At 35.6% G+C, this 72,089-nt stretch overlaps 3 protein-coding genes and 2 pseudogenes across 3 annotated transcripts; 3 read left to right on the forward strand and 2 right to left on the reverse strand.

Annotated features, from left to right (window-relative positions):
- The first annotated feature begins 19,144 nt into the window (after nt 1-19,144).
- LOC106982809 (olfactory receptor 9K2-like) lies at nt 19,145-20,111 on the forward strand. Its single transcript, XM_015080985.3, has one exon. The coding sequence runs from the start codon at nt 19,173-19,175 to the stop codon at nt 20,109-20,111; it is 939 nt and encodes a 312-aa protein (XP_014936471.1). The 5' UTR covers nt 19,145-19,172.
- A 10,406-nt stretch (nt 20,112-30,517) lies between these two features.
- On the reverse strand, nt 30,518-31,531 carry LOC106982797 (olfactory receptor 9K2-like). The gene has a single exon (XM_015080975.3). It carries the CDS (start codon nt 31,478-31,480, stop codon nt 30,518-30,520), a length of 963 nt encoding a protein of 320 aa, XP_014936461.1. The 5' UTR covers nt 31,481-31,531.
- Nucleotides 31,532-40,309: 8,778 nt separating this feature from the next.
- LOC106982806 (glyceraldehyde-3-phosphate dehydrogenase-like) lies at nt 40,310-41,268 on the forward strand (annotated as a pseudogene).
- A 3,303-nt stretch (nt 41,269-44,571) lies between these two features.
- LOC106982807 (olfactory receptor 6C75-like) lies at nt 44,572-45,508 on the reverse strand. Its single transcript, XM_015080982.1, is given in 2 exon segments — nt 44,572-45,103; nt 45,105-45,508. Coding segments are annotated over 2 exon segments (936 nt in total).
- A 25,636-nt stretch (nt 45,509-71,144) lies between these two features.
- On the forward strand, nt 71,145-71,978 carry LOC106982798 (olfactory receptor 9K2-like; annotated as a pseudogene).
- The last annotated feature ends 111 nt before the right edge of the window (nt 71,979-72,089 follow it).

Raw genomic sequence — 72,089 nt, forward strand, 5'->3', positions numbered from 1 at the left:
TTATGTGTATCCTTTGGGAAATTTCTCTGGACTTTATTTTCTTCATTGACAAGGAGAGACGTTCTGGTAATTATCATAGCATAGATATTGGTAAACATAAGGAAACAGATTTAAAGTTTGTGCTATTTAAGTTTAAAACGAATGAATATATTAAATAATCATAAATTACATTTGCTATGCTTTAAAAAAAGATAGAAGTTAACTCCAAATTATGATTTACCTGTTTTTCCTGATGTCGATGTGTTTCATGCCATGACAAATGCCCTCTAAGTCACAAAGTCAGATAATGTTTTGCTAATTCTAAGCTTTCTTATGTGTAAATACTAAATTTTTGTAAAATATAGTGGAAGAAATGATAATTTAAAAAATATTCTAAGAATTCTTAGCATGAAATTGTATAAGAGATCATGATCTGTATTTAAAAATCCTCAATAATTATGTGTGACTAAAAGACTACAGTAAAACCAAAGACATAATACTCTATTTAATGAAACAGCGTATTATAATTATGCAAATGCCATTTTCCCATGAAGATTTCCATAATTTAATTATAATTCCACTTTTAGAAAATCTTTTTTATTTAAAAATTATTTCTAGAATTATCTGGATTTTTTTTAGTGTGTACACAGCAACACATATGGGCCCGGCACGTTCCTTTATTATAATGCAGGATTAGTAAAAGTTTGGTAAGTGTAGGAAGAGTAAATAGTTTAAGTATCTTAAACTGGAAATTATTAATGAAGGTGAATTGAGGCCTGTGAAGTTTGGAAAGGCTGGAGGAATTTCTGGGTGACACTGTAATAATGACCCTTAGAGCAATATAATAAGATTCACAAAGATAGGCTACCATCGGAGATACAATTTAAAAACAGTGAACCTTAACTGTGGTCCAGAGATCAGATACATGGAAAAAAAAGATGTCACTGCTTCCTCATCCATCAAAATAGCTTCTCTAAGGAAGTTGGGGACTCAACAATGCTGCAGAAAATAGCCCATATGTACCCACAACCTTCCTAAGGTGACATTTCCATGGTAGAAAATGTTGAAATTTTCTACCAAATTCTGAGTTTGTGTGGGTCTCATTGGTAGAACAAAATCTGTGCCAGGAACCATAGTATTAGGAGACATTTGAACTTTCCAACACCTCCAAGGGGAAAGCACAGGTGGTAGAGTTTCGCTATCCAATTGATCAAATGTACCAGAATCCAGTTCCTTAAACTGCCCACGAAGGCATTAGTAATGAAAACATGCTAGTGCTCAAAATACATAAGAACACTTACTGTCATTCACTAGTCTGATGGGACATAAAGAAACCCTCCACAGATTCAACGATTGAAATCATTCAATGTGTGTTCTTTGATGATGGTCAGCTTAATATAGAAAACAGTTAACTATTAGATAATTAGTTGAGAAGGGTCTAATGGCATGGACATTAAAGATACTCCCTAAAACTCAATAGATCGAAAAGAACTCAAATTAAATTTTGACTAACTTTGAACTAAATAGTGCACTATGTTATGTCTAAACTTTTGCAATTCAGTGAATGAAGTACTTAGAGGGATATATACAAAGCAATATAGGTAAAGACTATAAACAAGAAAAACAGGAACAACTGGATTAATCTTCTATTTTAATATAGTGAAAGAGAACACAGCAAGTCAAACAAAAAAAATGAGAGTAAATTTTACAGGTGAAAAAAATCATGAAACAGAAAAATATCGATAGTATAGGATATTCACATGGCTTAACATGTTTTTTTCTACTGGCTATTTTAGTATGTCTTATTGAGTTTTTAATTTTAATTCCAGTATAGTTAACATACATGTCATATTAGTCTCAGGAGTACAATATAGTGACTCTTCAATCGTGTACCTTATTCAATGCTTATCATGATAAGTATACTCTCCAATCCCCTTCCTTTATTTCCAGGATCTCTCCAGTCACCTCCCAACCTCCCCTCTGGTAACCATCAGTTTGTTCTCTGTAATTAAGAGTTTGCTTCTTGGTTTCTCTCTCTCTGTGTCTCTCTCCTTTTTCCTTTGCTATTTGTTTTTGTTTCCTTAATTTCACCTTTAAGTGAAATCATATGGTATTTGTCTTTCTCTGAGTCATCTTGCTATCTCCATTATCCTCTCTAGCTCCGTTGATGTTATTGCAAATGGCAAGATCTCATTCTTTTTTATGGCTGCATAATACTCCATTGTATATTTAGACCACATCTTGTTAATCCATTCATCTATCGATGGACACTTGGGCCACTCCATAGTTTGGCTGTTGTAAATAATGCTGCAATATACATAGGGTGTGTGTATCCCTTTGAATTAATGTTTTTGTATTTTTGAGTAAATACCCAGTAGTGTGACTGCCAGATCAGAGTGTAGTTCTATTTTTAACTCTTTGAGGGAACTCCATACTCTTTTCCATAGGGGCCGCACCAGCGTGCGTTCCCACCAGCAGTGCATGAAGTTTCCTTCATGGAGAATTGCATCCTCACCCGCACTTGTTTCTTGTTTTTGATTTTAGCCATTCTGACAGGTGTGAGCTGATCACATGGCTTAACATTGATTCTCAGAAAGACCAGTAAGATGTATAAGACCCTAACCAAGATATCAGTGGAAAAACAGCAACATTAAGTCACAAGTCTCAGGAAAGAAAACGGGATAGCACTACAGACAGATACTCCTGATATTAAAAAATATATACAGTTGGCCCTTGAATAACATGGACTTGAGCTGCATGGGTCCACTTCCATGCACATGTTTTTTTCAACAAATACAGTACAGTGCTGTAGATGTACTGTCCCTTCCTTATGATTTTCTTAATAACATTTTCTTTTCTCTAGCTTACTTAATTGTAAGAAAACAGCATATAATACATATAACACACAAAATGTATGTTAATCAACTGTTTAGGTTATTAGTAAGTCTCTGGTTGTCAGTAAGCTATTAGCAGTTTCATTTTTAGGGAGTCATGAGTTATATGCAGATTTTCGGCTACATAGGAGTTCTATGTTCCCGACTCCTGGTCAAGGGTTCAACTGCATAATAAACAATATTTTTACCAAAAATTAAGGATTTGTTAAAATAAAAAAAATTGAAGAGATCAGGGTGATGTATGAAGGAGAAATATACATTTTAAAATATCTACTAAAACAATTAAATTTTTATTAACAATTTTCCCATGAAAAATGGTTCTCTTGTTATTGGCTTCACTAGTGTTAATACTAAACATTTAAGAAAGAAACAAGACCATTGTTACAAACCCAAGAACGATCATAAAGGCAATATTTCCTAGCTGTATTTATGAGTCTCTCATAGTTACAATTTAGAAATTAAAATACAAATTATAGGTGTGTCTGTCTCATAAATTTCACTCCAAAACCCTTAAACAAAAATAAACAAATAAAATATATCAATATATAAAGAATAGTAAACTCTCACTGCAATGTCTATTGACACTGCAAATATAAATGTCTTTTAGTATTTAAAAAATAACGAATTTAAGGTATTTACACATCTAGTCATTTTTTGTGAATTTTTATACAGTAAAATTATTAAACACCTGTTAGGAACATATTAATTAACTGAATATTGCATTGGTTAAATGAAAAAGAAATATATCAAGGGACAAAATAACCTGTCCAAAAATAAACATATATATTGATATATATGTGTAAATAAGCCTATCTGTCTATCTATGTTCAAATAACTCTTGATTCTTTGTGTTTTACATTTGCTTATTTATTTTGAGAGAGGGAAAGAGAGAATGTCAGCAGAGGAGGAGCAGAGAGAGAGGTAGAGAGAATCCCAAGCAGGCTCTGCGTTATCTGTGCAGAGCCCGATGTGGGGCTCAAACTCACAAATTCATGACCTGAGCCCAGGTCAGGAGTTGGACACTTAAGTGAGTCACCCAGATGCCCCTGTTGAATCCAGTTTTGAAATAGGTGCCAAGGGAATTCAATGAGAACACATTAGTTTTCCCCAGTTGGTGCTAGAAAAATGGGCTTCTCTAAGCAAAAGTCTGAAGCCTACATGTTTCACGAAGTACAAAAGACAACTCAAAACAACTTCTTCCTAAATATGAAACCTGAAGTTTTATAATTTCCATCAACTGGTGAATCTGTGTATCTGTGCAATGACGTACTACTTCAGCAAACAAGGAATAAGCCAATGATATATACGAGTACCTGGATGAATCTTAAAAGTATTATTCAAGGTGAAAAAAGGGACACTGAAAAGCTACCAACTATATGATTCTTGTTTTGTGACAATACAAAATAAACAAAACCATAGGACAATGTGGGTTTTTCAAGGGCTGTGGGTGAGGAGTAGGGATTGACTACAAAAGTACATAAGGAAATGTTTTGGAGTCATGAAGATATTATTTATTTTGACTTGTCAAATTTATAAAAGCATGCAGCTGAAATTTACTGTTTGCAATTTAAAACCCTAAACCTGACCCAAAACCCCCAGGAAACAAAACAAAACCATAGTGTAATTTGGGTGGTGTGAAAAGTCAGTATAGTTGATGTGTCTTTTGAGATCTATATTTTTGGGGACAGAAAAACTGGGAGTTTCTGTTTTAGTCTGGTGTTTGCTGTGTTAGCCTGGGAAGTGTATGGATGTAAACAGTTTTTAGTTATTTTTTTTAATTAATTAATTTATTTTTTAAATTAATTTATTTTTTTAATTTCTATTTTATTTTTTAAAATTTATATCCAAATTAATTAGCATATAGTGCCACAATGATTTCAGGAGTAGATTCCTTAATGCCCCTTGCCCATTTAGCCCATCCCCCCTCCCACAACCCCTCCAGTAACCCTCTGTTGTTCTCCATATTTATGAGTCTTTTCTGTTTTGTCCCCTCCCTGTTTTTATATTATTTTTGTTTCCCTTCCCTTATGTTCATCTGTTTTGTCTCTTTGAGTCCTCATATGAGTGAAGCCAGATGATTTTTGTCTTTCTCCGACTAATTTCACTTAGCATAATACCCTCCAGTTTCATCCATGTAGTTGCAAATGGCAAGATTTCATTCTTTTTGATTGCCAAGTAATACTCCATTGTATATATATACCATATCTTCTTTATCCATTCATCCATCAATGGACATTTGGGCTCTTTCCATACTTTGGCTATTGTTGATAGTGCTACTATAAACATTGGGGTGCATGTGCCCTTTCAAAACAGCATACCTGTATCCCTCGGATAAACACATAGTAGTGCAATTGCTGGGTCATCGGGTAGTTCTATTTTCAATTTTTGAGGAACCTCCATACTGGTTTCCAGATTGGCTGCACCAGTTTTCATTCCCACCAGTAGTGCAAAAGTGTTCTTCTCTGCATTGTTGCCAACATCTGCTGTTGCCTGAGTTGTTCATGTTAGTCATTCAGACAGGTGTGAGGTGGTGTCTCATTGTGGTTTTGATTTGTATTTCCCTGATGATGAGTGATGTTGAACATTTGGAAAAATTATTACAGTGTGAACATTAAATACAGGCATAAATTCTTTTTGAAAGCCTCTAAAAACATGACCACCGACATATATCTGATACATTTCTCACCAAAATTACATCTGCAATGAAAAGTTCATTATTTTATAATACTTCTAAATAATATTTCAATTTAAAGCATTTAATATTTGTTTTGGAAAGATTTATAGGGATTTTATCTTACCGACAATGTGAATGTTAGAATCAACTTCTTTGGAGAGGTTTTTGTCAATAAAGGTTTTATCCTCTTATTTCCCTCCTTCTCTCTGCTGTCTTCCTACTTAGCTTCTATTATACTTACCCCACATATAATATATATTTGTTTAGTTAACATTTGCATGTTGTTTTTCCACATTCCTGTGTTTCACTTTTGCATTTCTGCTAACTTGGTATAGTCTTACAAGGGCAAACTTGTATAGCTTCATTTCTTTACAAATTGATCTAATAAATAATTTGTAATCAAATAAAATCAGTTAATTTTCACTTCATGATAGTATTGTGTTCAGTCTGTTTGAAAAAACAATGTAACTCATTCCATGAAAGTACAGTGGTAAGAAATAGATGACTGCTCACAGAGAGTCTCATCAATGAGCAATCAGGAAGGAAAAGTCTCTACTTAGAGACTTGTATGGTAGAAGTCTTTACATTAACCTATATATCAGACCAAGCCGGAAATCAAGAAACTAAAGTCAAATCCACTTACCCAGTATGTAGTTAGACTCATAACTATTGTTCCAAGACAGACATTCTTGTTAGTGATATATTGGAGCTGAGGAGATCATTGAGTGCAGGAACCAGGCTTGGACACATTTTTTACAGTTACCTGCCAGAGCCTTTTTTTTTTTTTTTTTTGGACATGGATGTGGGAGGGAGAGCCTGCTGTGAAAGAGGCAATGGACAGATAAATATAGTATGTAGATATGCTAATAAAGGAAAGCTAAGGCATAAATGAGTCATATGTCATTGTTTCCAAGACAGTTTCTGAAGTCTACAGCTCACAGTGTTCAAGTTGCTAAGTTTCCTGTTTTCTTCATGTCAGTAGAAAAGACCATTTTTTGTATCAATTGAAAAAATATGATTATAAAAATGAATTTTTAAATTTGCCTTTATAGACCATGGTTTTCGTTTTTAAATATGATTGGAAGAAATAGGGAAAACTTCAGTGAAAGATATTCTTCTCTTGGTGAAAAGAAGAAGAAATTTTTGGGATACTAATTAAGATTCACATTTTTACTTATTTAACATAAAATAAATTCTGTATAAGTATATATATTTCATAAGCTTTCTATTGTATAGCCATTTGCATTTTAGTACATAGTCTTAGTTATTTCTAAAATAACTTAGCACTTCCCTGCACAGATTATTCTTTTCTTGAAGGGTGAGAAAAGGGAATAGTCCAACGTTCAGGCTAAGTTTTGGGAGGCAAAGTTTATTATTAATTTTTCTTTTATTTTTGGTTCTAATACAACTCTGTGTGTTATTCAGGATTTGTTTACTTTTCCTGTTTAAAGTTATTATTTTCCATAAAAGCTTTAGATGTGCTGTCACCTAAGATCATTTTTAAAAAATATTTAACTGTCCAGACAGCCTGTCTATGCCTGTATTGCCTTATTCGTTTTCTATGTTTCAGAGGTTTAAGAGTTTTCAAAAGAAACGATGTTTTCTGAGGGTTTGACAATTAATTTAATATGTTAATGAACTTACTAAAATCTTTTATCTGCATAATTGCTGGGTGGTAATAATTCCTACTTTCCATCATGTGTCCTCTTTGTTGTCATAAGATATGCATTTTTTTTGGCTTCTGCCTTTACTTGACAGATGCTAACTTTTAGTATGTATAAATTCACATTGTGTAAACCTAAAACATAAGGTATATCTGCTCAGTGTTAAGATACATCAATTAAACTGTTTTGAATCTTGCAGAAAAAGAATACATTTTGTGTCCTGAAATTGATTATATTAAAATGATATTTGGGGCATCTGGCTGGTTCAGTCAGTACAGCATGTGACTCTTGATCTTGGGGTTGTCAGTTTGAGCCCCATGTTGGATGTAGAGATTAAAGAATAAAATCTTGAGAAGGGGCAAGATGGTGGAATAGCATCAACACCAAACCATCTTGCACACCTAGAAAACTGATCTGAGGGTTACCTCAACGATCTGCACAACCTGAACCACAGAACTTGCCAGGTATATGGTGGGGAGAGGTGAACTGGGGAAGAGAGAAGCCATGAAGGGTAGGGAGCTGTTTTTGCTTGCAGAGAGAGGATGGAGAGAGAGGGGAGAGTACAGGAAAGGCACTCCCCCTGAAAGCAACTGGAGAAAAAGAGAAAGAGTGGAAAACACATAAAAGAATTAACAAGAAAGAAAGAAAGAAAGGGAAAAGGAGAGGATTTGGATACCATTAAGACTCTTATGAACAGGGGAGCACAGAGTCTGAAACTCTGCAGCTCGATAACCTGGTAGAGCTCTGGTGGGAAAGTGAATCTCCAGGAGCAAACAGTGAGGTCCAAGGGGTCCTTGTGCCACACAGGGAGAAGTGGTTCCCATGATGTGAAAGCATTTGGTAGAGGCTGTGTGGCCTCCCCAAAGGCCAAGGACCCAGCAGACCAAGGATGTTATGAGGTGGTGAAGCCTGGCACCAGATGTTGATGTGATGTACCATAATCCCTGAAATGCTGCTGCTACACAATCCCACAAAGTTTTCTGCGGGGGGGGGGGCTGGCACTGGTCTCAGTCTCTGGGCATCTGCAATGGTGTGGTTCCATGAGCATTCCTGGGGGTGGCCCAGCACTAGTCATTGCTCGGTGAGACCCTCCCCAAGAGGGTCTGAGTGGGTAGAAGATGCAGGGCCCTCAGAAGTGAGGGGTTTGGAAATGCAGCCCCATCTGAGATAAACTTGGGAGGGAGGTGCTGCCTGGAAGGTGATGACTTGGTCCCTGACAGGGTAGAAGCAGAGAGTGGATAGAGGTGGGAGACAAAGGAGGGGTGCTTGATTGCCAGTTGGTGAGAGCACGGAGTTCTGAAACCAGAGACTGGGTAGTTGTATGATGAGATTTTCACCTTTTCTGTGTATGTGCATACACATGTACCAGTGCCACAGTGATCCACCCTAGTGAAGAATGAAGCCGTTACACCAAGCCCCATCCAAGGGTGTAAACAATGCTCTAGAGGAACACCGCAAGTCTCACTGAACGCCTAGTTTATGGATTATAAAGTGCTTCAGAATTTGACTTCTAGGGGGAGTGATGTAATTTCAGTGGTATTCCATTTTGTTTTCTGGTCCATCTATTCAATTTTTTCTTTTTCTTTTCTTTTCTTATTCTTGAATACAGAAAGAGAAAAAAATTCTATTTTCCATTTTTATAAAACATATTTACCTTTAATTTTTCTCCACTCTATTTTTTACTTTTTTTGAAACATTTTTTTCCCTTTCTAAACTACTTTTATTTATTTTTTTTATTTTATATATGAAATTTATTGTCAAATTGGTTTCCTCTGAAACATTTTTCCATTTTATTTGACTTTCATCATTTCATTTTGTCCTATTTTATTATTTATTTAAAGTTTCATCATTTTCATTTTTCCATTTTTTCCCTTTTCCTCTATTCTATCAAGTTTCTTTCAACAACCAGACCAAAAAAACACCTAGTATCTAGCATCCATTATTTATATATTTTTGTGTTGTTTTTTATTTTTATTTTTTATTTTATTAATTCTTTTTCTTCCTCCAAAATGATGGAACAAAGGAAATCACCCAAGAGAAAGGACAGGAAGAAATGACAGCCAGGGACTTGACCAACACAGATACAAGAAGATGCTTGAACCAGAATTTAGAATCACGATAATAAGAATACTAGCTGGGGTTGAAGAAAGCATAGCATCCCTTTCTGTGGAAATAAAAGATGTAGAATCTAGTCAGGACAAAATTAAAAATGTTATACCAGAGATGCAATCTCAAATGGGTGCCAGGGCAGCAAGGATGGATGAAGCAGAGCTGTGAATCAGTGATATAGAGTACAAATTGTGGCGAATACTGAAGCAGAAGAAAATGAAGGAAACTAAGGGAAATGATATAAGAATTAGAGAACTCAGTGACTCATTCAGAAGGAATAACATCTGAATCATAGGGCTCCCAAAAGATGAAGAGAGAGAAAAAGGGGTAGAAGGTTTATTTGAGCAAATCACAGTGGAAAACTTTCTTAACCTGGGTAAAGACACAGACATCAAAATCCAGGAAGCACAGAGAACTCTCATTAGATTCAACAAAAACTGACCATCAATAAGACATCTCATAGTTACATTCACAAAACACACAGACAAGGAAAGAATCATGAAAGCAGCAAGGGGAAAAAAGTCCTTAACCTAAAGAGAAGACAGATCAGGTTCACAGCAGACCTATCCACAGAAACCTGGCTGGCCAGAAAGGAGTGGCAGGATGTATTCAATGTGCTGAATCAGAAAAATATGTAGCCAAAAACTGTTTATCCAGCAAGACTGTCATTCAAAATGGAGATGAAAAGCTTCCCAGACAAATAAAAACGCAAGGAGTTCATGACCACTAAACTAGTCCTGCAAAAAAATTTTAAGGGGATAAAAGATGAAACAAACAAACAAAAAAAGACCGAAAGCAACAAAGACTAGAAAGGACCAGAGAACACCACCAGAAACTCTACAGGCAACACAAGGGCAATAAATTCATACCTTTCAGTACTCACTCTAAATGTCAATGGACTAAACGCTCCAAACAAAAGCTATAGGGAAACAGAACGGATAAGAAAACAAAATCCATTTATATGCTGTTTACAAGAGACGTATTTTAGACCTAAGGACACCTTCAGATTGAAAGTAAGGGGATGGAGAACAATCTATCATGCTAATGGTCAACAAAAGAAAACCAGAGTAGCCATACTTACATCAGACAATCTAGATTTTAAAATAAAGGCTGCAACGAGATGAAGAAGTGCATTATGTCATAATTAAGGAGTCTATCCACCAAGAAGATATAACAGTTTAAACATCTATGCCTCCAACAGCAAAACACCCAAGTATTTAAATCAACTAATCACAAACATACAGAAACTCGTTGATAATCATACCATACAGTAGGGGACTTTAACAGTCCACTTGCAGCAATGGACCCATCATCTAAACAGAAAATCAACAAGGAAACAATGGCTTTGAGGGATACACTAGACAGATGGACTTAACAGATATATTCAGAACATTTCACCCTAAAGCAGCAGAATATACATTCTTCTCTAGTGCACATGGAACATTCTCCAGAATAGATTTTTTTCTGGGACACAAATTAGCCCTCAACAAGTACAAAAAGATTGAAATCATACCAGGCATATTTTCAGACCACAACGCTATGAAACTTGAAGTCAACCACAAGAAAAAATTTAGAAAGACAACAAATACTTGGAGACTAAAGAACATCCTACTAAAAAAATGAATGGGCTAACTAAGAAATTAAAGAGAAAATTAAAAAGTACATGGAAGCCAATTAAAATGATAAAAGCACAGCCTGAACCATCTGGGACTCAGTCATAAGAAGAAAGTATATAGCAATCCAGGCCTTCCTAAAAAAAGAAGAAAGTTCTCAGATACACAACATTACCTTATGCCTTAAAGAGCTGGAGAAAAGAACAGCAAGTAAAAGCCAAAACCAGCAGAAGATGGGAAATAATAAAGCTTAGAATAGAAATCAATGCTATCAAAAAAACCCAAACAAACAGAACAGATCAATGCAATCAGGAGCTGGTTCTTTGAAAGAATTAACAAAATTGATAAGCCCCTAGCCAGCTTGATCAAAAAGAAAAAGGAAAGGACCCAAATAACTAAAATCAAGAATGAAAGGGAGAGATCACAACCAACAAAGCAGAAATAAAAACAATAATAAGATAATATCATGAGCAATTATAGATCAGTAAAGTGGACACTCTGGAAAAAATGGACAAATTCCTAGAAACATATAAACTGCCAAAACTGAAACAGGGAGAAATACAAAATTTGAACAGACCCATAACCAGTAAAGGAATTGAACTAGCAATCAAAAATCTCCCAAAAAACAAGAGTCCAGGGCCAGATGGCTTTCCAGGGGAATTCTACCAAACATTTAAAGTAGAGTTAACACCTATTTTCTTGAAGCTGTTCCAAAAAATAGAAATGGAAGGAAAACTTCCAAACTCTTTCTATGAAGCCAGCATTACCTTGATTCCAAAACCAGACAAAGACCCCACTAAAAAGGAAAACCACAGACCAATATCCCTGATGAACATGGATGCAAAAATCCTCAAAAAGATACTAGCCAACCGGATGCAACAATACCTTAAAAGAATTATTCACTACGACCGAGTGGGATTTATACCTGGGATGCAGGGCTGGTTCAATATCTGCAAAACAATTAACGTGATTCATCACATCAGTAAAAGAAAGGACAAGAACCACATGGTCCTCTCAATAGATGTAGAGAAAGCATTTGAAAAATACGGCATCCTTTCTTGCTAAAAACCCTCAAGAAAGTAGGGTTAGAAGGATTATACCTCAAGATTGTAAAGCCATATAGAAAGACCCATCGCTAATACCCTCCTCAATGGGGAAAAACTGAGAGCTCTCCCCCTAAGGTCAGGAACATGACAGGGATGTCCACTCTTGCCACTGTTATTCAACATAATATTGGAAGTCCTAGCCTCAGCAATGAGACAACACAAAGGAATAAAATGCATCCAAATCAGCTAAGAGGAAGTCAAACTTTCACTCTTCACAGATGACAGTATACTCTATATGGAAAACCCAAAAGATTCCACCAAAGTATTGCAAGAACTGATACAGCAATTCAGCAAGGTTGCAGGATATAAAATCAATGCACAGAAATCCTTCGCATGTCTATATACCTATAATGAAACAACAGAAAGTGAAATCAAAGAATCAATCCCATTTACAATTGCACCAAAACCCATAAAATACCTAGAAATAAATCTAACCAAAGAGGTGCAAAATCTGTACACTGAAAACTATAGAAAGGCATTAAGGAAGACATTTGCTGGGATGAGCACTGGATATTATCCATAGGGGATGAATCACTGAAATCTACCCCTGAAAACATTATTGAGGTATATGCAAACTAACTTGGATGTAAATTAAAAATAAATAAATAAATAAATAAGAAAGAAAGAAAGATTAAGATTGAACAAGTAAAAAAATAGAAAGGTAGAAAGGCTTTCTAGAGGACATAAGTCTAACCTTCGACTTACTGAACAAAATAATTTTGAAAATACCTTTGGATAAGAAGTACTTGATTCTTTTTTTAATATCATAATTTTCATAATTTGCACAGAGGAATATTCACTATTTCTCATTTGAGTATACAGAAAACCTTACTTTTAGAAATTCATTTTCTTATCTCTACTGTTAATACATCATGCTGATATTAGAAGAAAATATTATACAGAGAATAATCTAAACAGTTGAAGCATTGGGGAAAAGGGGGGAATTTTGAAGAAACACAGAGATTGGCAAGAGCAGGCAGTCATACCTCCATCTATGATTTCAAGACAACAGAAGAGGTGGCTTAAAAGATCCCAGAAGCCTGGGAATTGCTTCAAGAGTGAGCACCAGGGTGGGGTGTGCCCAACTGTGCCAGAACCAACAGAGAAAAACCCGAGGAGCACACTGAAAGAGAGAGAAATTTCCCCTCCTCACACATCAGTTCTGCTGTTAGTGTGAAAGCAGCATCTCTAGGATCCTAGAGATCCTTCCCACTTTTTCCTGGTAAGGTTTCCTTTAGTGAGGACACCCTTCTTTGGTATTTCTTATGGTGCAAATTTGGCATGACACATTCTCTTAGTTTTCCTTGTACTTGTGGTTTGGTCTCCCCTCCTCCTAGGTGGCTTTTGTTTTGTTTTGTTTTGTTTTTTTGAAACAGAATTTTTATTTATCTGTAATAAAAATTTTGAAAAGTACTAAAACATCATAGTTGAGGATATTACCTAACCTTGAGTTAAAAAAAAAAAAAGAAACACAAGCAAATAGTTTTAGTGAGGTATAATTTTGCACAATCTAATATCATCCATTCTAAGTGTGTGATAGCATAGTTTTTAGTCAATTTATACTTTTTAAACCAATATTACATTACAATATAATTGTAGAGCAATTTTATTATCCAAATTTTTTAAAATTTACATTTAATCCCTGCTCTCCCCTCCTCCTAGTTTTAAGTGCTTTAAAAACGTTGTTTCATTGTCTCTGGTTTGAATTGTTTCTGATGAAAAGTGTACGCTTTAACTTTTATATGCTTATGTGTGATATGCTTTTATATGCTCTCTTTTCCCCTCTTGCTACTTTACACTGTCTATTTTTCACTCATCTTCGGATTTTTATTCTGATATGCTTTATTTGGTTTTCTCTCTGTTTATCCTGCTTGGGATTTTGCTCATTTTCTTGTATCTGTGTGTTTAAATTTGTCATCAACTTTGAAAAAATTTTTCCTTACCATAGTTTCTGTTATTTCTCTGGCCCCTCTTCTTCTGATTACATGGATATTTTCTTAGTTGTCATTGAGCGTCTGTTCTTTTCTTTTTTCCTTTTTAACTCAATCTTAAGTTTGGTTTGTTTCAATTGTTGTGTATTCAAGTTTAAAATCTTTTCCTTCTGATTGTTTCCTGTTTCTTAGGAATTACAGTCATTCATTGCTTATTGTACAATCTCTGAAAATAGATGAGTCATATGGTTTCTCCAGAAATTAGTTTTTTGTCACAGAAGGCAAACCTTGTATGAGTTGTTCTTTCATGTCTAGAAGTGGAAACGTCTTAAATTCATTATTTTTTAAAAAATTAAATGACATTTCATTTGTAGTGTAAAGACACATTTCAGTGAGAGTTTGACATTCTTTATAAATTGACATATTGTATTTGTTTATATTCTGTTTAAAGCTTTGGAAGTGAAATTTATGAGTCAGACTTACCTATAATTTGTATTTTAGTTTCTAAATGAGACTTAAGACAGACTCATAAATATGGTAGGAAATATTGTCTTTATGATGATTCTTGGTTTTGTAAGAATGGTCTTGTTTCTTTCTTAAATGCTTAGTAGTAACCAGTAGTGGACCCATTTAAAAAAGAATCATTTTTCATGGGAACATTATTAAAGTTTAATTTATTTACTAGATATTGTAAAATTTATATTTCTCTTTTATACATCATCTTGACCTATTTAAAAATTTTTTATTTTAAAAAATCATCAATTTTTGGTAAATGTATTATTTATTATACAGTTGAAACCCTGAGCAGGGGTTGGGAACATAGAACTCCCGTGTAGCCAAAAATCTGCATGTAACTCTTGACTCCCTAAAGTTGAAACTGCTAATATCTTACTAACAACCAGAAGACTTACTGATAACAGAAACAGTTGACTAACATATATTTTGTGTGTTATATGTATTTTATGCTGTTTTCTTACAGTTAAGTAAGCTAGAGAATAGAAAATTATTAAGAAAATCAAAAGGAAGGACAATACATTTGCAGCACTGTACTGTATTTATTGAAAAAAATGTGCATGGAAGTGGACCCATGCAGTTCAAGTCCATGTTGTTCAAGGGTCAACTATATATATATTTTAATATCAGGAGTATCTGTCTGTAGTGCTATCCCATTTTCTTTCCTGATACTTGTGATTTAATGTTGCTGTTTTTCCACTGTTATATTGGTTAGAGTTTTATACATCTTACTAGTCTTTCTGAGAATCAATGTTAAGCCATGTAATCACCTCACACCTGACAGAATGGCTAAAATCAAAAACAAAAACAAAAAACAACCAGTGTGGGTGAGGTTGTAGTTCTCCATGAAAGAACCTTCATGCGCTGTTGATGGGAATGCCAACTGGTGCAGCCACTATGGAAAAGAGTATGGAGTTTCCTCAAAAAGTTAAAAATAGATCTACCCTATGATCTAGCAATTACACCACTGCATATTTTCCCCCAGAAAATACAAAAACACTAATTCAAAGGGATACACACACCCCTATGTCTATTGCAGCATTGTTTACAATAGCTAGATTAAAGAAGTGACCCGTTTCCATTGATAAACGAATGGATAAAGAAGATGTGGTCTACATATACAATGGAATATTATTCAGCCATAAAAAGAGTGAAATCTTGCCATTTGCAATGACATAGATGGAGCTAGAGAGTATAATGCTAAGTGAGATACTCAGTCAGAGGAAGACAAATACCATATGATTTCACATATATGTGGAATTTAAGAAATGAAACTAAGTAGCAAAGAGACAGAAAGAGAGAAACCAAGAAATAAACTCTTAACTGTAGAGAACAAACTGATGGTTACCAGAGGGGAGGTTGGGAGGTGACTGGGGGCATGGGGGAAATGAAGGAAGGGGATCAGAGCAGATACTTATCATGATAAGCATTGAATGAGGTATACAATTGAAGAATGACTATATTGTACACCTGAGACTAATATGACATGTATGTCAACTATACTGGAATTAAAAATAAAAACTTAATAAAAAATACTAAAATGGCCAGTAGAAAAAAAGTGTTAAGCCATGTGAATATCCTATATTCATATTTGTCTATTTCATGAATTTTTATCTGTATTATTTACTTTCATTTTTTTCTGTTTTGACTTGTTTTTTCTTTAACTATATTAAAATAGAAGATTAGTCTAGTTGTTCCTGTTTTTCTTGTTTATAGTATTTACCTATAGTGCTTTGTATATATCCCTCTAAGTACTTCTTCTTCTGTATTGCAGAAGATTAGACATAACAAACTGTACTATTTAGTTCAAAGTTAGCCAAAATTTAATTTGATTTCTGTTTGATCCGTTGAGTTTTAGGAAGTATCTTTAATGTCCATGGCAATAGACTCTTCTTAGCTAATTATCTAATTGGTTATTGACTTCTATATTAAGCTGACCTTCATCAAAAAATACACACTGAATGATTTCAACCGTTGAATCCATGGAGGGTTTCTTTATGCCCAACTATGGCACATTACAGTAAATGTTCTTATGTATTTTGAGCCCTAGCATATTTTTATTGCTAATGCCATTGTGGGCAGTTTAAGGAATTGGATTCTGGTACATTGTAGAGACTGGATAGCCAAGTCCTATTCCATGTGCTTTCTAATTGGAGATGTTGGAAAGTTCAAATGTCTCCTGCTACTACGGTTCTTGGCACAAAATTTCTTCTACCAATGAGATCCCCACAAACTCAGAATTGGAAAGGGCAAAGTGAGCTGGGGATCAACTTCCTGGTCCTTTTGACATTTTCTATCAAGGAAGTGTCACCTTTGGAAGCTTGTGAATACATGTGGGTTATTTTCTGAAGCATTGTTGAGTCCCCAACGTCCTAGAGAAGCTGTTTTGATGGATGAGGAAACAGTGACATCTTTTTGCTTCCATGTATCTGATCCATAGACCACAGTTAAGGTTCTTTATTTTTAAATTGAATCACCAATGGTGGCCTATCTCTGTGAATTTTTCTATATTGCTCTAAGAGTCCTTATAAGAGTGTCACCCAGAAGTTCCTCCAGCCTTTCCAAATTTCACAGGCCTCAATTCACCTTAATTAATCATTTCCTGTTCAAAATACTTAAACTGTTTGCTCTTCTTACACTTACCAAACTTCTACTAATACTGCATTATAATAAGGAAAAGCTCTTGTCCCATATGATTTGCTATCTACACACTAAAAAAAAGTCCAGATAATTCTAGAAATCATTTTTAAATAAAAAAAGATTTTTCTAAAAATAGAACTATAATTAGGTTATGGAAATATTCAGGGGAAAATGGCATTCGTATAATATTAGTTTCATTATATAGAGTATTATGTCTCTGGTTTTACTGTAGTCTTTAGTCACACATAATTATTGAGGATTTTTAAATACAGATCATGATCTTTTATACAATTTCTTATTAAGAATTTCTAAAATATTTTTAAAACTATAATTTCTTCCATTATATTTTCTAACTATTTACTATTTACACATAAGAAAGCTTAGAATTAGTGAAACTTTATCTGGCTTTGTGACAGAGTACATTTGTCATATCATGAAATACATCGACATCAGGAAGTACAGGCAAATCATAATTTGGAGCTAACTTCTATCTTTTTTTAAAGCATGGTAAATGTAATTTATGACAATTTAATATATTCACTCATCTTAAACATATATATATAGCACAAACGTTTAAATCTGTTTCCTTATGCTTACCAATATGTATGCTATGATAATTACCAGAAAGTTTTTCTTATCAACAAAGAAAATAAAATATAGAGAAGTTTCCCAAAGGAAACACACAACCAGAGAAGGACAGCTCCTTATATTTGGACTATTATTAGATAATTTGCTTATGTCTGAGGTTACTGCAGTCCTCATGGACAACAGCCCTTGAGCCTGCACTTCTGTCTCCATAATTGACTTCATGATTGCTCCTCTCCCAATGGAATCCGTCACAGAGGATGAACAAAACCTCAATGTGGAAAACTCCTGCAGATAAGAAGAAAGTAAGTACTGTTGATATTCTACCAAGTGATCATGGACTCTGGAGATCCAAGGTTGCTATGGTCCTCAAATATCCATGGTTATCCTATTATCCTTATATTAAGATATATAAGGCATAATAGAATACAAGAAAGGAACTCTCCTTCCTTAAGGAGATCAGAACAGAAGTCTGTTCTTCTGTTAAGTCTATATTTATGACTTAAGTCTATATTTATATATATATGTCTATATATATGTCTATATTATATATATATATATATATATATATATATATATATATATATATATAAAACTTACGTCTGTTTTCTCTGACTAAAGAGTGAAAGCCTTTGAATTGATGCAGCTTTGATAAAAAGTTATTCATTGTCATGTAAGGACTGGAATGGTTACTAGCTTATTTCTCTGCTTCAAAGAAAATAGTTAAGTTAATATGTAATATATTAAATCACACAACTAGCAAGGGAAAGAAAATATATGTAATGAGGCAATAAAAATGCATTTATTTGGGAGGGATATCCTCGAACTGAAAAAATGAACATAGGTTTGGAAAGAGCTTTAGAAAATGATATCTAGGTTTAGGGATTGTTTTGATGTTATTAATTTTAACATACCAATAACTTATCACTTTTTATTCCATTTTTAGAGATGGCACAGTAATAATGGAAATCAAATAGACGGAGGTAAAAGAAGGTAAAAATATTTCTAATTATATTTGTTACTGTCTTTTAATGATTCAGACACTGACAGGCAAGTGATGGCTATAGCACTATCATACAGATCATATGTATTCCCGGCATTTTAGGTTATATTCTTTAGGTAAAGACAACTATTTAATGATAAATATATTAGGAATAGAAATTCAAAATGTGACTAACATTAGACAATATATTATGTTACTTTCTTGGTGAATGCTCAGCAAAATAGTGATCTAAAATAAAATAACCCCTTAACTTCTCTCACTGCTTAACAGAATAACAGCCTCATGGACCTAGTATTATGTAATTCAAACTCCTAATTCTTCATGACATTCACATGGCTTTGTATGCAATATTTAATTAAGATATAACTAATTTATTTTACACTTAAGAAAGTATTTGTGTCACTAGAAACAAAGCCCAGATTTCATTTATTTTTCCTTGTGCCTCTCAGCAGGTTTCTGCCATGAGTGAAAGGGGAACAGACAATCACTCCGAAGTGACTGACTTCATCCTTTTAGGCTTCAGGGTCCGCTCTGAGCTCCACATTCTCCTCTTCCTGCTCTTTCTGCTTGTGTATGCCATGATCCTTCTGGGTAATGTTGGGATGATGACCATTATTATGACTGATCCCCGGCTGAACACACCCATGTATTTCTTCCTAGGCAACCTGTCCTTCATTGATCTCTTCTATTCGTCTGTTATTGCACCCAAGGCCATGATCAACTTCTGGTCTGAAAGCAAGTCCATCTCCTTTGCAGGCTGTGTGACCCAGCTCTTTCTCTTTGCCCTCTTCATCGTGGCGGAGGCATTTCTCCTGGCAGCCATGGCCTATGACCGCTTCATTGCCATCTGCAACCCACTCCTCTACTCTGTCCAGATGACAGCACGTCTCTGCATGCAATTGGTGGCTGGTTCCTATTTATGTGGCAGCGTTAGCTCAATTCTTTTGACCAGCGTGACATTTACTTTGTCCTTTTGTGCTTCCCGAGCCATCGACCACTTTTACTGCGATTACCGTCCACTTCAAAGGATTTCTTGCTCTGATCTCTACTTTCTTAAGGTCGTTTCTTTTTTCTTATGCAGCATTATTATTTTGCCTACCATAATTGTCATTATTGTGTCCTATATGTATATTGTGTCCACGGTTTTAAAGATAAGATCCACTGAGGGACGTAAGAAAGCTTTTTCCACCTGCAGCTCTCACCTGGGAGTCGTGAGTGTGCTGTATGGTGCTGTGATTTTTATGTATGTCATCCCTGACAGATTTCCTGAGCTGAGTAAAGTGGCCTCGTTATGTTACACCCTAGTCACTCCCATGCTGAATCCTTTGATTTACTCCCTGAGAAACAAAGATGTCAAAGAAGCTCTCAAAAAACTTCTGAAGAAAAATCCTATTCTTTGATTATTATCTCTTTTTCTCCATGGATACATGGATTTTGTATTTCTTTCATACTCCTTTTGACCATTAATAACATTTATTCTATTAAACGTCATAAATATATTAGCAGAACCTTTTCCTGGTGAGGTACCTGGGACATTGTTCATCCTGATATTGGAGATGTCCTGGATATCAGAGAAGCACTTTTCAAGATTTCCCTTACCATTATCTCAAATAACATTCTATTTCACAGTATTGATTTGTATTTACTGAATGGCTTGCTGCTGGGCACGACTTTTATATGTTAATATAGTGTATAAACTGTTTTGTGAGATGTTTGTTTTGGGCTTTCTCCTTGCTTTATAACATAATCTCCAACATTGACAAGAATGTCCAACTTTTTTTTTTTTGAGCAGCAGGTAAAAATTTATTAGACTATAAGATTAGAAAGGTAGAATAGTAAGAAAGCTCTCTTTACGGAGAGGGAACATTCAGAAGTGAATGCCCCTCCAACTTGTTTTTTAAAATATTATGTTTTCTAATTATATAACTACTTTGTTTTAGCATGTTATATAGTTATTGAATTTTCATTTTGAATCAAGTATCTGAAATGTATTATATTAGGAGGAAGTAATAATAATAAAATACATATAATAATAAATAATAATAAATAATCTTAGCTATAAAGATTAATTTGGGAAATTTTATATCAAATTAACAGGCATTGTAGCATGTTCTGAGACATTGCTAGTTGCTAAATCCTAATGTAAGGAACCAAAATGGTAGAGAGAGAACTACAAACATTTTTGAGCAACCAGTGACTCAGTTTGGGTTTTCATACATTGTTTTCCTGGGTTAATTATTGTGAAGAATATTTAATAAAGGTATAGAGCAAGTTAGCCATTAACATTGTGTGTTGTCCAAAATTTACTCATCTATACCTGTGAATATTCACTTATTTGATTAATTTATTGGGTGTGTAATATGTCTTGTGTAGGCTCAGGTATAAATAATCTTATTCTTTAGGGAGCTTATAGTCCAGTGTGAGAATCACATCCTGCATGCAAAACCAATCCAAATCCACAGAATTTTATGCCGAAGATAAACATACAGATTACAAAGTAGGGTGCTTGAGAGGGTGTCCTGACAATTAGGGAAAGTCTTTAGACTGTATTGAAGATCTATTTAAAGGGCTAAGTTTGGAGGCAGTACACTACTATATCAGTTCATGTTATTGATGTGGGCTTGAAGTATACCAATGTAATAGAAAAAAAAAAGTTTATTTGGAAAAAATTGTGGGTTAAGTACACAAAACAAAGTAACTGCTTAGTATGTGAAGAGTACACCAAGGAGGTGTGTTTCATAATTTTTGGTCTTATATGATGTTTCTGGTGATGGTGCCAATGGATAAAAAGTAAAGGAACTCTTAGCAAAGTAAGAATAAGGGAGCATTTCCTTAACTTGAAAAAGAACATCTATAAAAACCATTATATTTAATGGTGATGAAGTAGAAGCTTTCCCACTAACATAGGAATAAGGCAAAGATGTCCCTCCTCACCACATCTTTTCAGCACCCTGTTGGATGTCTTAGGCAACGTAATAGACAAAAAGGACGTAAAAGTATTATGGGCTGAATGATGTCTTCCTAAACTCATATGTTGAAGCCCTAACCTCCAGTACCTTGGTATGTGACTATATTTGGAGATACAGCCTTCAAAGAAGTAATCTAAATAAGGCTGTTACAGCTGGGTACTAATATAGTTTGGCTGGTGTGTTTATAAGAAAATATTAGGACACACAAAGAGACATAGAGGTGCATATGGACTCAGAGATGACCATATGAAGAGGGAACAAGAGGGCAGATGCCTGCAAGTCAAGGACAGGAGCCTTAGAATATTTACTTACGGCACGCTGATTCTGTACTTCCCGTCTTCAAAACTGGGAGAAAAATATTTGGCGGTTGGGGAACCAAGTCTTTGGTAGGTTGTTATGGCAGCCCTAGCAAATTACTATAAAGCATTATACAGAAATGAAGAATACATCAATCTTTGTTCACAGGTGACATTTGTCTATGTAGAAAATTTGAAAGAATTTCCCAAATACCCTCCTAAAACTAGTATGAAATATAGGAGTGTTTCAGGATACATGGTTACTATACAAAAGTTCATTGCTTTCTGTATACTAGCAATGACCAAGTAGAATTTAAAATAAAAAACACAATGCTATTCATATTATCACTTTTGCTAATAAAATACTTAGGTATAAATTTCACAAAATATGTATAAGATCTCTAGGAAGAAAAGTATAAAGTTCTACTGAAGAAATCAAAGAAGACTTATAAAAATGGAGAACCATTGAATGTTCATAGAGAGGAAGGCAATATTGACAAGATGTAATTTCTTCTCAACTTGCTCTACATATTCAATGCAATCCCAATAAAAACTCTAGCAAGTAACTTTTTTGTTATTGACAAACTATATATTTATTTATTTTTATTTTTGTTTTTGTTTTTTTTTTGACAAACTATATATTTAAAATGAAGCTATATGAAAAGGTAACAAGCCAGAATAGCCAACACAATATTGAAGGAGAAGAACAGAATTGGAGGACTGATGATACTGCACAACTTCAATTATACACAACTACACATCTACACTAATCCAGATAGTGTGGTATTGATGAAAGAATAAACAAATAGATAACTGAATAGAACAGAGAAACTAGAAATAAAGCCACATTGATAGACTCAACTGACCTTTGCCAAAGGAGGAAAGCAAAGAGGATACAATGGAGGAAAGACAGGATGTTCAATAAAGAGTACTAGAACACCTGGACAGCCACATGCAAAACTGTGAGCATAAACATAGACTTTACAGCATTCACAAAAATTAACTCAAAGAAGCCATAAATTTAAGTATAAAACACAAAATTACAAAACCCTTAGAAGATAATTGAGGAGAAATCTGGATGACTTTGTGTTTGGTGATGCCTTTTTAGATACAATACCAGGGCATGATCCATGAAAAGCATAACTGATAAATTGAACTTCACTAAAATTATAAAATTATGCTCTGTAAAAGCATTTTTAGCAATTAAAAAGAAAGACATAGTCTCAGGGAAAATATGTAGAAAAGATGTATTTAATAAACGTTATGCAAAAATGCAAGGAGCACTTAATACTCAAGTATAAGAAAACAAACAACCCTATTAAAAACTAGACAATGACCTTAACAGACACCACTCAAGGAAGATATGCAGGTGGCAGATAAACATAGGAAAACGTGTTCCATACCATATACAATGAGGGAATGTCGTGTAAAACAACAATGGGATACCACTATGCACCTATCAGAATAACCAGAGTGCAGAATACTGACAACATCAAATCATTGCATGTGGAGCAACAGGAACTCTTAACCACCACTAGTGGGTAATGCAAAATAGTACAGCCACTTTGGAAGACAGTTTGGCAGTTTCTCACAAAACTAAACACATTCTTACTGATCTATGATCTACCAAGTATGCTGCTTGGTATTTATCCAAAAGAGCTGAAAATGTATGTCCATACCAAAACTAGCACATGGAAATTTACAGCAGCTTTATTTATAATTGCCAAAATTTGGAAACAACCAAGATTTCCTTCAGCAAGTGACTGGATCAATAAACCATGGTATATTCAGGCAATAAAACATTATTTAGTGCAAAAAAAAACCCCACATTGAACTATCAAGCTGTGAAAAGACCAGGAGGAATCTTAAAGACTTACTACTGAGTGAAAGAAGCCACTCTGAAAAGAATACCTATGTATGAGTCCAAATATGGCATTCTGGAAGAGCCAGAACTATAGAGTGAGGAAAAAGATAAGTGGTTGCTAGGGCCGTGGGTGGAGGAAGGGATGAACAGCGGGGTAGAAAAGATTTTTAGGGCAAAAGATTGTATGGCTCCATCATTATGGATACATGTCATTTATATTTGTTCAAACCGATAAAATATATGACACCTAGGGTGAAACCTTAAATAAACTGGATTTTGGATGATGATAGGTGTGACCATAGGTTCATCACATACCAATCTGGTGGGGAATGTTGGCAATGGAGGAAGGTATGCATCTGTGGGGGCAAGGGATATCAGGTAAATGTCTCTGTACCTTAAACTTCTCTAAAATGTAAAGTCTTAAATAAAAAAGAAACAAAAAGAAAGAACAGTATACTACTGCTACTACACCCCTATTAGAATGGCCACAATAGAAACCACAGACTCTACCAAATGCTGGCAAGGATATGGAGGAACAGTAATCCTCAGTCATTGCTATGGTGAATGCAAAATGGTATAGCCACTTTGGAAGACAGTTTTTCGATTTCATGCAAAACTAAAAATCCTCTTACTATACAATCTAGTAGTTGTGCTCCTTGATGTTTACCCAATCAAGTTGAAAACTCTCACGTCCTCACAAGATCCTGCACATGAATGTGTCTAGCAGCTTTATTCATAATTGCAAAAACATGGAAATAACCAAAATATCCTTTGGCAGGTGAATGAGTAATGGACTGTGATGGAATAACATTCAACCCTAAAAAGAAATAAGCTAAGGGGCACCTGGGTGGCTCACTCGGTTAAGCATCAGTCTCTTGATTTCAATTCAGATCATGATCCCAGGGTCCTGGGGGTGAGCCCCATGTCAGGCTCTGTGCAGGGTGGAGAGTCAGCTTAAGATTCTCTTTTTCTCTCTCTCTCTATCTCTCTCCCTCTGCCCCTCCCCCGCTCATTCTCTCTCTCTCTCTCTCTCTCTCTCTCTCTCTCCCTCTCTCTCTCTCTCAAAAGTAAAATAAAGTAAAAAAATAAAAAAATGAGCTAACTCTCAAGTTGTGAAAGGACATGAGGTGGCTGTAAATGCATGTGATTAAGTGAAAGAAGCCAATCTGAAAAGGATACATACTGCATGATTCCCACTATATAACATTTTTCAGTTATTGTACGTTTAAACTCCCGAATATGTGTTTGAAATAACTTTTGTATTTTTTTGTGTTTTGGCTTGTTTAGTTTTTTACCTGTATCATTCAATCTGTTTGCTCTGAGAAATGCTTCGTGTCCCTTTCCAGAGGCACAAGCTTAGGCTTGTGTGTACTCTTGGATGACAGTGGATTTATTGGGTAAGCTTTGGCTGTGTCCTCCCCTGATCATTTTCTTGAGTGATGTGCCACTGTAGGTTTCCCACTGAGCATAGAGACTCCACAAATTTTCTTGTTCTATTGTTTTAAAAAAATTGTGTGACATCTATTTCTCTATTGTCTCATCCAATTGTTTTGGCCCCCTCTGCAAGGATGATCTTTAAGGCCAGTCTTTGAGGTTTGTTCTAATCCCAGAAGGGCCTTCTTAGCTGTCTCCTTACCTGGTTCTCTAGTAAACATCTAGTTGGTCTGCAGTTTGTTTTTTTCTCTCATGAAGCTATCAGCCTCCTCTTAATTTCTTATCACCAAATGTGCATTGTGTTTGAAAGTCACTTATGCTAGAATTTTCCCACACTTTGTTCCAAATAAAGTCAGTTCACCTGAGGAGAGTTTGGAGCCTCTGTTATTATTGCCTACCTTTCATTCCAGGTAAAGCCTGTTCAACTGTTCTCGAACTGGAGAAGAAGCAGTGGCCCATTTCTCTCAGAGACACACCCTGGTTTTATGAGCAGATTTCTGCTGAGGTCAGTAGCCTATGGTCTTCTAAGCTTACCTCTCCTGGCAAAAAACCTCTATCCTTTGAACCAATGCAATTGAAGTTGGAGCCTTATAATTCTTGGCCTATCATGCTTGGGGTAGACCTTCTATAATATGAATGGTTCCTGAGTAGAGGTAGAGATCTCTAGACATTTTAGTTACTCTTGCCTTGAGTAGAGCTTCTGCAGCATGGAGCTGGAGGGGATAAGAAATGTTTTCAGCCTGCCACTCTCAAGGTGATAGGGTAGCCCTTGACTGGGATCTAGGGGAAGAGGAGTCTGCACTTGCCTGTGTGCTTCCTATCATGCTGGACTGGGAGAGGGGAGAGACAGAGTAGCCCTGGTTCAAATACATGTCATGTGAATGTTCATATTGCTGTTATTCACAATATCTAAAAGGTGATAGCACCTCAATTGCCCATCAGTTGTGGGAGGGGAGATGTTCTAAATGGGTAAGGGGCATTAAGGAATCTACTCCTGAAATCATTGTTGCACCATATGCTAGCTAACTTGGATGCAAATTAAACAATAAATAATTTTTTTAAAAAAGCCCATCAATTGAAGAGTGCATAAACAAAATTTGGTGTTTGTGTACAACAGAAAATGGAATGCTACTGAATAATGAAAAGAATGAGTTACTTATACACATGACAAAATGGCTAAATTCAAATTCATTTTACTCAGTTAAAGAAGCCTGCCAGGAGACAGTGCATATCATATGCAGATTAAATAGGTAGATAAATAGATGGATGTGCAAAAAAAAAAAAAAAAACAAAAAAAACAAACAAACAGATCACTGGTTATGTGGGAATGGGATTGGAAGGAGACATGATTTAAATAGGGGCATGATAAATCTTTCTGAGGTGATAGAAAACTTCTGTATCTTGGAGTTCCTGGCTGGTCCAGTAGGAGGAGTAGGCAATTCTTGATCTTAGGGTCATCAGTTCAAACCCCATGTTGACTGTAGAGATTACATAAACAAATTTTTAAAAACTTTAAAATAACAGTCTGGTATCTTGGTCTGGAGAGGGTTTCATGATGTATAAAACTGCCAAAAGTCAGAATTGTATACTCTGAAAGAATACAGTTGATTTCACACCAACTATTTCTCAATAAAGTGATTGAAGAAAGAATTGGGCAGATCTTTTTTAGGTTGAAGGAGTTGCATTTTAGAGCAATGACTCAGAGGTCTCTCTCTCTCTCTCTCTCTTTTGTTTCTGGATTGAAGTTTTAATTTTGGCCTAAAAACAGGAAACTACCGAAGGCATAGAAAATATTTATGATATAAAAAACCTCAATGATTAAGTAGGCACAAACCTTTTACTGTAATTGTTAGCATAGCAGGTGTGGAGTGAGGATTCACTACCATTAACACTATCATTTAAGTTAAGAAAACTTTACTAGTTATTGGCAGTGCAGTCATCTGTAATGATTCTTTAATGGGAAGTCATCAGATGAGTTTGAAGAAGTTCCTTATGTGCATTATGTTTTAGACAAGAGGGTGGGTGAAATAGGTGAAAGGGATTAAGAGTACACTTATTATGATGAGCACTGATAACGATGTATGGAAGTGCTGAATCACTATATTGTACACCTGAAACTAATATAACACTGTATGTTATAAACTCTACTGGAATTAAAATAAAAACTTAATAAAAAATCATATAATCTCAAAATTAAAATATTAGCTATATATTATTAAAATGGTTTTGTATATGACTCAACAAACTACAACACTGATTTGTTTATAAGTGGTCCTATAATGCATATCATATTCAAAGAATTACATATACATATATATTTATGCATTTCTGAATCTATTTTGATTCATTATATTAACATGAGAGCTAATATTGTCATTATTATTCAATATATCCCTCCTTTAAGAATTTACACTGTACAGCACATGTATCCTTCTTGAATCAAAAGTAAAAGGGTAAGAGTAATTTCCTAACAGGAGTGAGAATAGAATATACCTGAATGCAATTCCTATAGCAACACAGAAATTACTTGACGTCAGGAAAAGGGAATAGGTCAGAATTGAAAAATTATTGTGCATATCTTGCCATGGTGAGGTCTGTTAGCTTCTACATCAGCCTGAGGATTCTTTCCTGAGTCAGCTGCATGACATTAGACATATATTGTTATAGGTTCAGTGATACATCCGGTGATCTTTCTGGGTGTTCTGATCAAAGATATCCTGGTATGAGCATGCGTGTGTGTGTGTGTGTGTGTGTGTGTGAGAGAGAGAGAGAGAGAGAGAGAGACAGAGAGAGAGATAGAGATAGAGACACTATGTAAATGTTTGTATATATGTGCATGCGTGTCCGATGGTGGTTGTGGGGTGCAGCACATGGTGAATATAGAGGAACATTGTTCTCCCATGGCAGTCAGCTCTATTGGTAGGGTCTTTTTTTTTTTTCTCAGTTTGATAAAGGATTACTAATATCATTGGATGAAGATTTAAAAAGTTAGGATCCTCTCTCATTTCAGGTTTATTCCAGAGTGTTACTTAAGGGTATCTGCATTTTATTCATAGGGAGGGTTAGTAAACTGTGCCTCTTTCAACCTAAACATGTTTCTGCTTCATCTCAGGAGACACAAGACACAGTGAGTCCTGTATTTTCCCTAGTGATCTGCATTTTTTAAAATGTGGTTGAAGAGATGACATTTGTTAAAATATAAGAGAGGATTCTTAGAGAAAGACACGGGTAGAGAGATGAGTAGATACAGCATTTGATGATTAGATAACTATTTTGCATTTAATTGGGGAATGGGCTAGATGGGTGATGGGTATTAAGGAGGGCACTTGTGATGATCAGTTACTGACTTCTACTCCTGAAACCAATATTACACTGTATGTTGGCTAGTTAAAATGTACATTAAGAAATAGCACTAAATAGAAAAAAAAATAATTGGGGCTTCTGTTGCCTTTTTGATCATTTTACAATTTTTTCCCTTAGTTTTCTGCAGAGAGAAAGGTAAAGACTGAAATAACAAAGTAGTAAGTGTTTCTCAAGCTCTGTCTATGAAAATGAAAACAGATATGCTTGGAGAGCTGGAGACACATCATGGCACAGAGGGAAGACAGAGGGGCAGAGAAAGTTAGTGTCTTCCTGTCTCAGACGTAACATGAATAGTGTTGAGAGCAGGAGGAAAAGACAAATCTGATGTGGGTTTAACAAACATATGAAATTTACATAATTCAATCATTCAAGTGACTCTATGGTGGAGATTCTCTTATACACCCCATTTTTCAGGAGGAAATAACTATGTGGAGATACTATGTAACTTACCCGAAGCTACAGGGGCAAAAACAGAATTTGAAAGCTCTGTCTGACACCTGAGCTTATTTTCTTAACTCTTACCAATGAACTTATCTTACCCTTATATTGCCTTCCTCATTATGAGGTAGCATTTCTCCAGCACAGATGCTCAAACATTAGCATCATTACTCACTTCTAGGTCATTCTCATGTGATCAACCAGCAATCAGTATTCAGCTTACTTTACCTTCAATTCTAAAGGTCATCTCTTTCTTCACTGTCCCTAATAAGACTCCGTCCATTAAAGCCACCATAACCTCTTGGATGACCACACACTTTCTGGGATTACCGTCTTTCTCCCAAAGAGTACTTATCTTCCTCAAAGCTACCAGTATGATTTTCGTATAATGACAATTTGAATACAATACTGTCTTTCTAAAAATTCCCAGTGCTTACCCCCGTCTACAGAATAAAGGTCAGCTTCCTTGGCCTGACATATATGTTAGTAAATCTGTATGATTTCCATGAATTTCCCTTTAAGTCTCATGCTTCACTCTTGTCTTGTGTGTTACAAATCACTTATAAACCACATGAAGTTCACCATCAAGTTATTTTCTCCATGTGCCCAGAAAGCTATTTATTTCATTTGGCTTAATGCTATTTGTTTTAAAATGTGCTTAGGAAGTGTTCTGTGACCATAGAACCACTCACCTTTAGAGACTACACTTTCTTTGTATTTTCCATAAATGTCTTTTTCACTGGACTAATATATGGCAGTTTAGTTCTCTATAGCTATTTCCCCCGGATTTCATGGTGAGCTAGGACTGAAATTATTTATACATAGGGAATTTCATAGGACAAGAAGGCATCAGAATTCAATAATTATCAATGTGATGAATTAACTCTCACTAGCCATATATAACAAAAAATGAATTGTCCTTATTTTTGGTTCAGTTTCATTACAGTTATCTTGTGAAAGGGAGGATTTGCAAGAATAATTGATCTAAGTCAGAGAAACCATTAACTAAGTGTTTCACTCACTCAGTTCTTACACAGTTGAGTGACTCACATGTCACCCTTAGGGTGACCTTATATCATAAGGTTATCTACCAATTATACACATTATATAATTATACACATTATATAATATTTGTTACTGAATCCAGAGGAAAATAAATCCTAACATCATCCTTATAGAGCCAGCAGTAAATTTGGAATATATTTTCCTTAAAATCAAATTACATGGCAATCATTGTCTTTACTCAAATAAAGGTGAAGTATGGAGAAAGCTCTTCCACCCCAAAATCAACAGCTAGGCAAAATATAGACCAAATGTATTCTTCAGCTATAGGTACAAGGGATTCAAATAAATAAACTTTCTAAAATTGAGAATTTCAAAATCATTGGGTGCATTGTTTGCATCGATGCCTCCCAGACTGCCATAATGCCCCTTCCTTTCAGTTATGTCACTGTTAAGATAGAATTAAGTAAAAGTATTTTTTTCCCCAGAATCTTTCTCAGAGCTTCTTTGACATCTTTGTTTCTCAGAGAGTAAATCAAAGGATTCAGCATGGGCGTGACTAGGGTGTAACACAACGAGGCCACTTTACTCAGCTCAGGAAATCTGTCAGGAGTGAGATACATAAAAAACACAGCACCGTACAGCACACTCACGACTCCCAGGTGTGAGCTGCAAGTGGAGAATGCTTTCTTACGTCCCTCAGAGGAGCGTATCTTGAGAACTGTGGACACAATATACAAGTAAGAAATAATAATAACTATGATGGTAGGCAAGATGATGATGCTCGATAAGAAAAAGGAAATCATCCTATAGATGAAGAAGTCAGAACAAGATATCCTCTCAAGTGGGCGAGTGTCACAGTAAAAGTGGTCAATGGACCGAGAGCCACAAAAGGACAGAGTAAATACCATGCTTGTCTGAAGAATCGAGCTAATGCAGCCACAGATATAAGAACCAGCCACCAACTGAATGCAAAGATGTGTTGACATCTGGGAAGAGTAGAGGAGTGGGTTGCAGATGGCAATGAAGCGGTCATAGGCCATAGCTGCCAGGAGAAATCCCTCCGCCACGATGAAGAGGGCAAAGAGAAAGAGCTGGGTCACACAGCCTGCAAAGGAGATGGACTTGCTCTCAGACCAGAAGTTGATCATGGCCTTGGGTGCAATAACAGATGAATAGAAGAGATCAATGAAGGACAGGTTGCCTAGGAAGAAATACATGGGTGTGTTCAGCTGGGGATCAGTCATAATAATGGTCATCATCCCAACATTCCCTAGGAGGATCATGGCATACACAAGCAGAAAGATCAGGAAGAGGAGAATGTGGAGCTCGGAGCTGACCCTGAAGCCTACCAGGATGAAGTCAGTCACTTCCGAGTGATTGTTTGTTCCCCTGTCACCCATGGCAGAAACCTGCTGAAAGGGACAAGGAAAAATGAACAAATGAAACCTGTGCTTTGTTTCTAGTGACACAAATACTTTCTTAAGTGTGGAAAAAATTAGTTATATCTTAATTAAATATTGTATATGAAACCATGTTAATGTCATGAAGAATCAGGAATTTGAATTAGATAATACGAGATCCATGAGACTGTTTTTCTGTTAAGCAGTGAAAGAAGTTAATGGGTTATTGTATTTTAGGTCATAATTTTGCTGAGTATTCACCAAGAAAGTAACATAATATGTGGTCTAAAATTCATCACTTTTTGAATTTCTATTCCTAATATATTCATTGTTAAATAATTAGCTTTACCTAAAGTAAAAATGTAACCTAAAATGCAGGGAATACATATAATCTGTATGATAGTGCTATAGCCATCATGATTCACTGTCCGTGTCTGAATCATTAAAAGACAGTACAAAATATATTTAGAAATATGTTTACCTTCTTTTATGTACAATCTTTGGTTTCCATTATTACTGTGCCATCTCTAAAAATGGAATAAAAATCATAAGTTATTGGTATGTTAAAATTAATAACATCAAAATAATCACTAAACCTAGATATCATTTTCTAATGCTCTTTCCAAATCTATGTTCCTTTTCTCAGGTCAAGGATATTCCTCCCAAATAGATGCATTTTTATTGCCTTGTTATATATATTTTACTTCCATTAGTAGGTGTGTGAATCACACAGATTCACTTAGCCATTTTCTTTAGAGCAGAGAAGAAGCTGATAAACATTCTAATGCTCACATGACAGTGAATAACTTCTATCAAAGCTGTGTCAATTCAAGGGCTGTCACTCTTTAGTCAGGGCAAGCCAATTAAGGAATATATATTAAAGGAGAGTTCCTTTCTTATATTCTATTATGCCTTATATATCTTAAAATGAGGACAATGGGATGACCATGGATATTTGAGGACCATAACAACCTTCGGTCTCCAGAGTCCATGATCACTTGGTAGAATATCAACAGTACTTACTTTACTTCTGATACCTTTCTGCAGGAGTTTTCCACATTGAGGTTTTGTTCATCCTCTGTGATGGATTCCATTGGGAGAGGAGCAATCATAAAGTCAATTATGGAGACAGAAGTACAGGCTCAAGGGCTGTTGTCCATGAGGACTGCAGTAACCTCAGACATAAGCAATTAATCTAATAATAGTCCATATATGAGGAGCTTTTCTTCTCTGGTTATGTGTATCCTTTGGGAAATTTCTCTGGACTTTATTTTCTTCATTGACAAGGAAAGACATTCTGGTAATTACCATAGCATAGATATTGGTAAGCATAAGGAAACAGATTTAAATGTTTGTGATATATAAGTTTAAAAAGAATGAATATATTAAATCATCATAAATTACATTTGCTATGCTTTAAAAAAAGATAGAAGTTAACTCCAAATTATGATTTACCTGTATTTCCTGATGTCGATGTGTTTCATGCCATGACAAATGCCCTCTAAGTCACAAATTCAGATAATGTTTTGCTAATTCTAAGCTTTCTTATGTGTAAATACTAAATTTTTGTAAAATATAGTGGAAGAAATGATAATTTAAAAAATATTCTAAGAATTCTTAGCATGAAATTGTATAAGAGATCATGATCTGTATTTAAAAATCCTCAATAATTATGTGTGACTAAAAGACTACAGTAAAACCAAAGACATAATACTCTATTTAATGAAACAGTGTATTATAATTATGCAAATGCCATTTTCCCCTGAAGATTTCCATAATTTAATTATAATTCTACTTTTAGAAAATCTTTTTTATTTAAAAATTATTTCTAGAATTATCTGGATTTTTTTTAGTGTGTACACAGCAACACATATGGGCCCGGCACGTTCCTTTATTATAATGCAGGATTAGTAAAAGTTTGGTAAGTGTAGGAAGAGTAAATAGTTTAAGTATCTTAAACTGGAAATTATTAATGAAGGTGAATTGAGGCCTGTGAAGTTTGGAAAGGCTGGAGGAATTTCTGGGTGACACTGTAATAATGACCCTTAGAGCAATATAATAAGATTCACAAAGATAGGCTACCATCGGAGATACAATTTAAAAACAGTGAACCTTAACTGTGGTCCAGAGATCAGATACATGGAAAAAAAAGATGTCACTGCTTCCTCATCCATCAAAATAGCTTCTCTAAGGAAGTTGGGGACTCAACAATGCTGCAGAAAATAGCCCATATGTACCCACAACCTTCCTAAGGTGACACTTCCATAGTAGAAAATGTTGAAATTTTCTACCAAATTCTGAGTTTGTGTGGGTCTCATTGGTAGAACAAAATCTGTGCCAGGAACCATAGTATTAGGAGACATTTGAACTTTCCAACATCTCCAAGGGGAAAGCACAGGTGGTAGAGTTTCGCTATCCAATTGATCAAATGTACCAGAATCCAGTTCCTTAAACTGCCCACGATGGCATTAGCAATAAAAACATGCTAGTGCTCAAAATACATAAGAACACTACCTGCCATTCACTAGTCTGATGGGACATAAAGAAACCCTCCACAGATTCAACGATTGAAATCATTCAATGTGTGTTCTTTGATGATGGTCAGCTTAATATAGAAATCAGTTAACTATTAGATAATTAGTTGAGAAGGGTCTAATGGCATGGACATTAAAGATACTCCCTAAAACTCAATAGATTGAAAAGCACTCAAATTAAATTTTGACTAACTTTGAACTAAATAGTGCACTATGTTATGTCTAAACTTTTGCAATTCAGTGAATGAAGTACTTAGAGGGATATATACAAAGCAATATAGGTAAAGACTATAAACAAGAAAAACAGGAACAACTGGATTAATCTTCTATTTTAATATAGTGAAAGAGAGCATAGCAAGTCAAAAAAATGAGAGTAAATTTTACAGGTGAAAAAAATCATGAAACAGAAAAATATCGATAGTATAGGATATTCACATGGCTTAACATGTTTTTTTCTACTGGCTATTTTAGTATGTCTTATTGAGTTTTTAATTTTAATTCCAGTATAGTTAACATACATGTCATATTAGTCTCAGGAGTACAATATAGTGACTCTTCAATCGTGTACCTTATTCAATGCTTATCATGATAAGTATACTCTCCAATCCCCTTCCTTTATTTCCAGGATCTCTCCAGTCACCTCCCAACCTCCCCTCTGGTAACCATCAGTTTGTTCTCTGTAATTAAGAGTTTGCTTCTTGGTTTCTCTCTCTCTGTGTCTCTCTCCTTTTTCCTTTGCTATTTATTTTTGTTTCCTTAATTTCACCTTTAAGTGAAATCATATGGTATTTGTCTTTTTCTGAGTCATCTTGCTATCTCCATTATCCTCTCTAGCTCCGTTGATGTCATTGCAAGTGGCAAGATCTCATTCTTTTTTATGGCTGCATAATACTCCATTGTATATTTAGACCACATCTTGTTAATCCATTCATCTATCGATGGACACTTGGGCCACTCCATAGTTTGGCTGTTGTAAATAATGCTGCAATATACATAGGGTGTGTGTATCCCTTTGAATTAATGTTTTTGTATTTTTGAGTAAATACCCAGTAGTGTGACTGCCAGATCAGAGTGTAGTTCTATTTTTAACTCTTTGAGGGAACTCCATACTCTTTTCCATAGGGGCCGCACCAGCGTGCGTTCCCACCAGCAGTGCATGAAGTTTCCTTCATGGAGAATTGCATCCTCACCCGCACTTGTTTCTTGTTTTTGATTTTAGCCATTCTGACAGGTGTGAGCTGATCACATGGCTTAACATTGATTCTCAGAAAGACCAGTAAGATGTATAAGACCCTAACCAAGATATCAGTGGAAAAACAGCAACATTAAGTCACAAGTCTCAGGAAAGAAAACGGGATAGCACTACAGACAGATACTCCTGATATTAAAAAATATATACAGTTGGCCCTTGAATAACATGGACTTGAGCTGCATGGGTCCACTTCCATGCACATGTTTTTTTCAACAAATACAGTACAGTGCTGTAGATGTACTGTCCCTTCCTTATGATTTTCTTAATAACATTTTCTTTTCTCTAGCTTACTTAATTGTAAGAAAACAGCATATAATACATATAACACACAAAATGTATGTTAATCAACTGTTTAGGTTATTAGTAAGTCTCTGGTTGTCAGTAAGCTATTAGCAGTTTCATTTTTAGGGAGTCATGAGTTATATGCAGATTTTCGGCTACATAGGAGTTCTATGTTCCTGACTCCTGGTCAAGGGTTCAACTGCATAATAAACAATATTTTCATCAAAAATTAAAGATTTGTTAAAATAAAAAAATTGAAGAGATCAGGGTGATGTATGAAGGAGAAATATACATTTTTAAATGTCTACTAAAACAATTAAATTTTTATTAACAATTTTCCCATGAACAATGATTCTCTTGTAATTGGCTCCACTAGTGTTTACTACTAAACATTTAAGAAAGAAACAAGACCATTGTTACAAACCCAAGAATGATCATAAAGGCAATATTTCCTAGCTGTATTTATGAGTCTCTCATAGTTACAATTTAGAAATTAAAATACAAATTAGAGGTGTGTCTATCTCATAAATTTCACTCCAAAACCCTTAAACAAAAATAAACAAATAAAATATATCAATATATAAAGAATAGTAAACTCTCACTGCAATGTCTATTGACACTGCAAATATAAATGTCTTTTAGTATTTAAAAAATAATGAATTTAAGGTATTTACACATCTAGTCATTTTTTGTGAATTTTTATACAGTAAAATTATTAACCTGTTAGGAACATATTAATTAACTGAATATTGCATTGGTTAAATGAAAAAGAAATATATCAAGGGACAAAATAACCTGTCCAAAAATAAACATATATATTGATATATATGTGTAAATAAGCCTATCTGTCTATCTATGTTCAAATAACTCTTGATTCTGTGTTTTTTACATTTGCTTATTTATTTTGAGAGAGGGAAAGAGAGAATGTCAGCAGAGGAGGAGTGGAGAGAGATGTAGAGAGAATCCCAGGCAGGCTCTGCGTTAATCTTGCAGAGCCCGATGTGGGGCTCAAACTCACAAACTCATGACCTGAGCCCAGGTCAGGAGTTGGACACTTAAGTGAGTCACCTAGATGCCCCTATTCAATAAACTTTTGAAGTAGGTGCCAAGGGAATTCAATGACAACACATTATTTTTCTACAATTGGTCCTAGAAAAATGGGCTTCTCTAAGCAAAAGTCTGAAGCCTACATGTTTCACGAAGTACAAAAGACAACTCAAAACAACTTCTTCCTAAATATGAAACCTGAAGTTTTATAATTTCCATCAACTGGTGAATCTGTGTATCTGTGCAATGACGTACTACTTCAGCAAACAAGGAATAAACCAATGATATATACAAGTACATGGATGAATCTTAAAAGTATTATTCAAGGTGAAAAAAGGGACACTCAAAACTACCAACTATATGATTCTTGTTCTGTGACAATAGCAAATAAACAAAACCATAGGACAATGTGGATTTTTCAAGGGCTGTGGGTGAGGAGTAGGGTTTGACTACAAAAATACATAAGGAAATGTTTTGGAGTCATGAAGATATTATTTATTTTGACATCAAATTTATAAAAGCATGCAGCAGAAATTTACTGTTCGCAATTTAAAACCCTAAACCTGACCAAAAAACCCCCAGGAAACAAAACAAAACCATAGTGTAATTTGGGTGGTGCGAAAAGTCAGTATAGTCGATGTGTCTTTTGAGATCTATATTTTTGGGGACAGAAAACTGGGAGTTTCTGTTTTAGTCTGGTGTTTGCTGTGTTAGCCTGGGAAGTGGATGGATGTATATTGTTTTTAGTTATTTTAATTAATTAATTAATTAATTAATTTTTTAAATTAATTTATTTTTTTAATTTATATTTTATTTTTTAAAATTTATATCCAAATTAGTTAGCATATAGTGCCACAATGATTTCAGGAGTAGATTCCTTAATGCCCCTTACCCATTTAGCCCATCCCCCCCTCCCACAACACGTCCAGTAACGCTCTGTTTGTTCTCCATATTTATGAGTCTCTTCTGTTGTCCCCCTCCCTGTTTTTATATTATCTTTGTTTCCTTTCCCTTATGTTCATCTGTTTTGTCTCTTTAAGTCCTCATATAAGTGAAGCCAGATGATTTTTGTCTTTCTCTGACTGACTAATTTCACTTAGCATAATACCCTCCAGTTCCATCCACGTAGTTGCAAATGGCAAGATTTCATTGTTTTTGATTGCCGAGTAATACTCCATTATATATATGTGTATATATAATGTGTATACACATATATATGTGTGTGTGTATATATATATATATGTATATATATATATATACATATATATATATCACATCTTCTTTATCCATTCATCCATCGATGGACATTTGGGCTCTTTCATACTTTGGCTATTGTTGATAGTGCTGCTATAAACATTGGGGTGCATGTGTCCCTTTGAGTCAGCACACCTGTATCCCGTGGATAAATGCCTAGTAGTGCAATGGTGGGTCATAGGGTAGTTCTATTTTTAGTTTTTCGAGGAACCTCCATACTGTTTTCCAGAGTGGCTGCACCAGCTTGCATTCCCATAGTTTTTAGTGATTTTAAATTGACATCACTGACTTCATATGCTCTTCTATATGTAGGACACATTTAACGATGAAAACAACACAAATAATGTAAGAATTTTATCATAAAATGTCAATATTTCCATTTTATCCAGATTATCTAATCTCAGATCTATTATATTTTTGATAAAAATGTCAAATGGTAAATTAATCTTTGCAGTGCGTTACATGGTTTATTTTCAAATTATTTTTAGATATAACGAATTAAAAATTGTAAAGTTACTGTTTTTCACCTATGAGTGTGAGTGCTTCTTTTGGCTGTAGAAAGCTAACTTTGAGATCAAGCTCTCCACTTCTGAACCAGACACCTGTTGGAATTTAATTGCTGTCCCCTCGAAGCCTTTGCAATACTGTATTATTACAGAGACATAATAGTACCATTGGGTTGGTGGTTAAGGGGTGGCGAACATAGGAAAGGCAAGCCTGATTTTACTTACCTGAAACACAGCAATGATGATAAGATGCCTGTGAGGATGAAATGTGGTAATACATATGCAGTGATCAAACAGGTATAAATGCTCTCTGCTTTGTTAACATTCAATGTATGGAATTTATTGTGACTGATAACCAAAGGAGAGTTTGGATTAGTGTCTCATGCTTCAGCCTAAGGTTTTCTTGGTTATTGCTATCAAACTAAAAATGAAACTTCTGAAGTGCTATTTCATGAGTAATACTGTCCCTTATATAGTTACAAAGTTGACTACATAATATTGTTTCAAGGCTTATGATGTGCCCAGATCATGTGATTTGTAGGTGACTTTAGCCTCCAGGATGGACACTGATTTTTATGAGTGTATGGATGACTTTTTCAGTACATAATAGGTTAATTCCTTGCTCAGTATTTTAAAGAAATCAGGAAGCAGCAACATAAGGAATGAAACAGTCCTGGGTAAAGGCCTCTGTCCCTGATAGCTCCTTCTGTCTACCTCCCATTTTCTCCTATTAGTTCTGAGATCAATGCTGTTTTCAAGCATGTCCTCCATATTAATTTCAAGTATTATTTTTTAGGGCGGCTCAACAAGTGACTGTAATGACAGTCTCAAATGTACAGAGAGACTTCATGGGACTCAGTCTTTAGAAGAAGAATAAATTCAACCCCAAATATGGCAAAGAACTAGTATTAAAGAGATATTTTATGTATTTAAATTCATTCCACAACATTCCTCGCTTGATATCATAATGTTTTTTTTTAACTTTATCTTTTCCTAAATTTTTAAAAATATTTATTTATTTTTGAGACAGAGAGAGAGCATGAATGGGGGGAGGGTCAGAGAGACAGGGAGACACAGAATCTGAAACAGGTTCCAGGCTCTGAGCTGTCAGCACAGAGCCCGACACGGGGCTCAAACTCACGGACCGCGAGATCATGACCTGAGCCCGAGTCAGACGCTCAACCGACTGAGCCACCCAGGCGCCCCGATATCATGTTTTTGAAATCCTTGCACGTAGTATTTCTTCTTACTGTTTCATCCTAAAATGGAGCATGACAGCAGTTGGCCTTCTTTCATTGTTTCTCTGCACCACCTGTCTACTCTCCTTGCATTTCCTGTCTTCACTGCAAAGCTCACAAGTCGTGTCTCTTAAGCCCGATTCCTGGATGTCATTGCTTTCTCTATTTTCTTCCTATAGGCTTGCATTTTTTGCTTCACTCTTACCTCAAGACAATGTCAAGTTTCTTGAAAATGCATATTTAGATGTCTTTTTACATTCCCAGTACTAATATCTTAGATATGGATCTTACCTTTTTTGTTTGTTTTAACCATGGCAGACCCTGACTTCCTTCAATCTATTTTATGCATTGCAATCGGAGTTATTTTCTTGTCTGCTAACATTCTTCAATGACTACTTGTGACTATAGTACAAAAATCCAAGTTGATACTTGGAAACACTTTTAGGGATTAATTTTGAAATTCAGAATGACAATTTTTGATGTTAGACTTCAGTGTGGGGTAAGGATGGCATTTTTGTGGCCACTATGATCATGCTAATGAGTGACTCACAGTATATACAGATGAGTCATTCATGTCCTTATTTAGAAGCTAAGCATCTGTTGTATTAAAATCTTTAATTCATCTGAAAAATACATGCATGTGCTGTCTCTGTTCTTCCTCACTTGACAGACAGCTGCATCTCCTTGGGTAGTGCCTCTCAGGTCCCAGAGACACGATGGTGAAGGTTTGAGTAAACAGATTTAGCCATATTGGGTGCCTGGTCAGCATGACTGTTTTTAACTCTGGCAGAGTGGATTTTGTCATCATCAGTGACACCTTCGATGACCTCAACAGCGTGGTCTACTTGTCTCAGTATGATTCCATCCATAACAGATTCAATGGCACAGTCAGCACTGAGAACAAGACACTTGTCATCAATGGGAAGCCCATCTCCATCCTTCAGGAGCAAGATCCTGCCATCATCAAATGGGGTGATACTGGTGCTGAAGTCACTTCACTACCATTGAGAAAACTGGGCTTATCTGAATGGAGCCAAGAGCATCATCATCTCTGCTCCTTCTCCTGATGCTCCCATGTTTGTGAAGGGTGTGAACCCTGAGAAGTATGGCAACTCTCTCCAGATTACCAGCAATACCTTCTGCACCACTAACTATTTGGCCTCTGGTTAAGGTCATTCATGACAACTTTGGCATCACGGAGAGACTCATGCCCACAGTCCATGCCATCACTGCCACCCAGAAACCGTGGATGGCTTTTCCGGAAAGCTGTTGTGTGGTGACTGAGGAGCCGTCCAAAACATCATCCCTGCCTCTAATGGTGTGGGCAAGGTCATCCCTGAGCTGAATGGGAAGTTTGCTGGCATGGCCTTTCATGTCCCCACCCTCAATGTGTCAGTTATGAATCTAACCTGCTGCCTGGAGAAAGTTGCCAGAATGATATCAAAAAGTGATGAAGTAGGCATCAGAGGGCACTTTCAAGGAAATCCTGGGCTACACTGAGAAGCAGGTTGTCTCTTGTGACTTAAACAGTGAAACCCACTCTTCCACCTTTGATGCTGGGTCTGGCATTGCCCTCAATGACCAATTTGACAAGTTCATTTCCTGTTACCACAATGAATTTGGCTATAGCAACAAGGTAGTAGACTTCATAGTCTATATGGCCTCCCAGGAGTAAGAGCCCCCTGGACTACTATTCTCACCGACCATATAAGAAAAAGAGAGAGTCTCTCAGCTGCTGGAGAGTCCTTGCCCCAAATCATTCCTCAACGCACTGAGAATCTTCTGACCTCTACACAGTTTCTATCCCAGACCCCCTGAAGAAGGGGAGGGGCTCAGGTTCCCCTATTCTGTCATGTACCATCACTAAAGTATACTGTATCCAGCCAGAAAAATACCTGTGCATGTACAGATGCTGTTATCAAATTTTTATATAGAGATTTAATTTGTTTTAAAATGTTTCTGATCATGTACACACACACACAGACATGTGTGTCAATGAATATACTTAAATACAAGTATTTTATGTAAAAATGGATATATGTTTGTGTGTATAACTAGTTGTGTCTATGTCTAGGAAACTTTGGACAATTTATTTGTGGAATGCCAGTTGAAACCATAAAAGACATATACACTCTTGTGGATCTATATATTCTGGAAAACGAAAACTAAAGCAAGGAAAATAACAGTGAGAACCACACCTTAGGAAACTGGAGAGAAAGAGATTGTACTAAGTATGGTTCATTTTTGCTCTTGCCAGCACCAATAGCCTTCCAACCCCTCATTCACTCATTCACTCATTCATTCATTCATTCATTCGTTTGCTAAAAACATAGTCCAGTAGATTTGTGGACTCTAGTACCAAAGTTAATGATATAAAGTTTTACCTCATTCCAATTGTACATTACTCTCAACACAGAGTGCTCACCCCTTTTTAAAAATGTAGCAAATCAATAGAGCACTCAACTATGAAATCAGTGAATTAGTTAAGATAATATCTAAATGTCTTTTTATCATCTCCTTAGTAAAAACAAAAGCGAGAAAATTTAAGCAGTTGAATATGCTATAAAATCTAGCCACATTTCTAGCTAATACATAGTTTCTAGTATTCTTTTCACGTGGAATTCTGGAGAATAATATACTTGGTTACATAATGGGAAAAAGCAGACCATGCTTTGTCCAATATTCTCTGATATTTCAAATGCCAGTTAATTTTACTTGGGTATCCAACCAAAATCCTTATTCACAGCAAAACTAGACATTCTTTTTGTATTCTTAGGTAGGCATTTCCTCCCCAGGCTTTTTATCCGTCTCTTCCCTTCTCCTCATTTAACTTTGTTTATCAGAATTAACTCTCAAAATGTTAACTTACCAGTGAAAATAAATGACTATGTTTTCTATAACCACAAATATACATATGTATACACACACACACACACACACACACACACACATATATCCAGTGGAATACTGTTCAGTCATAAAAAAGGATAAAATCTTGCTATTTGCAACAATGTGGATGGAGCTAGGGAGTATTATGGTAAGTGTCAGTCAAAGAAAGACCAATATCAAATGAAGTCACTCATATATGAAATTTAATAGCAAACCAAACGAGCAAAGGGAAAATCAGAGAGAGAAAGAGATGCAAACCAAGATACAGATTTTAACCATAAGAAAACAAAACTGATGATTACCAGAGGGGAGGTGGGTGAGGGATGGATAAAATAGGTGATGGGGATTAAGGAGGGCACCTGTGATGTGCACCAGGTGACTTATGGAAGTGTTCAATCACTATATCGCATACCTGAAACTAATATTACACTGCATGTTAACTAACTGGAATTTCAATAAAAACTTAAAGAAAGGAAAAGCGTTTTTGAAATATTTCAGTGTGAGCATAAAATATGGGCATAAATACTTTTTGAAAGCTTCTAAAAACATGACCTCAGGTATATGTATACCTGATCCATTTCTCACCAAAATTACATTTGCAACAAAAAGTTCATAATTTAATAATACTTCTAAATATTATTTCAATTTAAAGCATTTAATATTTGTTTTGGAAAGATTTGTAGGGATTTTCTTATCTTACTGACAATGTGAATGTTAGAATCAACTTCTTTGGAGAGGTTTTTGTCAATCAAGAGGATGAACTTTCCTTTACCCTCTTATATCCCCCTTTCTCTCTGCTGTCTTCCTACTTAGCTTCTATTATACTTACCCCACATGTAATATATATTTGTTTAGTTAACATTTGCGTGTTGTTTTTCCACATTCCTGTGTTTCACTTTTGCATTTCTGCTTACTTAGTATAGTCTTATAAGGGCAAACTTGTATAGCTTCATGTCTTTACAAATTTATCCAATAAATAATTTATAATCAAATAAAATCAGTTAATTTTCACTTCACGATAGTATTGTGTTGTCTGTTTGAAAAAACAATGTAACTCATTCCATGAAACTACAGTGGTAAGAAATAGACGAGTGCTCACAGAGAGTCTCATCTATAAGCAATTAGGAAGGAAAAGTCTAGAAGTCTTTACATTAATCTATATATCAGACCAAGCCGGAAATCAAGAAACCAAAGTCAAATCCACTTACCCAGTATGTAGTTAGACTCATAACTATGGTCCCAACACAAACACCCTTGTTAGTGAAACATTGGAGCTGAGGGGCTCATTGAGTATAGGAACCAGGCTTGGACACATTTTTTACAGTTACCTGCGAGAGTCTTTTTTTTTTTTTTTGGACATGGATGTGGGAGGGAGAGCCTGCTGCGAAAGAGGCAATGGACAGATAAACACAGTATGTAGATTTGCAAATAAAGGACAGCTAAGGTGTAAATGGGTCATATGTCATTATTTCCAAGACAGTCTCTGAAGTCTACAGCTCACAGTGTTTGAGATGCTAAGTTTTCTGTTTTCTCCATGTTGGTAGCAAAGACCATTTTTGTATCAATTGAAAGAACCTGATATCAAAATGAATTTTTAAATTTGCTTTTACAGACCATGGTTTTCCTTTTTAAATATTACTGGAAGAAATAGGGAAAACTTCAGTGAAAGATATTCTTTTCTTGATAACAAGAAGAAGAAAATTTAGGGATACTGACTGAGACACATTTTTACTTATTTCACATAATATAAATTTTATATTTGTATGTGGTTTTAGTAAACCTCCTGTAGTATAGCCATTTGCATTTTTGTACAAATTTATAACCTACTTGCTCTGATAGGAGAAATAATAGAGATTATTGACAACTAAACTTTAGCTACACAGGTGAAGACTGGCCATTTTCCCTAGAACATAAAATACATAGGACTCAGCTTTCAGGCTAACAAGAAAAAGAGATACTGAAAATATATAAAAATGTCTAACTGAAAGAATGAAATGGGGTGTTTAAAGAATTTATGGGGGAAAATCCAGAGAGTTTTTCATTCAGTTTTGCTTTGAGGGGTATGTATATATTTTTTGCATAATCCCATTCATTTATATAAAGAAAAGACCATTCTCTGGACCATGTTCTTGAAGGCTTGCTTTACCTGCTGATTCCTTAGTGAATATATGAAAGGATTCAGGAGAGGAGCAACTGAGGTAATGATTACAGCTACCCCTTTGTTTAAAGTCACCCTTTCCCTTGCAGAAGGCTTAATGTACATGAAGATGCAGCTTCCATAAGAGAGGGAGACCACTATCATGTGGGAGGAACAAGTGGAAAAGGCTTTTTCCCTTTGACTCTTGGAAGGAATTTTCAGAATTGTCTGGATGATGTACGTATAGGAGAGCATAACTAGTGTTAAGGTGACCATAAGTGTTACCACTGCTAAAATAAATGCCATGAGTTCTAGAAAGCGAGTGTTTGTACAGGAAAGCTGTAGAATCGGAGAAGAGTCGCAGATAAAATGATCAATTACATTGGAGGCACAGAACTCCAACTTCTGCAGCAGAATTACTGGTGGAAAGATGATCAGGAATCCTGCAAGCCATGAGCTAAAGACAAGGAGTATGCAGACTCTGATTCATGATGGTCACGTAATGGAGAGGCTTGCAGATGGCCACGTAGCGGTCATAGGACATGGCAGCCAGAAGGTAAAATTCTGTCACCCCCAACAGGATGAAGAAAAATAACTGAGCCACACAATCATTGTAGGAAATAGTTCTGTTTCCCGTCACTATAGTGACAAGGAATCTGGGGATGCAGACAGATGTGAATGATAATTCTAGGAATGAGAAGTTTCGAAGGAAGAAATACATTGGAGTCTTTAAGTGGGGATCTGAAAGTGTGAGAATGATAATGATCAGGTTCCCAGTCACACTAAGCATGTAGGTAGCAAGAAGAAATACGAAAAGTACAACCTGCCATTGTGGGTCATTTGTCAATCCGAGAAGAATAAATTCTGTTACTGCTGTCTAATTTCTCATTATTTTCCTTCTTTATGATGGTATTTCTTGTTTTAGCTGAAAAATAGATGAAAAATATAAATTATTACATCATAAAAGAAACTCAAACACACACACACACACACACACACACGTTAAAAAAATCATTGGTGTCTTTCACTTTTAGAGGAAAATGACTTTGTACTAAAAAGAAACAAAATACTTTTAACATTTCTTTATTATGTGATATATTGATTCATTGTTTCTATATTGCTTTCATTTTATTTTCACATATCTCAATATAAATCTGTCTTCTGAATGTTTCAATATATTCCTGAAAACAAGAAAAAAAGGGAAATTAAAACCTCTGAGATTAAAACCTCCTCATATAAGATTATGAGTTTACTCCCAGCATACCACAGTACTCTTTGAAGGTATTTTTTGTTGTTGCGTTCCTCTTCACATCTTTAAATTTTTTTCTCTTTTGAATAAACATTTCTTTCTTTTTTCCCATTCAAACTTTTACAATCCACAGAGACCACTCCCTTGCCTATCTGGTAGAATAATGTGTCTCTGATAACAGTATACAGAATCCAGAAATATTTAATAGATGGGAGGGTAGCCCCAATCTAATTCCAATGGCTATGCCAAAAGGCATTCTAATTTTAATTACTAATTGGTTATAATGGTCTTGTCTAAGATTAATATGTTTTTCTTATATATTTTTTTCATTTATTGCCTACTTATAAGGAATCTCTGACATATAAAGCAGGATTTTTCTTTAAGAACTAATTTTATTTTTGTAAGCTGTAAGTGTTCTTACTTTTTTAAAAAATAACTTAACACTGCTCCACACATTGCTTATTCTTTTCTTGAGGGGTGATAAAAGGGAATAGTCAAACATCAAGCTAAGTTTTGGGAGGCAATGATTATTACTATTTTTTCTTCTATTTTGTTTCTAATACAACTCTGGGTATTGCTCAGGATTTGTTTGTTTTCCTGTTTAAAGTTATTATTTTCCATAAAAGCTTTAAATGTGTTGTCATCTAAGATCATTTTTAAAAATACTTACTTTCCAAAAACATAAGAGACTCTTAAATGTGGAGAACAAACAGAAGGTTACTGGAGGGGTTCTGGGAGGGGGGATGGGCTAAATGGGTAAGGGGCATTAAGGGATCTACTTCTGAAATCATTGTTGCACTATATGCCAACTAACTTGGATTTAAATTAAAAAAATAAATTAAATAAAAATTTAAAAGAAAAAAAGCAAAAAAAAAAAATACTTACTGTCCAGACAGCCTGTCTACATCTGTACCATCTTATCTGTTTTCTATGTCCTTCAGAAGTTTCAGAGCTGTCAAAATGAATGACATTTTCTGAGGATTAGCCAATTAACTTAATATGTTAATGAACTTACTAAAATCTTTTACCTACATAATTGCTGGGAGAAAATAATTCCTACTTTCCATTGTCTGTCCTCTTCTTTGTGGTCATAAGATTTGCATTTTTTTGGCTTCTGCCTTTAGTTGACAGATGTTAACTTTTATTATGTATAAATTCACATTGTATAAAACTAAAACATAAGGTATATCTGCTCAGTGTTAAGATATGTCAATTAAATTGTTTTGAATCTTGCAGAAAAATAATACATTTTGTGTCCTGAAATTGACTATATTAAAATGATTATTGGGGCACCTGCCGAGTTCAGTCGGTACAGCATGTGACTCTTGATCTTGGGGTTGTAAGTTCGAGCCTCACATTGGATGTAGAAATTACTTAAAAAGTAAAATCTTTAAAAAAATTTTAAATTAAAAAGATTATTATTAAAAAAATAACTAAAGATAGCTAGCTAAGAACACCAAAGTCATGTAATTCTATCAATCACAAAATATCAATGTTACAATAAAAATGTTGCATAACACTATTAAATTATAGTAGTTTTAAATTTTTCTTTATTTACATATTTCATATAAATTGTGCAGTTTAATTTGATTCATATAAAGCATTGTGCATTAATTAAGAATACTTGTAAAAAGTGTAAACATATACTATAAAAGCAAAAATATAATCCTGAAAGAAAAATTTAAAGGCATACTTACTTTTATGGTAAATATCATTGGTTTAGTCAATGGTATTTTTAATGGCTTCTTTAATTTGTTTAAATGTAAGTGCTTTGGGATTTTTCAAAGATTTTTGCAATCTGTTTCTCCTCTGTCATTTTATATTTGTAACCAAATATTCAAAATACTGATCATAAAGAATAATTTCAAGAGCTCCTCTACTGTGTTAATAAACCTATTTCTGTACATCAACCTCAATTTCTCTAAGGAGCTGAGGTCTTAGAAGATCCTACCTGTTACTATTTATTATTATCTTGATACTTAAAATGAAATAAGTTGTAGTTGAAATAAAAGCTAATGTATTGTCTTTCCAACCTTAGTGGACAAAATGATGTGATCTTAGTAATGTTATTGAGGCTAGCCATAATTTTATCTGCTCCATTCCTAATAGACTCAGGGGGATTAGTTGAATGAATAGACAAAAGGTACTATAATGATTGGTGTTCTCAGGACACCAGCATTAAACTATAGTCCAAATTAGTACCCAATTTAGAATATAATATTTAGGTGAGAGTGGCCTGAAAGCAGAACAGAAAAATATATACAATCATTTGATTTTTTTTTTATAACAAATTTGTGGAAGCTCTTTCTTTTTTTTAATTTTCTTTTTTCTTTTTTAAAATTTACATCCAAATTAGTTAGCATATAGTGCAACAATGATTTCAGGAGTAGATTCCTTAATGCCCCTTACCCATTTAGCTCATCCCCCCTCCCACAACCCCCTCAGCCACCCTCCGTTTGTTCTCCATATTTATGAGTCTCTTCTGTTTTGTTCCCCTCCCTGCTTTTATATTATTTTGTTTCCCTTCCCTTATGTCCATCTGTTTTGTCTCTTAAAGTTCTCATATGAGTGAAGCCAGATGATTTTTGTCTTTCTTTGACTGACTAATTTGACTTAGCATAATACCCTCCAGTCCCATCCACGTAGTTGCAAATGGCAAGATTTCATTCTTTTTGATTGCTGAGTAATACTCCAATATATATATATATATATATATATATATATATATATATATATATACACACACACCACATCTTCTTTATCCATTCATCCATCAGTGGACATTTGGGCTCTTTCCGTACTTTGGCTATTGTTGATAGTGCTGTTATAAACATGCGGGTCCATGTGTCCCTTCGAAACAGCACACCGTATCCCGTAGATAAATGCCTAGTAGTGCAATTGCTGGGTCATAGGGTAGTTCTATTTTTACTTTTTTGAGGAACCTCATACTGTTTTCCAGAGTGGCTGCACCAGCTTGCATTGTCACCAACAATGCAAAAGAGATCCTCTTTCTCTGCATCCTTGCCAACGTCTGTTGTTGCCTGAGTTGTTAATGTTAGCCATTCTGACAGGTGTGTAAGGTGGTATCTTATTGTGGTTTTGATTTTAGCAATGGAATAAAGACAGTCTCTTCAGCAAGTGGTGTTGGGAAAACATGCCGAAGAATGAACCTGGACCAGTTTCTTACACCATACACAAAAATAAACTAAAAATGGATGAAAGACCTCAATGTAAGGCAGGAAGCCATCAAAATCCTCGAGGAGAAAGCAGACAAAAACCTCTTTGATCTTGCCTGCAGCAACTTTTATTCAACATGTCTCCGGAGGCAAGGGTAACAAAAGTAAAAATGAACTACTGGGACCTCATCAAAATAAAAAGTTTCTGCACAGCAAAGGAAACAATCAGCATAACTAAAAGGAATGGACAGAATGGGAGAAGATATTTGCAAATGACATATCAGATAGAGGGTTAGTATCCAAAATCCATAAAGAACTTATCCAACTCAACACCCCCCCCCAAAAAATAATAATCCAGTGAAGAAATGGGCAGAAGACATGAATAGATGCTCCTCTAAGGAAGACATCCAGATGGCCAACTGACACATGAAAAAATGCTCAACATCACTCATCATCAGGGAAATACAAATCATTTAAATTTTTTGTAATAATTTCTAACTTCATAAGGAGAAAAACTTAATAATGGAGTAATCAAGATTAACAATTTATCAAGAGCAACTCGCTAAGTTGTCAACAGTGGGCTTCTCTCCAATCTTAGGGAAAATATTAAGAATTTTTTAAAACTGTGTCTGAGGTCTCTATTATTCTATACCATAAGAGATGTCAGGCTTAACTGTAAGCTTTTACATTTTTTCACTGAATGATGACGTAAACTTGATCATTACAATGAGTACCATGTACTCATTCAATAATTAATTTTATTTATTTGTTTATTTATTTTCTCAAAATAACTTTTTAAAGTTTTTTTTAATTTTTTTTTCAGAGAGAGAGAGGGAGAAAATTTGCTTAAGCAGTGGAGGGGCAGACACAGAGGAAGAGAGAGAATCCCAATCAGGCTCTGTGCTGTCAGCCAGGAGCTGCACCAGGGACTTGATCTCATGAATTGTGAGATCATGACCTGAGCTAAGAGATTAAGAGTCAGATGCTTAACCAACCAAGCCACCCAGGCACCCCAATAATTAATTTTTATTTTTATTTTATTTATATATTTGTATATATGTATTTATTCACTCATTTTAAAGTTTATTTTTTTTCTGGGGGGGGGTAGGGTGGAGAGGCAGAAAGAGAGGGAAGCTAAGCAGTGTCCCCACTGTCCGTCCAGACCCGATGTGGGACTTGAACTCACAAATGATGAGATCACGACCTGAGCTGAAGTTGGACACTTAACTGACTGAGCCACCCAGCCACCCCAATATGCTTATTTATTTTTGAGAGAGAGAGAGAGAGAGGGAGAGGGAGAGGGAGAGGCAGAGAGAGATGGAGGCAGAGAATGCAAAGTAGGTTCCTTGCTGTCAGTGGAAAGCCTGACCTGGGGCTCCAACTCCCAAACTGTAAGATCGTTCCCTGAGCTGAAGTCGGGCACTCAACTTTTTGAGCCACCTAGGCACGCCTCAATAATTACTTTTTATCTCATTATGTGTTGGGCTCAAGCTTAGATTTTGAGAATACGAAGATAATAAAGACAACTTTCTGCATAATTTTCACTTACAGAAATATGTGAGAATTAGTTTTGAAATCTCATATTCTGTATTTAATGTCCAACTGAAGCAACATCCTACCCTCACACCTACATCATCTTATTTCTCACTGCATTGATCTGAAATGACATGTACAATATCCCTTTCACATTCATTATTTGAGACTTGTAATAGTTGCTACTTAAACAAGGAGGTACAAACACATATAAACAGTTTATAGTAAATTGAATTTGGGATTGTTTAATGACCTTAAAATGCTACACACTATCTGAACAAAGATTTTAAGATATTTTTACTGTTTCTTTGGGAAACATGAAGTTATTCAGGGTATATGATTAAATAATACAGAGTGCACAGTATAGAGACTGTGAAAGCAGAACAGCTATTTTAAACTAAAAGTATATTAATCTATTAACAATAAAAGTCAATAATTTGAATAGTGTGCCATAAACATATTCCTGTTTCATTACAAACATTGTTGCAATTGTATTATGTGATGTTTATGTGTAGGCCAAAATATTATTTAAAATTATACATTGTGGTGAACCTGTTACTAAGTAAAGATAGGTGAAAATTTGCTTTATGTAGGGGAGGGAAGATAATTTTGATTATGTAGTGGAGGTAAGATAATTGTCCCTCTATTTTTCTAGGTTCTTGAGTAAGACCACCCCCTGTAATAAAAGACTGATTAACAAGATAAAAACAAACAGAAGTTTAATAACACATATACCTCCTGTGTACATGGGAGAGATACAGGAAAACTGAGTAACTCCCCCAAATGGCCCAAAGCTACTACCTTAAATGACTTCTTCAGCTAAAGCCAGAAGATGTGTGTGAGGTGGGGGGAGAGGTGGATGGAACCAGTTACAGGAAGTTTTCAGGGGAAGCACAAGAATGAGGGTATGTTGTTATGCAGATTTAAATTGCTGCCTGTCCTTTGAGGAGAAATTTTAGGGATTTGATCATCCTCTCCTTCTTGGTACAGAGAGGTACAGAGACACCCTTGCCAATAGAGATTTCCCTTATAAATGTAAACATCTTATGAAAGAGTACTTTCTACTCAGTTTTCAAATCTTTTCCTTTGCTTGTTTTTTTTCTTTTTTTTTTTTTTTTTTGAAAGAGAGAGAGATGCTGCATGCAAGCCAGGCAGAAGGGCAGAGGGAGAGAATTTTTTTTTAAACTTTTATTTATTTTGAGAGGGAGAGATAGCTGCAGGGGAGGGGCAGAGAGAGAGAGAGACGGAGAATCCTAAGCAGGCTGCACACTGTCAGTGCAGAGCAGGACATAGGGCTTGAACTTACAAACTGTGAGATCATGGCCTGAGCAGAAATGGACTCAGACTCTTAACTAACAGAGCCATCTAGGTGCCCTGGGAGAAAGAGAATCTTAACCAGGCTTCATACCCAGTGAGGAGCCTCAAGTGGGGATCTCTCAGGACCCTGAGATCATGACCCTACGATCATGACCTGAGCTGAAACCAAAAGCCTGCCGCTCCAACCAACTGAGCCACCCAGGTTCCCCCGTGTGCTATTTCTTAAAAATGACTAGCTCAGAGGTGCCTAGGTGGCTCAGTCGGTGGAGTGGCCAGCTCTTTATTTTGGATCAGGTCATGATCACATGATCAGTGAGGTCAGCCCCATGCTGGGCACTGTGCTGACATGCTGGAGGCTGCTTGGAATTTTCTCCCTCTCCCTCTCTCTGCCTCTCTCTCTCTCTCTCTCTCTCTCAACATAAATAAACATTAAAAAAATTTTTAAAAAAGTTAAAATCTATCAAAACTTACTTATACACACAAACACTTGAAAACTATATATGGCACCATTCAAAGTGGAGAGAAATGCAAACAAACGTAAAGATGCAGTATTAAATCATAACTGCATAAGATGAACTGTGGTACACACTGTAGTACTGTATATCTTCATAGCCACCTCCTGTTGCTATTGTGGTGAGCTCAGGCATTGCGTGTATCTGCTTAAAACACCATGCGACCCTGATATCTCAGTGTGAGTTATTCATCTACCCAGGAAACTGCTTATCACAATAAAATTGAACTCGTGAGGTTTTTGATTTTTTCTCATTGTGTCTAGTCCAGTACCATAAACCCTAAATAACACCAGCGGAACCTGAAGTAAGTGCCACTAGTGATACTGGATATGCTCCCGAGAAGGTGGGAAAAGTCATCATTACAGGAAGAAGTTGAATTGCTTGGTATGTACTATAGATTGAGGTCTGCAGTTACAGTTGCCCATTTCAAGATAAATGAATCCAGCATTAAAGACTACTGTAAAAAAAGGAGCGGGGGGAATTCATGAGACTGTCACTACAGCTATGGCAGCAGCCATGAAAACATTGCACTTTTTGCAAAATACCTTTGTATCTCATATTAAAAATGCAGGTTTTGTGTGGGCACAGGATTGCTAAGAAAGGTATACCCATAGACTCTAATACGATTGAAGAAAAAGCATAGTCATTACATGACAACGTCGGTGAAGTGTGTAAGATGAGAATTTAAGGCCAGTGAATGATGGTTTGATAATTTTAGAAAGAGCTGTGGCTTTAAAAACCTCAAAATAACAGAAGTGGCTTCTGCCAATCAAGAGACAGAAGATGAGTTCCCCAATGTCATTAAGAAAATCTTTGAGAAGAAAAGATATCTTCCTTTTTTTTTTTAATTCTTGAGAGAGAGAGAGAGAGAGAGAGAGAGACAGACAGAGTGTGAGTGGAGGGGGAGCAGAGAGAGAGGGAGACACAGAATCTGAAGCAGGTTCCAGGCTCTGAGCTGTCAGCACAGAGCCCGACCCAGGGCTCAAACCATGAACCATGAGATTATGACCTGAGCCCAAGGCAGACACTTAACTGACCAAGTCACCCAGGTGCCCTGAAAAGATATTTTCCTGAACAGAGTTTTAGTGCGGACAAAAGTGCCCTATTATGGGGACAGTGTGTGTGGGGAAAGCCACAAAAGATTTGTATTAGTAAATAAGAAAAGTGAGCACCAGAATTTAGCAAGAAAGGATTAGGCTAATTCTACAGTTTTGTTACATGCAGGCAAGTTTTTGTCCAAGACCGCTTTTATCTATAAAGTTGCTAACCCCTGAGGCTGGAAGGAAAAGATAAATACCAGCTATCAGTCTTTTGTTGGTACCACAAGAAGGCCTGGACAACAAGAACCCATTTTCTGGATCGATTCCATTGATGCTCTGTCCCTAAAGTCAGGAAGTACCATGCCAGCAAGGGACTACCTTTTGAAGTTCTTTTCATATTGGACGATGCCCCTGGCCACCCAAAACCCCATGAGCTCAATACTGAAGGTGTTTTACTTGCTCCCAAACACAATATCTCTAATTCAGCTTCTAGATCAAGGGGTCAGAGGACCTTTATGGCTCATTATACACCATATGCCAGGGAAAGGATTGCCAACATTATGGAAGAGAATCCTCATGGAACATCATGAAAGTCTGGAAGGATTACACCACTGAAGATGCCATTGTTCTTACAGAAGGATCTGTGTGAGCCATCGAGCCTGGAACCATAAATTCCATCTGGAGGAAACTGTGTCCACATGTTGTGGATGACTTCACAGGATTTAGGACAGAGCCAATGAAGAAAATCACAAAAGAGATTGTATATTCAGCACAAAGGTGGGGGCAAAGGGTTTCAAGATATAGATCTTGGAGAAATTCAAGAGCTAATAGACACCACACAAGAGGAAGTAACAGATTATGATTTGATTATGATTTGATAGAGTACCACACCAGTACCAGGAGATGAGGAAGAAGAAGTGCCAAAAAACAAATTAACATTAGACAGTCTGGCAGAGGAGTTCTGATTATTCAAGACTCCTTATGACTTCTTTTACAACATGGACCCTTCTATGATACAGGCACTGAAAGCAAAGCAAGCAATGGAAGAAGGATTAGTATTGTATGGAAACACTTTTAGAGAAATTATAAAGCAAAAAATCAGACAGAATTACAATGCATTTCCGTAAAGTTGCACCAAGTGTGCCTCCATCTCCTGTGACCCCTCCCACTTTCTCTCTGTCTTCCACTTCTGTCCTCCTTGAGACAGCAAGGCCAACCCTTCCTCTTCCTCCTCAATCTGCTCAATGTCAAGATAACAAAGATGAAGACCTTTATGATGATCCGCCTCCACTTAATGAATAGTAAATAGTCACCATGACATATAGTTAATAAATTTATGTGTTGTATATGTCCATATCTTCACGTGAAAATATAATCACTGTATAGCAAGAACTCTTTGAGACGTTTGTGTTATCATTATCATCATCACCTAAGTATTCACCATGTAGGGCAACACGTGTAAACCTTGTTTTTAACTGGATAGCCTATATCCATAGGAATAAGGTGAGTAATATTTAGCTTAAAATTCATAATGGGCTAGCTTTCTTAACCTTTTATAACTTTGCTTTCAAAGAATTGCATTGCCCTACAGTATGCTTCTCCTTCTCTGGTAATCGGAGAAACTGTGTATCAGCCTATCAGCACAGGTAAGTGGTTTTTAAAAAATGTGACAGTGTTTCCAAAAGTGTATTATGAATGACTATAAAATTGTATGCCGTAAAAATTGTACAGTGATTCATTCATTAGTGACTAGTCTGGGTTACTGTGAACAATAGTATCAATCGCACTAGGTTACCATTAAGCAATCATACGACTGCTTTTTCCTATCAGTGTTTGAATCATTGTACTTGTAAATAAATCTGAGTTTCTTTTTCATCTTATCTTTCTCATTTTTGAAAAGTAGAGAGAGACAGAGACAAGGAGAGAAAGAGAGAGAGAGAGAGAGACAGAGGTAGAGAGAGGTTTGCTAATCTGAAAACAAGTCAGTGACTTATAACTGAGGGAATAGTGTAAAGTTAATCTACGCCCCCTTTAACACGTTGGACACTGATCAATAATACAAACACACCACAGCTCTTAGGAGGGAGGCTTTAGTCTCTTAAGAGGGATTTTTATCATTTTTTTTTACTAATACACAGATTTTATTTAAATTGTGTTTAGTGTGTACATTGCATGTTTGTCTCAATGCAACTGCACAGTGTGGATTTTTGACCACATCATGTCACTGACATCCACAAGGAGTATTTGATGAATTCATCTGAGCTGCCAACCCAGAGACTCTTTCCAAGGCCATTGCAGTGTTCACTGAAGGAACGGTCAGGGCAGCCACACAGAGTAACAGGTATCGTCCCCTCAAATGCTCCCAATCTCACTCCCTCTGACTGAAGTGCAATGAAAGTGAAGTTAATTGGAAAGCCACTCTCAACTGGTAGTACATTTTAATGAGAATTTTCTTTTTAGCAAATGCTCAAAAGAATCTTACATACCAGAAACAAGGAATACTTTGTTACTCTTTCAATGATTTCAGGAATATCCCAGGAACAAAATCTCCATTATTCAACTCCATTCAAAGAAACAAACAGGATGGTTGGGTGGCTCAGTCAGATAAGCAACCAACTCTTGATTTTGGCTCAGGTCATGATCTCACTGTTCATGGGATTGAGCCCCACATGGGACTCTGCATTGATGGGGCAGAGCCTACTTGTGACTCTCTCTCTCTCTCTCTCTCTCTGCCACTCCCCTGATCATGCATGCCTGCTCTCTCTCTCAAACGAAACAAATAAACATTTAAAACAAATGCAAAAACAGTTTACAAGCATTTCCTCTTTATTTCATTATGAATACATGTGTGAATGTTAATGCAATGTAAAATATATTGACTTTCTATCATAATATCTGAATATTGGCTTTTGTTGTTATCATTATTTTCCAGTAGTATTGAAATATGCTTGACGTGTAACATTGCATACATTTAAGGTGTATAACATAATGATTTGATATATGTATACATTATGAAATGATTACCACAATAAGAATAGTTTAAAAATCCATCATCTCACACAGTTATTCTTTTAAAAATGTTCTTTGTGTGTGGTAAGAACATTTAAGATCTATTCTCTTAGTATCATTCAGGTATACAGTAGAGTACTGGTAATTGTAGGCAGCATACTGTATAGAAAGCCCCCAGAACTTACTCATAACCAGAAGTTTGCACCCTTTGACTATCCTCAACCATTTCCCCACCTCTTGGCACCTGGAAACCATCATTCTACTCTGTTTCTATGAGGTTGCCTTTTTAAAATTCCATATTATAAGTGAGATAATACAGTATTTGTCTTTGTCTGCCCGACTTATTTCTCTTAGCATAATGTCCCCACGGTTCATCTGTATGGTCACAAATGGCAGGATTACCTTCCTTTTAATGGCTAAATAATATTCCTTTGTATATATGGGTCACATTTTCTTTATCCATTCATCTGGTGATGGACATATAGATCCAAAGGAAGCATAGGGGAGAGATATTCAGGAGCTGGGGAGGGTTTATGAAGAGACCCATCAGTGAAATAGTCGTTTTTCAAGATTTACAAGGCATGTGAGCAGCTTTGGTAGATCATAATAACAGTATCCATTAAATAAGAATTTCCCTGCTCTCCTTTTGCTTTCCTGCACTCTAGTTATGGAAGATGAGGAAGATGGGAGAGAAGAATTCCTACACAAAGAAAAAGAATTGAAGCTTGGTCCTGTTCTGCTACTGTAGGTGCCTTTGTTCAACAAGTTCCATATATGTGATGTGTGATAAGTTGTAACATAGGTATTTAACCATTTCTTTGGTGAACTTTACATCATGATATCTATTTTGATATGTGGTGTATATTGTGTGTATACTTCTAGCTGAAATATCCATGACACTAGCTTTATACACCAATCCTTTTCTTTAATATGCAGATCTAGGGGTGCCTGGGTGGCTCAGTCGGTTAAGCGTCCAACTTCGGCTCAGGTCAGGATCTCACTGTCCGTGAGTTCGAGCCCCGCGTCGGGCTCTGTGCTGACTGCTCAGAACCTGGAGCCTGTTTCAGATTCTGTGTCTCCCTCTCTCTCTGACCCTCCCCCGTTCATGCTCTGTCTCTCCCTGTCTCAAAAATAAATAAAACGTTAAAAAAAATTTAATATGCAGATCTATATTTAACCATCAGTACTATCATGAAGAAATCTTCCAGGGAGGATCTAGGTCTACAACTCTATTAGCCTTTTAAATAATTAATATTCCAGTTGCTATACTATTAAAGGAATAATATCTTATGTAAAAGTTGTTCCTATTCAAAACATGAAAACACTACATATATAAGCTTATTTTCCAGAGGTATCTACTATTAACATTAATGTGTCTGCATATATCTGCATAAAGATTATTTTTCCTCTAAGAGGAATTATGCAAAATAAACAGAGACAGGTTTTATAATCATTTCCACCTATTTATTAATTTTATTGGTTAGTTACCTTATTTTTTATCATTTATTTTCTATGACTTATCTGTCATTGGCTTTTTACTTCAGATGTGGGTTAAGCTGCATAATCTCAACATAATTTTTAGGATCTTAATTACATAAAACTTTGGTGAACTCATTGTGTGCTGAGATATTGTTTATTCTGTTTCAAAGTCTCTGTTTTATATTTTGTATTCACCCCAATGCAAGGTCTTCATCACATCAGATTTAGGTTTTAGCTGTGATAGAATAGAACTACAATTTTTTTCCTTCAAATCTAAATTAATGTCATCCATTCCATTATCTGGAGATATTTCTTTATAACTAACATATTCAAGTAGGCATTTAGAAATGCACGCTGCTCAGAAAAGTAGACACATCAGAGGAAGTGACTGCTTACATGTATTGCAAAGTTTCCAATATCAAGAAAGGTCTCCATGATTTTGCTCCAGGACTCTATGTTATAAATCTGAAAACAGGTTATATTTGGAATAGCTCCAAAACTAATAAAAAAAATTCTGCCTTTTTTTCCTGAAGATATTGAAGTCCTACCTCCATGCAGACGTACAGTAAGTTTTCTCACAAGTATGAATTTTGAGTAAGTTATTCAACTGTAAGTAGGGTACCACCTCATCTGTTCCTGTGATTTTCGTATGGGATTTATATTGGGGACAAGAGGCCTTTAAACCTGGATTACCCATGTAGTGTAAACATAGGGAAGACGAGATGAATCTTGGAGAGATTTTCTTTTTCTTTCTTTCTTTCTTTTTTTTTTTTTTTAATTTAAATTCAAGCTAGTTAACATACAGTGGAGTCTTGGCTTCAGGAATAGGACCCAGTGATTCATTTCTTACATATACATCCAGTGCTCATCCTTAAATGTGCCCTCTTTAATGCCCATTTAACCCATCTCCCCCCAGCAACCCTCAGTTTGTTCTCTGTATTTAAGAGGCTCTTATGGTTTGCCCCCTCTCTATTTTTAATCTTATTTTTACCTCCCTTTCCCTATGTTCATCTGTTGAGTTTCTCAAATTACACATATGAGTGAAATCATATACCTCTCTTTCTATGATTGATTTATTTCACTTAGCATAATATCCGATAGTTCCATCCATGTTCTTTCAAATGGCGTGATTTTCATGTAATAAAAAAATCAATGTTTTTATTGATGAAATTTAAAATAAGGAATGGAGAAAGTTTAAATATCACTCTTTCAGTCTTTCGTTAGAAAGCACAATATAACTTTCCAGCTCTGAAAAACTTTACTGTTTTAAATAAATGATTAGTACCTAAGCTATTAACACCACTGTAGTTAATACAAATTTTATATTTGGATCAAGTTGAATCCTAAGAGTGTGCAAAGCAACCACATTATTTTAGTCTTCTACAAAACTTTTAGTGCAATATCCTTGGCTTTTATAGAAAGCTGCTACTGTATGCAGCTATGTTAAATCTTCCTTTGCACATAGCATAAATGTTTTATTTTGTCCATAATAATAAGCCCTGCATGTAGAGTTGTCTTTAGAATTTAATGCTAAGAAAACTTTGCTTTTTTGAAATGTTGGTATAGTATTTTTTCTCCAATAATACAAAATTTTTAAAAAAATAATCCAGAGTACTTTTCTATTCTGTCCTGATTGTCATACCTTCAGAGAAAGTATTTGAAGTTAAGTCATAGAAAATATGTCCTAATCTATGTAAAGTTTGTAATTTCACTAATTTTGTATCATGTCATTTTTATTTTGCTATTTGTAAATGTATTATAGTTGTTTAGTGGTAAAACTGTTGTTTTGAAGCCAAAATTCCTGGATTCGAATTTGGGCTCCTCCCCTTGGTATTAAATGGCTCTGCACCTCAGTTTTATCATGTCTACAATGATAAAAATAGTACATAAGACATTGAGACAAGTTGGTGAAATTGATTTGAGAAACAAAATATGCAGTCTATATAAAGTGCTTAGAAAAATGTTTGACAGAAATTGAGTTTTCAATACATTCAATAACTTCTTTTTTCACTACATTTGTTGCAAGTTATTCCAAAATATTTTAGAATAAGAATATACAAATGCACTTGATAAACAATAAATGAGCATCCATAATGCATACCAAATTGTGATAAGTGTTAGAGGGCCTTATAGAGAAATTTATTCCATCTTATGGCAGCAGAAAATTTGTTAGGATTGTAAAATGATATGCATGAGATAATCAAAGTATAAATAGGTACAACCATATATAAGGATAACTATAATTATATTGAAAAAGTATGTGAAGACGTGGTGCCAAAGTTGCTTACTGTAGCAAGAAGATAGTATATTTTGGACAGATATGAACTGAGTATTAGATGTAGGTAGAATTTAGAACTAGACTGAAGGAGAGAGAATTGTGGGTAATTCATGTCAGGGTGCTAAGCCTAGACTGAGCAAGATGAGTGGATGCAAAGTGAGGCGGCCCATTGATTTCATGAGGTTATAATTTGGAGAGTAGTAGAAGGCCTAATTTGCTAACTAGAAATTGGGAACTAGCAAAATCTTTTAAGAAAAGAGTGACATGCTGAAAATAGTGCTTTAGAAAACAATAATCTGGAAGCTTAAAAAACGAATGCTGAGAAGGCCAAGATAACCATGTAAGATTTTTAAATTATTATTACTATACTCAAGTTGAGATGAGGAGGTTTCAAATTTGAAGTATAACTATAGCAGTGAAAAAAAAGAAAGAAAGATGAATGTGAGGATTATTTCAAGCACTAGATTAAAAATATTTCTTATATATTGAAAACATAGTGTTATTAGTTACAGAAGTTTGATAAGTAGGAATGGAGCTTATTAAAAGTTGTTACCATTAGTGACAGGTGGGAAGGAGCTAAGATGGCAAACAAGTAGGAGGGCCCTCGGCTTGCCTCATCCCTGGAACACAGCTACATAAATGTCAAATCATTTTGAATATGCAACATATTGACCTGAGGACTGACAGAACAAATTGTACAACTAGAGGGAAGGAAGACGCCATATTGTGGAAGGTAGGAAGTGAGGGGATGTGGTTTGGGTGATAAATGGATCATGGGTGCTGTGGAGGAGAGGGACCCTGGTTATGGACAGAGGAGAGAGAGAGAGATTGAGAGAGAGAGAGAGAGAGAGAGAGAGAGAGAGAGAGACACGTATACAGGGGATTGCACAAGGGAAACACTTCCCTAAAGCCAGTGAGAACATAAAAATGAGAGGGGCTGGTTTTTGTGAGATTTTTCAACCAGTGGGGTTCAAGGTCTGGAGTTTTAGAGGTCCACAGTATGGCTGGTATAGAGCCCCAAGGGCACTGCAGTGCTCCTGTGGAAAAGGCCTGTAGAAAACCTGGGGGAAGAAGTTGCAGTCTGAGGGTCTCCTGGGACACATAGCAAGAGATGTTTCCCCCTTCTCCAAGTGCATCTGGAAGATGACCCTCTCTAGGGACAAAGTAGCTCGTGGGTGCCATATCCACCTCCCACCCCTCAACATAAACTAACTACAGTAAGCAGCATAGCAGTAACAGTGATGGCCTAAACTGCTTATAACAAGCCCTGTACACCTGTTCTATGCAGGTGCTTCTTTTCTTGGGTAAGTGTGCCTGGGAACCAGCACAGAAGACCAGCACAAATCCCCACAGGTACACGTTTATTGTCCATGAAGTTCTTCAAAGCTTCAGTTCTAGTGGAAATAGCATCAGGTCTCTTTTAACAAGCAGACCAGAGCACACATAGTTAAAATTTGACACACTCTGGGCAGGGTCCAAATACTCTCCATGGAAAGCAAGGAGAAACTCAGTAGAAGACTGAACTGAGATATAGAGGAGCCAAAACACAGGAGCAGAATGCACTCAGGATACAGCACAGACACTTCCTGAAGCCCCAGGCCCTGGACCATATGTGTTATCGTCTTCATAAAGCCATTACTTTTAGGAATACGAAACATAACAGGCTTTCCAAACACAGAGAAGAATACAGAAACCTAGATAAAATGTAAAGATAGAGGAATTCATTCCAAAAGAAATAACAACAAAAGGTCATAGCCAGGGATCTAATCGAAACATATATAAGTAATGTGCCTGATCCAGAATTTAAAACAACAAACAAGGATCCTAGCTGGGCTTGAGAAAAGCATAGAAGATACCAGGGAGTCCCTTACCACAGTGATAAAAGAGTTAAAACTAATGAGGGCAAACAAGAATGCAATAACTGAGATTTGAAACCAGCTGAATATAATCACCACAAGGATGGAAGAAACAGAGGAATGAATAAGTGATATAGAAGTCAGAATTATGGAAAATCATGAAGCTGCACAAAAGAGGGAAAGGGGGATAGAAGGTTTACTCAAGGAAATTCTGGCTGAAAGTTTCACTAGTCTGGGAAGGAAACACATTCAAATCCACGAGGCACAAATAACTTCCATCAAAATTAAGAAAAGCAAGCCAACACCAAGACATATCATAGTTAAATTTGCAAAATAGAAATATAAAGAAAAAAATCCTAAAAACAGAAAAAGAAGCCTCTAACTTGAAAGAAAAGACAAACCATTTTAGGAGCAGATCTCTCCATAAAAACTTGTTAGGCAAGAAAGGAATGGCATGATATATTCGACATGCTGAATAGGAAAAATATGCAGCCACAAATACTCTATCCAACAAGACTATCATTCAGAATAGAGGAAGAGATAGAGTTTCCCAGACAAACAAGAACTAAAGGAGTTTGTGACCATTAAACTAGAGCTGCAAGAAATATTAAAGGTGACTATTTAAGTGGGAAAGAAAGACCAAGAGTAAGAAAGTGTCAAAAGGAACAGAAAAAAATCTCCAAAAACAACAACAAAACCAGTAATAAATGGCAATAAAATAATATCTATCAGTAGTTATACCGAATGTAAATGGACTAAATGCTCTAATCAAAAGACATAGGTTATCAGAATGGATAATAAAACAAGACCCCTCTATATTCTGCCTATAAGAGACTCATTTTAGGCCTAAAGACACCTCCAGATTGAAATGAAGGGAGGGAGAAATATTTACCATGCAAATGTATATCAAAAGAAATCTGAAGTAGCAATACTTATATCAGACAAACTATACTTTAAAACAAAGACTGTAACAAGAAGTGAAAAAGGGCACTCTATCATAATAAAAGGGTCTGTCTAACAAGATCCAACAAATAAATATTTATACCCCAAACTTGGAGTCACCCAAATATATAAAACAATTAATAACAAACATAAAGGAACTCTTTGACAATAATACAATAATAGCAGGGGCCATTAACATTCCATTTACATCAATGGACAGATCATCTAAACAGAAAAATCAACAAGAAACAATGGTTTGAATGACACACTGGACCAGATGGACTTAATAGATATAATCAGAACATTTCATCATAAAGCAGCAGAATACACTTTCTTTTTGATTGCTCATGGGACATTCTCCAAAATAGATCACATACTATGTAATATTTGGACCTCAAAACATCCAAAAAAAAAAAAAAGAAGTCATACCATACATATTTTCCAACCACATACACAAGAAAAAAGTTCAGAAAAACTACAAATACATGGGTACTAAAAAAACATTCTACTAAAAAATGAACTAGTTAATCGGGAATTAAAGAAGAAATAAAAAGAAATATATGGAAACAAATGAAAAACACAACAATCCAAAACCTTTGGGATACAGCAAAAGCAGTCATAAGAGGGAACTAGAAGCAAGAAGTCTCAAACACACAACCTAACCTTACACCTAAAGCACCTAGAAGAACAACAAATGAAGCCTAAAGCCATCAGAAGAGAAATAATAAAGATTTCAGCAGAAATAAATGATATAGAAACAAACAAACAAAGAACAACAATAGAACAGATCAATGAAAACAGGAGCGGGTTCTTTGAAAAAATTAATGAAATTGATAACCCCCTAGCCAGATTTATCAAAAAGAAAGAGGAAAGTATCAAAATAAATAAGATCACCAGAGAGGAGAAATCACAACCAACACCACAAAAGTAAAAGTAATTATAAGAGAACATTATGAACAATTTTATGCAAACAAATTGGGCCATCTGGAAGAAATAGATAAATTCCTAGAAACAAATAAATTACAAAAACTGAAACAGGAGGAAATAGAAAACTGGAACAGACCAATAACCAGCAAAGAAATTGAATCAGTAATCAAAAATCTCCCACGAGTCAAAAGTCCAGAGCCAGATGGCTTCCCAGGAGAATTCTACAAAATATTATTTATTTATTTATTTATTATTTATTTATTTATTTATTTATACCAACTATTTAAATTTTTTAAATTGTTTTTATTTAGTTTTGAAGGAGCGAGAAAGACAGAGCATGAGTGGGGGAGGAATAGAGACACACACACACACACACACACACACACACACAGAGAATTTGAAGCAGGCTCCAGGCTCTAAGCTGTCAGCACAGAGCCCGATGCAGGGCTCAAACCCATGAGCTGTGAGATCATGACCTGAGCCGAAGTTGGATGCTTAACTGACTGAGTCACCCAGGCACCCCAATATCTACCATTTAAAGTTAACATATAATATAAGAAAAACTGCCAAACTCATTCTATGAAGCTAGAATTACCCTAAATCCAAAACCATCAAAAACCCACTAAGAAAGAGAACTACCAACCAATATCTCTGATGAACATGGATGCAAAAATTCTTAACAAAATGGTAGCAAATCAAATCCAATAGTACATTCAAAGAATCATTCACCACAGTCAAGTGGGATTTATTCTTGGGTTGCAATGGTAGTTCAATGTTTGCAAATCAATCAGTGATATACCACATTAATTAAAGAAAGGTGAAGAACATTATGATCCTCTCAATAGATGTAGAAAGAGAATTTGATAAAATATAGCTTCCATTCTAAATAAAACTCCTCAACAAAGTAGGGATTGAGGGAATATACCTGAACATCATAAAGGCCACTTATGAAAAAAATCACAGCTGATATCATCCCCAATAGGAAAACCTTAGAGCTTTTACTTTAAGGTCAGGAACAAGACAGGGATGTATAGTCTCACCACTGTTATTTAACATAGTACTTGAAGTCCTAGTCTCAGCAATAAGACAACAAAAGAAATAAAAGTCATCCGAATCAGCACGGAAGAAATCAAACTTTCACTATTCCCAGACAACATTTTATTCTATGTGGAAAACCCAAAGGACTGTCACCAAAGTATTGTTATAACTGATACATGAAATAAGGAAAGTCGCAGGATACAAAATCAATGTAGAGATATCTGTTCCATTTCTATACACCAATAATGAAGCAGCAGAAGGAGAAATCAAGAAGTTAGTCCCATTTACAAGTGCATCAAAAACTATAAGATACTTATGAGTAAACCTAACCAAAAAAGTGAAAGATCTGTACTCTGAAAACTATAAAACACCGATGAAAGAAACCAAGGATGATGCAAAGAAATGGAAAAACATTCCATGCTCATGGATTGGAAGAAAAAAAAATTTGTTAGAATATCTACTACCCAAAGCGATATACACATTTAATGCAATCCCTACCAAAATACCGCCAACATTTTTCAAAGAGCCAGAACAACCAATCCTGAAATTTGTATGGAAGCACATAAGAAAGCCAAAAAAATCTTTAAAAAAATGCAAAACTGGAGGTATAACAATTCCAGATTTCAAGTTATATTACAAAGCTCCAGTGATAAAGACAGTATGGTACTCTTAAGAAAACAGACACATAGATCGATGGAACAGAAAAGAAACCCAGAAATGGACCCACAGCTACATAGTTAATTAATCTTCAACAAAGCAGGAAAGAATATCCAGTGGAAAAAACCCAGTTTCCTCAACAAATTGTGTTGGGAAAACTAGACAGCAACATGCAGAAGAATGAAACTGGACCACTTCCTTACATCATACACAAAAATAAATTCAAAAGGGATGAAAGATATAAATGTGAGACAGGAAACCATCAAAACTCTAGAGGAGAACACAGGCAATAACCTCTTGACATCAACCAAAGCAAGTTCTTACTAGACGTGTCTCCTGAGAAAAGGGTATCAAAAGCAAAAATGAACCAGTGGGACCTCATCAAGATAAAAAGCTTCTGCACAGTGAAGGAAACAGTCAACAAAATTAAAAGGCAACCTTTTGAATTGGAGAAGATATCTGCAGATGACATATCTGATTAAGGGTTACTATCCAAAATGTATAAACTTATAAAATTGAACATCCAACGTCCAAATAGTACAGTTAAGAAATAGGTAGAAGACATGAATGGGCATTTTTCTAAAGAAGACATCCAGATGGCCACCAGATACAAGAAAAGATGCTCAACATCACTCATATTCAGGGAAATGCACATCAAAATTACAATGAGATATCCCTTCACACCTGTCAGAATGGCTGAAGTTAAGAACACAGGAAACAACAGATGTTGGCGAGGATGTGGAGAAAGGGGAACCCTCTTACACTCTTGGTGGGAATGCAAACTGTGCACCCACTCTGGAGAACAGCATGGAGGTTCCTCAAAAAGTTAAAAATAAAACTACCCTATGACCCAGCAATTATAAATACCTAGGTATCTACCCAAAGGATATAAAAATACTGATTTGAGTGACACGTGCACCTCAATGTTTACAGCACCATTATCAACAATAGCCAAATTGTAGAAAGAGTCCAAATGTTCATCAACTGATGGATGGAAAAGGAACACACACACACACACACACACACACACACACACACTCAAAATGGAATATTATTCAGCCAACTAAAAGAATGAAATCTTTCCACTTGCAATCATGTGGATGGAGCTAGAGTGTATTGTGCTAAGCATAATAAGTCATTCAGAGAAAGACAAATACCATATGATTTCACTCATATGTGGAATTTAAGAAACAAAACAGATGAACATAGAGAAACAAAGACAGAGAGAGAGAGAGAGAGAGAGAGAGAGAGAGAGAGAGAGAGAGAGAGGCAAACCATAAAACAGACTCTTAAGTATAGAGAACAAACTGATGGTTACCAGAGGGGAAGTTTGTGGTGGATGGGTTAAATAGGTGATGGGTATCAAGGAATGCATCTTTTGATGAGCACTGGGTGTTGTATGTAAGTGAAGAATCACTAAATTCTACACCTGAAACCAATACTACACTCTATGTTAACTGACTGGAATTTAAATAAAAACTTGAAACTACAAAAAATAAAAAATAAAACACAAAAGAGTACAAATATATATAAATCTCTGAAAAAGGAAAACAAAATAATGGGACAAAATAAACACTGAAAAAAAGTTGTCACCATTAGCAAATGTAGTGTGTGTGTGTGTGTGTGTGTGTGTGTGTGTGTGTGCATGTGTGTGTTGGATGAGAAGGAGAGGAAGCTAGACCTCTGTGTTTTATATTTGACAAGGTAAGCACCTAAGAGTAACATAATTTCATCTTTTGTACAGGTGTATTTGTCTCATCACTGGTGTTTCCATCAAGATGATTTCTTGGTTTCACTCTATACAGTCTAAATTTTTTTTCATGATTTTTCATGACTTTTATCATTGATAAAAATCCATTACTTTGGGAGACAAGTAATTATTCTTTGTGTTTACTCTTGTCTTGACTATTCACTTGTATGACATTAAGTCAGGATTGAAAGAGGGATTGGCATGAGTTTGTTTGATATCCTTAGGACATCCACATAGGCACTTAGGTTTTACATTCTGTACACAAAATTCAAATTAACCATGGCATTTTAAGTAATGGTGGTAAATGAATATGTGAAGGGAAGAGTTTAGACGTATTTATGATGGTATTAACAAGTAATTTCAATACATAAGTGAGCTAAGAGATATTCAGGGAACAAAGAAAGGCAAGAGTAACATTGGGGAGTCATGAAACTTCAAGATCTATTCAAGTGTTATGGAAACTGAGTATAAATTTAAGGAGATGAAAGGGTAAGACTTGAAGCTGGAAATATACATTATGGACCCAGATTATTAAAACTAATACATGAAACTAGATTGTGAAAACCTCTGGATTCTCTGCTTTATGAATTAGAACTATGATATTCATCTCACACATATGAACAGTTTCTGAGATGACTATTGAGCCTATCCATAGACCAACTGACTAACACATATAAGGTTATTTTATATATTAATTTTGTAGTTCTGAATACATATCACAAGGCCTGGACTATATCTGATAATTTGCCCTGATATCTTCTTAGATTTCACAAAGTTGTTTGGTGAGTCCAGAATCAGGAGAAGTGAACTGAAACTTTTTTCTGATTAAGGTAATATTCAGAAGATTATCATATACTGAGTTTTTATTTTAATGAGATATTTTAGAGTCTGTGAAAAAAGGTGACATTTACAGTGATTTATGAAGTGTACATTTTTAAAATTAATTAATGGATCTTCATAAATCTGGAGGGGGTCTTTACTAAGAAATCTTGATTTTTTTCTGCACCAAAATTATTTCAGTGAAAATGTAGAAGTCTGTATGATATAACTTCCATTTGTGTAATAGTAGAGGATCCACAAATGTATTAGAACTGACTTTTATAACATAGGAATCTAGGCTACATCCAATAGACTAAAATATAAAAAGAGGCTAAGTATAAAATACTGCTAACTGGTGTGTGGAAAAAGAAGGTGTAGGAAAAATCCACAGAACAAGATGAGGAACATCTGGCTTAGAAGCAATTCACATAAGGCCAAAACAGAACAAAGGAAAGAAAAAGGTTGCCCTTGACTGCAAGATGAATATGAGGCAACATGTGAAAAAATCTTTCAGTCTTATATGCCTTAAAAGAAGTATAAATTGCAAATAGAGAGTGATATTTCAAGGAGATAGTTTATAGGAAGAGTGATGTCAAACGTTGACAGTGGATTATTTGACAGAGATACTGGCAGGATAAAAATCACCTAATAGCAGCTTGAAGGGACAGCTTAATAAAAAAATAAAGACAATAAATCCAGAAATGAGAAAACTATGGGTCAAGAGTGTATCTGTCTTTTTAAATTTTGAAAGGCTGTCATTTAGAGGATCAAGTAGAGATAGTCAATGTCCTACCTTAAATTTGGCTAAAGCCTCTGCCAATCAGACTGATAAGAGTTCCAGAGAAGTAAACTTTAGCTTACTGTAAAGAAAAATACTTTCTAACAAGGAGTCTTGTACAAAATAATTTTGTAATTGTCCCAAGAGTATTTAACAGGTTAAGAAATAATACTGAATGTTCACTCCTCCTGTAGCCCTCATGGGATGACCCTGGAGTTTGCCCTTATTAAGAAATTGTAATTAACTTATTTTCAGTCCTCTCTCAGGGGGACTGTTTCCTCCAAACTTCAAAAAAACTTCATGCTGCTATTTTCTGAAATAGTTTCACAGGATTGGAAAAAACTACCGCTACCATGGATTTTAGCTGCTACTATTTTTGCAGGTTGTCACAGACTGGGAAATCTTGTTACTGGTCTTAAATTTCCATTTTGCTCCCATCTTCATTCAAAGGTTTGCAAAACATGTCAGCATGGAGGCAGAGATTTTTGTGTAGCTTGATTTCATAGATCTATTGGCACTTACTTTAATTTTGGTAGAGAAATACCAGTAATTCTCTAGGGGAGCCAAGGAGATTCCTAGTCCACCATGTTCATTGGTGTTCCGGAAGACAGACACAACAGGTTTTCAAACAAAATTATACTAAAGAAAGAGCAAGCTTTAATAATAGGTAATAAAAACTTATGGCTCCGTAGGCAATGCCACCAACGAAAAATATAGTCATGTTGTGCTTAAGGAGGTTGTTATTTTCTTGGGGATTAAACATTATTTGAGATGTTTAATTTTGGCATTGTCATTGATAGATTTATTTATTTATTTATTTATTTATTTATTTTTTAAGGTTTACTTATTTTTGAGAGAGAGAGAGAGAGAGAGAGAGACAGAGACAGAGACAGAGTTCTAACGGGGGAGGGGCGGAGAGAGAGGGAGACACAGAATCCGAAGCAGGCCCCAAGATCCAAGCTGTCAGCACAGATACTGATGTGGGGCTCGAACTCATGAACCATGAGATCATGACCTGAGCCAAAGTCAGATGCTCAACTGACTGAACCACCCAGGCACCCTGATAGTTTTTATTTCTTAAATGCATTTTCTTTTCTAGATTGCAATAAAAAGAATTTGGATCTCTGAAGTTTTCCATGGAAAAGTTCATAAAATAGAAAAACAATATAAGTTTAGGTAAGAATAAAAAAGGAATCACACCTATTTTAGATATATAATAAGACAGCCAAGAACATTTCCTACATGTCTAAAAGATATTTTCCTTGCATTTCAAAATGCTTTCCTTAATGCTTATTTATTTTTCAAGGAGAGAGACACAGAGCATGAGCAGGGGAGGGACAGAGAGAGAGACAGAGGGAGACAAAAATTTGAAGCAGGCTCCAGGCTCTGAACTGACAGCACAGAGCCCGACACGGGGCTCAAACCCACCAACTGTGAGATCATGACTTGAGCTGATGTTGGACACTTAACCAACTGAGCCACCCAGGCGCCCCCCAAATATTTATTCTTAATACTAATGAGCTCCAACCATCAATAAACTTTGCTATCTAATCAATAAACTTTGCTATCTAATCTATTCTTTTACACAGTTGACCTTTTTTTATTGGCTCCTTATTTTGAAGTTTTAATTTTTTCTCAAATCTAGAAAAGTTTGAGATGACATGAATTTCTTGACAGATTTATGTGGAAAAAATACAGTGTTAATAAACTTCACAGGATAAAATATATAAAGGCATCACTTACATTTTAGTTTTGCACTTAAATAAAATTAGACTATTTCCAGAAGTTGAAGGCAGATTGCATTTTAAAAGATCTCTAGATGAGACAATTGGGCCTTTAGAAATTTACCTGTACTTGTAAGAGGGTTTTTTTGTTTTTTGTTTTTTGTGGGTTTTTCTTTTTTTTGGTAGAAAATTCTTATTATCTTGAAATGTACTTTTAGCTTCTTTGTCTTACATTTACTTATTTTTATACTGTAATGAAGCAAAATATTATTATGAGAAAAATAAATACTAAGTGATAAATTCAAGGAAGTGCCTTTTTCTTACTATGAGGAGTTTATCAGATTTTAATGTTTGAAATCACAAATGACATCTAACAATTACAGAGTCATGTGTGTAAACTTAATGGGGTAATGAATATGAAGATGTTTTTTCAGTTATCAGGTCTCTTTTAATGTGAAGTGTTACATGTGATAATAGAGAAATAGAATTTGCCATGGGTGGTAAGGGAGGAGACAACCACTCAGAAGTGACTGACTTCATTCTTGTAGGCATCAGGGTCTGTCCAGAGCTCCACAGTCTCCTTTTCCTACTATTCCTGATTGTTTATGGGATGGTCCTTCTGTGGAACCTGAGCATGACTGACATCATTGTGATTGATCCCCGGCTGAACACACCAAAGTATTTCTTCCTAGGCAATCTGCTCATCATTGACCTCTCCTACTTCACTGTTATTGTACCCAAAGCCGTGGTCAACATCCTATCTCACAAAAAGACCATATCCTTTGAAGGTTGTGTGACTCAATTGTTTCTTTATGCATTTTTCATGGTCACCGAGGCCTCTGTCTTGGCAGCCATGGCCTATGACCGCTTCATCGCCATCTGCAATCCACTCCTCTACACTGTCTGCATGTCAAGAAGCCTCTGTATCCAGTTGGTGGCTGGTTCCTATCTCTGTGGCTGGGTCAGTTCCATCCTTCAAATCAGTGTAACATTCTCAATGTCTTTCTGTGCTTCCCGAGTCATTGATCACTTCTATTGTGATCAAACCCAGTTGAGAAGATCTCCTGTTCCAATATCTTTATGAATAAGATGGTGTCGTTCAGTCTGACTGTCCTCATTATTTTGCCCACAATAGTTGTTATTGTGGTATGTTACATGTATATTGTGTCTGTAGTTTTAAAGATGCACTCCAGTGAAGGGAGGAAAAGAGCCTTCTCCACTTGCAGTTACCACCTGGGGATCATAAGTTTGCTCTGAGACTATTTCCTTTGTCAATTTCACACCTCCCAATAACCTTAAACTTTGTAAAGTGGCTTCAGTATGTTACATTTTGTTCACACCTATGCTGAACCCTTTAATCTACTCTGAGAAATAAGGGTGTTAAAG

Source organism: Acinonyx jubatus, chromosome B4 (genome assembly GCF_027475565.1).
Source record: "Acinonyx jubatus isolate Ajub_Pintada_27869175 chromosome B4, VMU_Ajub_asm_v1.0, whole genome shotgun sequence".
In the NCBI taxonomy this organism is placed as follows: Eukaryota; Metazoa; Chordata; class Mammalia; order Carnivora; family Felidae; genus Acinonyx; species Acinonyx jubatus.

Excerpts from the sequence above, each read along its gene's own strand:
- LOC106982809 (XM_015080985.3), top strand. The coding sequence starts at position 19,173 with ATGAGTGAAAGGGGAACAGACAATCACTCCGAAGTGACTGACTTCATC.
- LOC106982797 (XM_015080975.3), bottom strand. The coding sequence starts at position 31,480 with ATGGGTGACAGGGGAACAAACAATCACTCGGAAGTGACTGACTTCATC.